The 60,948-nt window shown below is 43.0% G+C and overlaps 1 protein-coding gene across 1 annotated transcript; it reads right to left on the reverse strand.

The window, feature by feature from the left end:
• Window positions 1-21,507: 21,507 nt before the first annotated feature.
• SERPINB5 (serpin family B member 5) lies at window positions 21,508-53,004 on the reverse strand (the record flags this gene model as incomplete). The annotated part of the gene is made up of 13 exons (XM_083749565.1): window positions 21,508-22,097; window positions 24,965-25,120; window positions 27,411-27,553; window positions 29,173-29,290; window positions 31,109-31,228; window positions 32,299-32,409; window positions 33,626-33,816; window positions 40,444-40,825; window positions 42,821-42,988; window positions 46,357-46,499; window positions 49,622-49,739; window positions 51,499-51,636; window positions 52,807-53,004. 13 exons carry the CDS (start codon window positions 53,002-53,004, stop codon window positions 21,693-21,695), a joined length of 2,391 nt encoding a protein of 796 aa, XP_083605691.1. The 3' UTR covers window positions 21,508-21,692.
• Window positions 53,005-60,948: the final 7,944 nt, after the last annotated feature.

Raw genomic sequence — 60,948 nt, forward strand, 5'->3', positions numbered from 1 at the left:
TTTGGAGGTCTTTAAGCAGAGGCTTGACAACGATATGTCAGGAGTGCTCTGATGGTGTTTCCTGCTTGGCAGGGGGTTGGACTCGATGGCCCTTGTGGTCTCTTCCAACTCTATGATTCTATGATTCTATGATTCTATGATTCTATTAACTGAAATTGAAGCTTGCCCTTTGAATTTGGCTTCAAAAGACTGTGGTATTATACCATACCTACCTTTTGCAGTTCAGCAGCTGTGTGGCCCCTGGCCCCAGAAAGGAGTACTTTCAAGGCAACTGCCAAATTTACAGGGGAGAACATGATGCTTTCACAGTGTTCATCCTTGCTCAACTTCAGGAAAAAGTCAAGGGCAGCTTTTGCATTTGCTTCTGTGTGAGGAGAGGCCATTACAAAATCTAAAAGCAAGGACAGGACACTGCAATTTTCAAAAATTATCAGGCATCTGGTTGGCCACAGTAAGAACAGCATGCTGGACTAGATAGGCTACTAGACCATGGGTAGGCAAACTAAGGCCTGGGGGCTGGATCCAGCCTAATCGCCAGGCTCCGACCTGGTGGAATGCTCTGTCCCATGAGACTAGGGCCCTACAGGACTTGATCTCCTTCCACAGGGCCTGTAAGACAGAACTATTCCGCCTGGCCTTCAGTTTGAATTAGCCAGATCCAATATTCCCTTTTCCCTTTCCTCTTCTATGAAGAAACCCTTTCTGGGACCCCACATTTAAATTCTTCCCTGGTCTCCTTGCTGGCCCTTGTAGGACCAACTTGGCCAGTTAGCCCTGGTGATCATTTGGTGTCTACTGACTGGGATTTCCCCCCCCCCCAAAAAAAATGACCCCTGAATTTTTGAATGTTATTGATATTGATGCTGCATTTTATGTTGTATTCTATGCTGTTTTATGCTGTTTTTTAAGTCACATTTTAATCAATGTTTTATATTTGCTGTGAGCCCGGTTTTTAAACTGGGAAGGGCGGGGTAGAAATAAAAATTATTATTTATTATTTATTATTTATTATTTATTATTTATTATTTATTATTTATTATTTATTATTTATTATTTATTATTTATTATTTATTAAATCCGGCCCGCAGACGGTCCAGGAATCAGCGTTTTTTTACATGAGTAGAATGTGTCCTTTTATTTAAAATGCATCTCTGGGTTATTTGTGGGGCATAGGAGTTCGTTCATTCCCCCCCCAAAAAAAATATAGTCCAGGCCCCCACAATGTCTGAGGGACATTGCTGACCCCTGCACTAGCCTAATCTTGCTGACCCCTGCACTAGCCTAATCCAGGAGACTCTTCTCTTGTCTAAGGCGATTCGTGGCCGCTCTTTATAGAAAGAAACATGGAAAGTTATAAGCTTTTAAACATCTTTTAATGTAACATATAGCCAAGGTGTGGATTTGAATCTAGGTGTGAGCACAACTCTCTGCAGTGCATTAGCTTTCAAGGGACGATTTCATATGAGACTGTTTAGCATCATAGCATCACCTACAGGCAGCAAGTGGTTTCAGCCATACAGGGGAACTTGCTTATATTCTTCTGCTCAATCCCCACTTTTAGCAACGTCTGCCTCACCCCACCCCTGTTTCGTGCCACCTCTGTCTGCATACCAAAGCCCTGGGCCACCTTTGGAAGATAAGTGATTAGAGAGAAGGTCTTTGGAGCCCTGATTGTTAAATTCCCTTCTTAGACATATTGGGTTGCATCCAGACGAAAACTGCAATCCCAACCCCACTTACCTGGGAGTAAATCCCATTAAATCCAGTAGGACTGACTTTTGAGTATACATGGTTAGGGCTGCATTCTATGTCATCACTAACTTGTTCCACTGATTTCAGTGGGTTCTAAAGTGTGATCAACTTAGGCTAGCTCCAACATGTTATGCCTGGTACCATCATTGTTATTGATTAGATGTTTAGATGCTAGATTAATTTAGGTACTAGATATGATAGCCATCTTCAAATATCTCAAGAGCTGTCACATGGAAGAGGGAACAAGCTCTGGAGGGTAGGACTCGAACCAATGGCTTCAAGTTACAAGAAAGGAGACTCTGAATAAACATACGGAAAAACTTTCTGACAATAAGAGCTGTTCAATAGTAGAACAGTTTCCCTCGGGAGGTTGTGGACTCCCCTTCCTTGGAGGTTTTTAAGCAGAGGCTGGATGGCCATCTGTCATGGATGCTTTAGCTGAGATTCCTGCATTGGAGGGGGTTGGACTAAATTCTCCATATGGTCCCTTCCAACTATGTGATTCTATGATTAACTCAATTAGCTTCTCTCAAACTTTTAATGACAGCTAGGGACTTTTTGGCTGAGATCATCGCATCTGTATGTCTGTGCTCTGTGTGCTCGCGTTTAGTTTCTTGCTAATTCTTGATTTGTATAACTGTTAGTGTTAGTATCTGAGATGTTTTCAATTGAATAAGTTGTTTTGAGGGGGTTTTGTTATGGAAAGGTGGGGTGCAAATGTATAAACAAAACTGTCCAGTAAGTAAAATCACTCTAACTCCACAAAGGTTGCTTAGATTGGCTAAACTGGCAGATCTACTAACAAGCCTACAACGGAAACTAAATTATACAAATTTCCATCAACAAAAGCAAGGGTGAGTTCAGCTTTGAAAAATAAGACATTTCTTTACCTGGTCTTCCAGGGTGCATTTAAGAGCTGCTTGACAGAGAGTTGGTTGTTGCTCACTGGAGAATATATCTATATATAGGCTTTTTCCACACCTACTTTATTTTGATTTGCATTTGTTAGGAACTGATGACTAAATATAATTTGCCTAATGAAGCCAAAAGTGGTGGCCTCAAACTGAGCATTTTTCTGGAAAACCTTCACTTGGAATATCCTACGAACAACAGAATGGTACACTCTAATCCTAAACAGCCTGAACCTAAACACATTTACAAAGAAGTACCCTATTCCATTTTGCATTTTGCATATAAAACTATACCATTATAAGATCAGCCAGGGCAGAGGGAGGGAATCTAGTATGAACCGGGAAGAGGCGGCATGGGCTTTGGGTCTCATAGAATGACATTATGGTGCTCCAATCCCTGTTTCCACTTCAAGGGGATTATCAGGAAACATAAGTTTTGTTTTGTTTTGCTTAACTCCCTATTATATAAAAATTTTATTTTCTGTTTTACAATTTAAAATACTCATTTTATATCCATAAGATATCAATTACTTCCCTTCTTCTCTTTCCATGGTTCATTTTACATATCATAAATCCCTGCATATAAAACTATACCATTCAGTATTCCATTATTACTGCACATTCATCAAAAGGTGTTTACACTGTTGAATTTATCTTAAGGCTGGCAGTGTTTTCAGCTGTATACAGTTTTTTCCCATACTGTATACATATTTGTCAGAGACAGTATTCAATAAACATTTTCCAATCTTTAAATGTATGTTCTTCTGGTTCTCATATTCTATATGTTAAGTCTGCGAGTTCTGCATATTCTGTCAACTTAAGTTGCCATTCCTCTTTAGTTGGGACCTTGCTTGTTTTCCATTTTGGGGCTAACAAAACACAAACCGCAGTGGTAGCATACGTAAATAACCTTTTTTTGACGCCTGGGAATTTCAGTCTGAATTATCCCCAACAGAAAGGACTCGGGGGGGGGGGCGGAGTACTTTTAAACATTTTTTTTCAAATTATTATGGATCATTTCCCAATACTTTTTTACCCTTTTGCAAGTCCACCACTTATGAAAGAGGAAATTTAAGTTTTAATATTGTGTCCTTAAAGGCATAGGTTTAAAACCAAAAATGTGACGATAAATTGAGCAACCCTCCTACACCAACCGCATCCCCAAATTTGCTTCTTCCTTGCAAAAAAGATGAGATTAAACGTAAATTCTAAAAACCCCTTTCAGGGTCAGCTAGTTCCACCAGAGATCGAAATTACACATCATTTCCCCCTGCTTGCCCACTTGCTAAAAGAATACAAAGACTAGGTGACTGACTCATTTGTAAGAGTCATGGTTCAAAGTGAAGCATCACAGCAATCAGCCTTAGAAGCCCTGAGGCATGGGTGTTCTACCTGTGTAATTAATAGGCTATTATTAAGGTTAACCATTATATCACAAGGAAATGTTACAAGGAAAACATGGGATACGCAAACCCATCTTTTCCTTGTGGCATTAATTTGGGAGTTATCCAGGGCACTTGCAGTCTGGTGTCAGGTCAGTTTTCTCCTGCAATTTTTCACCAGATGATATTTAAGAAGATCCCCTCCTTTAGCAATGTCCCCAAAACAGAAAGGAGCCTAGCAGAAGAGAACTGGTAGGTACAAGCAGAGATGGGCACATCTGTCCATTTTTTGTTTCTCTTTTTTCGTAATAATTTTAAATTTAATTTTCAAAAGTTTAACATATATACTTCAATGCATAATAAATTTATATTTTCTCAACTTCCTGCCCCATTTTCCATGGCGTTTTAATTTTCCCCCATCTGCTGTGCAATTCCTTCTATTTCTTATGGCAACACAGCAATTGTATTCTCTAATTCCTGGTGTTGCTCATACTTCAAATCCTGCTCACGACTTCATCAAACAAGAATTATTTAGATAGTCTGAAAGGGGTTCACGTTCTTCCACAAAGCAGTCATCATTAGATTCTCTTGTTTTGGCTGTTGCCTGCCATTTTTGGATAGTCCATCACCTTACCTCTCCATTTGTCTTTTGTGGGAACATCTACTTCCTTCCATTTTTGTGCATAGAGAATCCTGGCATTTTTTGTTTCTCTCTGTGTCTCCTTTTTCCAGTTTCCCACATTTCCATCCACATCACTTTGAAAAAACATTTAGTCCTCATGGAAATTTATTGGCATTTTAGTGCAAATTTCTCCTACTGCTGTATACACATATGCATTTTGCCCAATATATACATTTTTGCAAACATAATGCATTTTTATGCACACTTGGCGCTATAAAATTGGGAGAAGTGCAGTTTCAGAAGGATGACTCTGTTTTGGTGCACCTATTGTTTCAGAAAATGTTATTTAGGTTGCTCCACCTTTAAATGTGAACTGAATTTCACATTTGAACTGGATTTATCCCCCATCTCTAGGTACAAGGGAGATTAAGCACCTCCTCCTCCTAGATGTCTTCCCCACATGAATTCTTTGTCATCACAGCAAATGTGAGGTGGAGCTACTTGTCTGCCAAGATAAAATCTCCCTATACATAGTTTGAACTTTAATCCTCTACTGTTTTTGTGTGTATTCAATGTATACCTGAAGGAGTGTCTCCACTCCCATCGTTCAGCCCAGACACTGAGATCCAGCTCCAAGGGCCTTCTGGCGGTTCCCTCACTACAAGAAGTGAGGTTACAGGGAACCAGGCAGATGGTCTTTTCGGTAGTGGCACCCGCCCTGTGGAAAGCCCTCCAATCAGATGTCAAAGAGATAGTAGGATTCCTTAAAGCTGGGAAGTCTTCGCTGTTGTGTGAAATTTCCAATGCAAAACCAGCAGAGGCTTCCTACCCATTCACAACTTTAAAGTCACATGTAGGCAATGTCCACTTTGAAAGCTATAAGCTTACAAGTTGCAAGCATGGTTTTCTAAGACTTCAGTTCCAGTTCTAAATATTTTTATTGAGCTTCATGATATTTCCTCCCGAAAGAGCAACAGCAAAATTGTATAGCATGGAAACTTGGTCTGTATTTTTGTGTTTTTATATTGTAAGCCACCCTGAGATCTTCAGATGAAAGGTGGTCGGGAAATTTAATAAACCACAATAATAATACAGTTTAAAATAAGTAAAGTGGTACCTCTAGTTGCGGACATGATCCGTTCTGGGGTGCCGTTCGCACCCTGAAAAGTCCACAACTAGAGTGGTGCTTCTGCGCAAGCGCGGAGCACGATAGGGCACTTCTGCGCATGTGTGAAGCACGCAGAACACTTCCGGGTTTGTCGCGTTCGCAAGCCAAAAAGACACAACATAAACCTAACGCAACACAAGGTATGACTGTAGGTAGATGGCTATTTAGGATGGGCATCAGCAACTTGAGCCATAGCAGATATGAAATAGGAATAATCATAGGTTAGATAAAGCTACAGCATGGCACAACATTGGATGGAGAGGGGCAGGATGTTACAAAGAGAAGGTCTGGGTTATTATATTTAAGGCATCTCAAAGACAACTATATATGTACACAACTTAAGAAGAGCAGGCTAGATCAGGCCAAAGGCCCATCTAAGTCCAGCAACCTGTCGTTGCAGTGGCCAACCAGATGCCTATGGGACATCCACAAACAGGGCATGACCAGTGGCATCGCAACAGGGGGCCTGGGGGGCGGTACGCCCCGGGTTCCATGCCTGCGGGGGTGACAAGCCTGCGGGGGCTCGCGACAGCACAAGCAGCCATCGCACCACCTTATCCGCCTTTGGAGGTTCCCCCTTTTCGGCTGCAGCCATAAGCAGAGGATCCCTGCGCCGTCAGCAAACCGCTAAGTACAGTGCATGTGTGGCATCACACGCATGCGCTGTACGTAGCGACGCCGCACATGCGCTGTATGGACAGTGCCAGGATGCCTCCGTCGCTGCTACAGCGGTGTTCGCGCTACATGCACCCTATGTTGTGATGCCCACCCCGGGTGTCACAACACCCTCCTTCACCCCTGCGCATGAGTGCAACAGTGCTCTCCCCACCTCCAGTTTCCAGCAGCTGGCACCCAGAGGCATACTGCCACCAACAGAGGAGCTGGAACATAGCAATTGTGGCAAGCAGCAGCATTTTATAACAGAATAACAGCTCACCAGTAGCCTAACCAGATGAACCTGTCCCACCGTGTTCTGTCAGAATTGGCACAAGTTGCCTGAGGCAGAAAATCCAAATGGCAACACCAGCTCATAAAAACATAATAATAAACTAAATCGTTGCCAATTTGCTGTTCCTTGACGGTACCCTGAAACCATAAATCACCTGAGGCATGCTGCCTCATTCTAACAAACAGCTGGCCTGGTGTCAAGTTTAAGAAACAAGCCTCTGTAGTTGCATTGGCTCAAACCACAGCAGCTCTGCATAGTCATAGGATCAAAGTCTAAGGAGCGCTCATCAGTTGCTCCTCATGTCTTCCATTTGCATTTCACCTCAACCCAAAGAGCCTAATCCTTTTTGTGGCACAATCACCAGATGTCGGCTACTTAGCAATTTTAGCATGGAGATGGAGATTCTGAAGTCCCCACTTCAGAATCAGTGTTCTGGAATGCAAAGAAGAAATGGGATAACCAAAGTGTAGTGCCGTGTTCTCTCAGTTCCTTACCTCCTTCAAACTCAAAATGATCATAAGAAGAAGATGGAGAAGGAAGAATTGGGAGAAGATCCACATCTGAGAGCTGTCCCTGGCAAACTGTCTTCTAGTGTGTTGCTCTCTAGGGGGTTACCAGCAGGAGAAAACAGCAGCAGTGCTCTGATTTGTCATGTGTAGCTATGACCACAACACCACCATTTTAATTGCCCACAATGTCCCAACATAACTTTGCTCCAAGGCAGTGGAGGGGTGGGGAGAGGGATCGAAAAGAGGTTGAAAAAAAGTACACCAATCTGCATAATGTTTGCATGTAGTAATTTATATGTATAGGTATAAAATTAGGAGACCATTGCTATAATTTATATTGTAATACACTGCATCGCACCATGGTGGGGAAGACATCAGGTGACTTCCGTGCTTGACCAATCTGCTGACCAGGTTCTGCTAAATGTTGTTGGGCAATTTCAAGGCTCCTGGTCTCCCTTTTTATTAGGACAGCACACAAACGACCAGAATGAGTCTGTGGAGATGGGTCTACTGTTCGATTTTGTTTTTTAAATCCTAATTATAGATGCAGTCAGCAGGGGGCAGAGGAAGGAGACACTGGGTCTTCTTCACACACATCCCAACTGAGAGCAGGAAGATTCAGTCTTGCTGGGGTCTGCTTCACCTTGCCTTTAGGGATCTTGTTGACAAAACGGATCCTTGCACCCTTTGCACGTAACACTCTGACCCCTGAATTCCCTGGATCTGGGCAGATCTGTGTGGTCGGACTCAGGGAAATACAGGGGTTGTTGTTGTTTAGTCGTTTAGTCGTGTCTGAGCCTTCGTGACCCCATGGACCAGAGCACGCCAGGCATTCCTGTCTTCCGCGGCCTCCCGCAGTTTGGTCAAACTCATGCTGGAAGCTTCGAGAACAATATCCAACCATCTCGTCCTCTGTCGTCCCCTTCTCCTTCTGTCCTCCATCTTTCCCAGCATCTTCTCTTCTCATGAGGTGGCCAGAGTATTGGAGCCTCAGGCAGAGGGCCTTCTCGGTAGTGGCGCCCACCCTGTGGAACGCCCTTCCAGCAGATGTCAAAGCGATAAACAACTACCTGACATTCAGAAGACATCTTAAGGCAGCCCTGTTCAGGGAAGTTTTTAACGTGTGATATTTTACTGTATTTTTGGTTTTTATGGAAGCCGCCCAGAGTGGCTGGGGAGGCCCAGCCAGATGGGCGGGGTATAAATAAATTATTATTATTATTATTATTATTATTATTATTATTATTATTATTATTAAAGATCTGTCCTTCCAGTGAGCACTCAGGGCTGATTTCCTTAAAAATGGTTTGATCTTCTTGCAGTCCATGGGACTCTCCAGCACAATAATTCAAAAGCATCAATTCTTCGGCGATCAGCCTTCTTTATGATCCAGCTCTCACTTCCATACATCACTACTGGGAAAACCATGGCTTTAACTATACGGACCTTTGTTGGCAAAGTGATGTCTCTGCTTTTTAAGATGCTGTCTTACAGGGGTACCTTCCCTGAAATCATCCCAAACTTAAATCTCCCACAAACTGACTCAAACCATTTCTGGAGTTGGCCAAATCTGTTGCACAGTCCCACTTTTTATCCTTCCTTATCTTTCAGCTAGATTTAGACCCTCAAAGAGAGGGCTGCCCACTGGCAACCAACCCTTTGACAACCTACATGGCTAGCCTAATTTAAAACAATCACCTGTGGCACTAGGTAATCCCAAACTCAAGAATGGTGGTGACAAGGCAGGCTGGATCCAAGCATGGTGCAGATGTCAATGCTGGTAGGGTGATGCCAGCATCCCTGCAGCTGCCTGTGGGTTCCAGACACTTGACACTATGTCCAGAGAAAATGAATGACTTGTTCATTTCAAAACCCATCAGTTAGATATGGGAGCAGAAAGTCTGAGAGAGGGTGGAGCTGAAACCATTTTTCCTGCTTCATTTTTATGTATGTGCATACATACATGGAAACAATGCGTGCTATGTATTCATAGACCTCAGCGTATGCATTTTGCATATTCATGTAACGACTCTATGTGCAATAGGCATAAAATTCTTAAACTGTATTTCTTATGTGTGCCATTGACTCCTCTCACTTCCTGTGTCTCACTCACTGGGCAGTCTAGAATATGCAAGGTGAGAATCTGATTTCCTCATCTGATGTGGCGCTGCAGAGCAGCAGTGGGTCAAAGGTTGTGTTGAACAAAGCTTTTAGACCCAAGCTGAACAGTTTATTGTAATAGCAATGATTCCCCCCCCCATCCCATGTGTAAATGCCTGGAGCTGGATTATTGCCATGGGGACTGACTCTCACTGCTACTCCATTGGGCAGGTTGGAACAGGATGGGGGACAGTGTAGCAATGTCACCCGGAAGAGTGCTGGCTTCTAGATAAATAGAGCCAATAAATGGCACCCAAAGAAATAGAACATGCCATCAGTGGGTACCTTTTGTATAAGTGCAGGTGTCAGGCCTGAGGAATCTCTCCGTGGTGTAGTGGTTAAGAGCGCAGGATTCGTAACCTGGTGAACCAAGTTCGCTTCCCCGCTCCTCCACATGCAGCTGCTAGGTGACCTTGGGCCAGTCACACTTCTCTGAAGTCTCTCAGCCTCGCTCACCTCACAGAGTGTTTGTTGTGGGGGAGGAAGGGAAAGGAGATTGTTAGCCGCTTTGAGACTCCTTAAGGGGAGTGAAAGGCAGGATATCAAGTCCAAACTCTTCTTAGCCAGGTAACAGAGGGCATATAACCGCTTGGTCTGCTGCTTATCCAAGCACAACTGGGCCACAATTTCATCACACATCTGCATCTCCTGTGAGCAGCGCTGGCCCACTCAATAGCCAAGGTTAATCCCTTGCCTCAGACGGCAATTCAAGAGGAGCAGCAGATCCGTATCTCCTCTGCCTGTGATGGCTACTCTCTGCCTTCACAGTTGCAGGCAATCCTGCTTCTGCACGCCACCTGCTGGAATCCACAGGAGGAGAGAGTGCTCTTGGGCTCATATCGTGCTTTTGGGTTTCCCGCATGTATCTGGTTGCCCACTGTGAGAACAGTGGCCTGAACCAGAAAGGTCATCATATGTTCCTATATTCATTTCTTAGCAACTACACTCAAGTTTCACCTTCCAAGCTTGTTTTAAAAAGTTATCCAATGCCCTTGACTGTACAAAAGGCAAAAAAAAAACTTTGTAATACTAGCAGGAGAATACAAATAAATGCACTCAATGCACAGCTGGACTTTGAGCCCTGCCTTATAACTATTTGAATCTCAAATTTTAAAATGCAGTCGCATCCAGAAAATTACATGTGTGCAACTGGATGGCATTATTGCAGATTCACAGGGAGCACAAGTCTGTCTGCTTTGATCTTCCTGCAACATACCGTATTTTTTGCACCACAACACTCACTTTTTTCCTCCTAGAAAGTAAGGGGAAATGTCTGTGGGTGTTATGGAGGGAATGCCTACGGGTGGCATGCCTACGGATTTTCCTCCTCTAAAAACTACGTGCGTGTTATGGTCGGGTGCGTGTTATAGAGTGAAAAATACGGGTATTTCTTTTTTGCAGTGTAAGAGGTTGCAACCCCACACTTTGCACAACATCAACATTCTGTCCCTCTTGGTTGCTTCCCCCTGAACCTCTGATGACCAGGAGGGGAATTAAAGGATCAAAGAAAATCTGGCAGCACCCTGACCGTGGGACAGGGATCCATTCTGTCTCCAAGGAATGTAAACAACAGCAACCTTCTTCCCAGCTTTGTAGGTGGCTTACCCAGACAGAATCACCATCTAATTCACAATGTAGACAAGACGAAAGATAACAAAATGAATTAGAAGGCTTGACCTAATGGTTACATAAAACGACTGCCCGTGTATGGGCTGATTCGCTTCATTTCATTAGGGGTGTTGGATCAGCCGCCAAACCATCTTGTCATAGCTTCTCCACCACACTCTTTTTCCAAGAGCATGTGTTTCTTTGCTTGACTACTGCAGATGAAAAGGTGGCAGTTGTCTCCCAAGCATCACACTTTTTTTTATTAGTCCCTTGAAGGGGAGGGAGAGGGAGAGGATAAGGGCAAATTGTCTGTTTGTCCACACTGGTGCATCATGCCCCAAAGTTCCCATTAATATTACACAGGCACTGTCACAGTACTGTTTTCAGCTCCAGCTAAGCTAAAACTCAAAGCAAAAACCGCATTACCCAGGCATGTGATTTTAGCATACAATTTTAACATGTGATTTTAGTTAATATACTTGTTTCAAAATTTGCTAGCTTCGCATTAAGTTTTTATGTACACATTTGTGTAATTTGCTTTTAAAGCTTACTTTTATTAGTATTTTAAGGAAAGTTTTAGAGTGCCTTTTGTAAAGGACTTGGAGGTCTTAAGTTTGAAAAAGCAGCAGTGTGGTGTAGTGGTCAAGAGCGGTAGTCTCGTAATCTGGTGAACCGGGTTCGTGTCTCCGCTCCTCCACATGTAGCTGCTGGGTGACCTTGGGCTAGTCACACTTCTCTGAAGTCTCTCAGCCCCACTCACCTCACAGAGTGTTTGTTGTGGGGGAGGAAGGGAAAGGAGAATGTTAGCCGCTGTGAGACTCCTTAGGGTAGTGATATAGAGGGATATCAAATCCAAACTGTTCTTCATGTAATTGTGTGAAAATAACAGCAGCAGCAGCAAGTAAAAATAAGCCAGAAGTGCACTCTGGAAAAGTGCAACATCCCAGGCTGTGCAGAAAGCCCAATCAATTCCACTTGTAGCTTAGATGGGACAGAGCAATGATTCTTTCTTCTTCTTTTTTATTATGGGACAGAGCAATGATTCTGTAGCACTGGGTGTTCTACATCTGGAAAGGTTATCCATTGCCAGTATATTCTTCATATGAGATTGACACTGCGGGTGACTCCGAGTAACCCTGAAAGTAAATGAAAGCTAATTGCTTCATGATCCCTAAGCTATCATTAATGGAGATTAGCAGAGCATCCGTCTCTTCAGTGCCTGCCTTGTTGGCACGTATCACTAGAAATGGCAGCAAGAAGTGTGTTTATAGAAATGTCTTCCCTGTGGGGATTAAACCAGTCTGTGCTTTCGTGAGGTTTAAATCCAGTCACTACCCTCATCTGATTCTTCACAACTCCTGAGTCATGTCTGCACGTTAACTTGAAACGTCGGTCTTGCTTTATTTCCCTCCCAAAAAAAAATCAACAAGAAAATTTCCAGATGACTAATTAAAAATAATGATAAAAACTTCATAAGGGGTCCTTTGGTTGAAGCTCCTCAAAGACTGAGAATGTAAAACATCTGAAGGCTTATGTCTAATTCCCTGAGAAGACTCCACATAACTCCACAGAAACATCTGGCGGAATTGATTTGTGACACTATGAAACTCTTTAGTGGGGAGGAATCGTGGGAGGGAGGGGAATATATCTCTCCAAACAACCCCTGAAGGTCCCATCCCCATAAGCCAATGGGTCTGCTCATTAGCTCCTCAAAAACAGGCCTGCTCATTGGCTCCCCAGAGGCAGTACTGCAAACCATCTAACCACACCATACACAGGCAAGGGAGCCCGTTCCCCCCCCCCTGCACTCATGATGGGGGCACCATTCTGGGTCCCCTGCTGAGATGGGGACCCTGTACTTGTGCACCCATGTGCAGCTTGGGAGATAGTGCAGAAGTGAAGCTGAGGCTCCAATACTTTGGTCACCTCATGAGAAGAGAAGACTCCCTGGAAAAGACCCTGATGTTGGGAAAGATGGAGGGCACAAGGAGAAGGGGACGACAGATGGTTGTTCTTGAAGCTACCAGCATGAGTTTTACCAAACTGCAGGAGGCAGTGGAAGACAGGAGTGCCTGGCGTGCTCTGGTCCATGGGGTCACGAAGAGTTGGACAGGACTAAACGACTAAACAACAACTAAACGATGCAGAGACTTATGGAGGCTCAACAAGGCCACAACCCTCTTAGTTATAGTGCACCAAGCTTGGTGTGGCATAGTGTGAGAATGCAGCCATCAAAAATCTCGACTGCTGGATGGTATCCTGGTCCCAGCCCACTTGCAAGAAGTTGGCTTGGTAGCATAAGCCACCCTAGTGCATGGGTTGGCAAACTAAGGCCCAGGGGCCGGATCCAGCCCAATCGGCTTCTAAATCTGGCTTGCAGACAGTCCGGGAATCAGCGTGTTTTCACATGAGTAGAATGTGTCCTTATGCATCTCTGGGTTATTTGTAGTGTATAGGAATTCTTTCATTTCCCCCCCCCAAAAAAATATAGTCCAGCCCCCCACAAGGTCTGAGTGGACCAGCCCCCTACTGAAAAGGTTTGCTGAGCCCTGCTCTAGTGGGTTCCTGTAACTGAATGAGAGTTCACGTTAGCTAATTTCTCTGCTGTTCCACTGATATTTGCAGCCCGTTGCCATGCATCTGGACTTAGAACCAAGCTCCACTGAGTTAAATGCAGCTGGGTGGATTTTGGCAGGATCACAGTATCTGTCTCCTTGGAATGAATACTAGGCAGATGGAATAAAGGGTTAAAACACACATTGATTTAAAAGAGTATTTTTACAAAATGATGTGTCGTTGGTACCTAACTCCCAAGAAGTTATTTAGAATGTGTAAAAATGTTCCAAATGTTTGTTGGAAGCATCAAGAACACGAAGGTACATTTTATAATGCTAGGTGGGCATGCAGAAAAGCTAAAGCATGTTGGATACAAATACAGTGGTACCTCGGGTTACATACGCTTCAGGCTACAGACTCCGCTAACCCAGAAATAATACCTTGGGTTAAGAACTTTGCTTCACTACTTCACTACTTTTTATATCTGTCTTGGAGGTTTTGTTAAATATGATCAGGGGGGACCAGCTGGTTAAAGGAATTCAGGTCGGAGCTAAACAATACAAATTGAGGGCCTTTGCAGATGACTTAGTTTTAACTTTACAACAGCCAGACACCAGTACGAAAAGAGTTTTAGAACTAATTCAAGCTTTTGGTCATGTAGCAGGATTTAAGTTGAATAAGCAAAAGACTAAAGTTTTGGAGAAAAGCTTAACAAATGCTGAAAAAGAGAGATTTCAAAGTGAAACTGGATTAATGGTGGCAAAGAAAGTGAAATATTTGGGGATTAACATGACATCTAAGAATGTGAACTTATTTAAAGATAACTATGATAAATGTTGGACAGAGATAAAGAAAGATCTAGAAATATGGTCAAGTTTGAGACTTTCCTTGTTAGGCCGAATTGCTGTAATTAAGATGAATGTATTGCCTAGAATGTTATTCTTGTTCCAAACATTACAGATTGTTGATAGAATGGACTGTTTCAAGAAGTGGCAGAAAGATATATCTAAATTTGTCTGGCAGGGCAAAAAGCCCAGAATAAAATTTAAGATATTAACTGATGCAAAAGATAGAGGGGGGTTTGCCCTGCCGGACTTAAAACTGTACTATGAATCGGCAGCTTTCTGCTGGTTGAAAGACTGGCTACTTCTTGAGAATACAGACATTTTGGATTTGGAAGGGTTTGATAACAGATTCGGTTGGCATGCATATATATGGTATGACAAGGTAAAAACTCATAAAGGATTTAAAAACCATATTGTCAGGAAAGCACTATATAATGTTTCTATTAGATATAAAGATTTGCTGGAAAATAAAACCCCTAGGTGGTTGTCACCAATGGAAGCTAAGGAGGTGAAAAAACTTAATATGGAATCGAAATGGCCAAAATATTGTGAAATATTGGAGCAAGAGAGTGGAAAAATCAAATTACAGAATTTTGAGAAAATGAAGTCTAAGGTACGAGATTGGCTTCATTACTATCAAATAATGGAAGTGTTCAAACAAGACAGGAAAATTGGCTTCCAGGTGGAGAGATCAAAATTAGAAACAGAACTGTTAGAACCCAATACTAAGAATTTGTCAATAATGTATAACCTGCTGTTGAAATGGAATACACTAGATGAGACAGTTAAACCAGCTATGATTAAGTGGGCACAAGACATTGGTCATGATATTATGTTTGCTGACTGGGAACAGTTATGGACCACCAGCATAAAATTTACGGCATGTAATGTCTTAAGAGAAAATATTATGAAAATGATTTACAGGTGGTACATGACCCCAGTCAAGCTTGCAAAAATTTATCATCTGCCCAATAATAAATGTTGGAAATGTAATGAGACTGAAGGTACCTTCTACCACCTTTGGTGGACTTGTCCGAGGATTAAGGCCTTCTGGGAAATGATTTATAACGAAATTAAGAAGGTGCTTAAATGTACTTTTCATAAGAAACCAGAGGCATTTCTCCTGGGCATAGTCGGCCAACTGGTGTCTAAGAAGGACAGGACTTTTTTATGTATGCCACCACAGCAGCAAGGATTCTTTTAGCAAAGTATTGGAAGACACAAGAACTACCCACATTGGAAGAATGGCAGACGAAGGTGATTGACTATATGGGACTTGCGGAGATGACTGGCAGAATCCGTGACCAAGAAAAAGAGACGGTGGAAGAAGATTGGAAGAAATTTAAAGTATATCTTAAGAACTGTTGTAAAATTGAAGAGTGCTAAAATGTCAAGGGAAAAGAAAATATTGAATTATAGCTGTAATTGATTAAGTATGAGAAGAAGCTAAAAAAGAAAATAAGTAATTAGACAATTGGTATGAGGAGTTGTTGAAAAAATCTCAAAATAGGGATGCAGAAAAGGGGAGGTAACGGGAAGTCTGGGAAGTAAGGTTTATGAAAATGAGGTTTGAAATTATACATGTTTATATGTTTTGTTTGTTTATGTTTTGTGTCTTGTTTTGTTTTTAAATCTGTGTTGAAAAAACCAATAAAAAATTATATATATATATAAAAAAAGAACTTTGCTTCAGGATGAGAACAGAAATCGTTCTCTGGCAGCACGGCGGCAGTGGAAGGTCCCATTAGCTAAAGTGGTGCTTCAGGTTAAGAACAGTTTCAGGTTAAGAACGGACCTCCGGAATGAATTAAGTACTTAACCTGAGGTACCACTGTACATACATTGATGCAGAAGATTTTGGTTTTGGTTTTTTAAATTCATTTTTATTGATTTAAAATATCATCTTATATATATATTACAAATAGTTACATCAAAATTAAACACAAAAATATAATAGAAAAAGATAAAGAAAATAAAAAGCAAAAAAGAGTTAACAATAAGAAATAAATATTGCTTATAACATCCTGTCTTTTCTAATAAAGTCTTCTGAAAGAAACTTCCCATCATTCTCATCCTTTTTCTATTGTCTTAATTTTATCGCACAGTTTGTTTTATAACTTTTCCTGTATATATATCTAGTAAATTTATTCCATTTGTTTATTATATACAAGATGCAGAAGATTTTGAAGGTGTTTGCTCAGCTGAAACCAAAGCTCTTCCTGGTGGAACAGATGGATATATAACTGGAAAAAGAATTTAGAAGATTAGTGCAATATGCGATCATAGAGGCGAGACTTATATGCATAAAGATGGGGGGACTTACTGTATTATTACCTACTATGGAAGAATGGTTATTTAAATTAATGGATTTGGCTGAGATGGCAAAATTGACGTGCTTAATTAGGGAAAGATCATTGTTGACATTTATTAATGATTGGAAACCCCTTATGGACTTCTTCGCACAAAAAGGAAAATGAGCTTCTGATATCTGGCTTTGAAGACTGAACAAAAGTTTGGTTTAAGGAAAGTAGAAGACTTGGATGTTATTATAAAGTAAGGGTTTTGTATAAGTTTTTTAAGCTGATAGTTCAAGAATTGGGAGTCTTTCATTTACTTTTCATGTAAAAATATGCTTGATATTTGATGTTGATTTCTGTATATATATTTTTCAAGCTTTAATAAAAATAGCTTAATAAAGCAGGGAAAATGAATGCTAGGGAAATGTCATTGCCCTACAAGCCTTTTTAAAAAATAAATGCATACTTCAGACATTTTCAGCTGGTAAAATAACCAGATAAGTCACCTCTCCTTGAAAACAAGATCATTATAATAGGTAATAAAGATTGCATCTAGGAGTCAGTTTAGACATACTTAATGTTCAAGCAGTTGCAGACAGTATCAGGATCAAATTAGTCCATGATAATGATGCTTATGAATGTATTTTAAGTGACCCATGGCCACACGCAACTGATGGTGATGCTGCAATTCTTCCTTTGATTACACAGATTTCAAAGGAGCTCAGGTAGCGCAGCACATTTTCCACCTGTACCTAATGCAGTAGGATGCAATAACTTCTCTTTTTAAAAATAGGTGAAGGGCAAATCTCCCTCTCACACATACCCCTGGATTGATTCGGAATTCAAAACAAAGCAGAAAATAGCTTAGTAATTCTGTATCCAGTACCCCTTCAACTATTATACCTAAAAGAAAAGCTTATGTGCTTTTAACAAAAGATTTTTAGAACATTTTTTTCCAATTCATTATATATCATCTCCCAGTAAGTCTTAACCTTTTTGTCCACCATATGTGATAGAATGTACCTTCTTTTTCTTTGCATTTCCAGCAGATATCTGATTCAGATTTATACATTTTAGCTAATTTACTCGGTGTCAATTATTTTCATGCAATCAATCTGCTCTCTCTCCTATAGAAAAGCAAGGACCCTTGAACCATACCTCCTTATGGGCCTGTCTCTCACCGTGCTTGATGATCAGGTCTAATGTTCTCATGCGATGCAAAAGAGCTATTCTGCTTTTCCTCCTTGTAGGATATGGAGTGGAAGACTTTTAGCACCAGTGATAAAGGGAATGGAATAATGGCAAATGAGGTGTGTCAGCTTGTACTTGAATCAATGCACACATTCCCATTTCATCTCAGGCAGCAAATCAAGACCCCTGCGTCTCCTGATACTAAAAATTGTCCTTAATTGTAAAGGGAACAATTTTTCTCCAATACATGCTGTAAAAAAAGAAGAAAGAATCACAGATCATCTTATGACCTTATCACTTCAGCGTGCTTTTATTTCCACCTTCAGCTAAAACAAGATGCTAATCCAGCCAGTTTCAAAATGCCTTAAAAATATGCATCTTATTCCAATTACCATTTGTGCTAACTTCAGTTTCCAGCCCTTATCTCACTGCAATGATGCTCTGTTTTCCATGGGAGCGAGGCCTGAGCAAGCAAAAAGCTGCTCGGGTAGAAAATTAGTTGGGGCCCTTGGTTGACTCAGTCAAACATCAGAACCTCTCGAAGTGGCAAGGGGGCAGATTCCAGATTCAGTCAGTCTACTCATGGGGACTCAGTTGTCCTCCTTTCTCCAATGTGTGTGTGGGGGGGGGAGCTTATTCAGGGAGGCAGGGTAAGGCAGCATAAAATGTTCATTTGCAAGCACCCCTACTCAGTTACTTGTGATACAACAAATGCTAGTTTAAATATCAGTAGAAGACTGACCTTAAGTAGTGCTGTTTTTCTAGCAAAAGAGGTTCAGGAACTCACCATGCATGCCTCCCTTGTTCACTTAGAATGGCAATGGCACCCACCTGAGAGGTGCTATTGGAAGTGAGTCCTCGTAAGTTCCTGATGGAAAAAAAGTCCTGCCACTAGCCATAAATGATAGCTCAACAGGAAGCCCGACATGCCTCGGACTAGCGAGCCAAGATACATGCCTGCCAAGCCTCATTTGAGGGGCTGAAAGACAAACTGTGCATTAAAATTTCTAACCGCCTGTTTGCTGAGGCCAAAGGTACGGCTCGGTTCTTTATGTTCTATGTGTAAAGTGCTCCCCCTGGTGATCATTGCTAACTTGCACTCTTTCGTGTTTGTTTGGGAGCGCTCCTAGGTAAAATGACCCCTGACCGTTAGAAGAAGAAGAAGAGTTTGGATTTGATATCCCGCTTTATCACTACCCGAAGGAGTCTTCAAGCGGCTAACAATCTCCTTTCCCTTCCTCTGCCACAACAAACACTCTGTGAGGTGAGTGGGGCTGAGAGACTTCAGAGAAGTGTGACTAGCCCAAGGTCACCCAGCAGCTGCATGTGGAGGAGCGGAAACGCAAACCCGGTTCCCCAGATTACGAGACTACCACTCTTAACTACTACACCACACTGGCTCCCAGTTGTAGACGTGGGGTTGTGGCGCTCATCTCGCTTTACTGGCCAAGGGAGCCGGCGTTTGTCCGCAGACAGCCTCCATGTCATGTGGCCAGCATGACAAAGCCGCTTCTGATGAACCAGAGCAGCACACAGAAATGCTGTTTACCTTCCCGCTGGAGCGGTACCTATTTATCTACTTGCACTTTGACATGTTTTCGAACTGTTAGGTTGGCAGGAGCAGGGACCGAGCAACGGGAGCTTACCCCGTCACAGGGATTCGAACCGCTGACCTTCTGAGTGCTCCTACTTTCCCTTTATTTTCCAGTATTAAGAGCATAAGAAGCTGCCTTCTTATTGGTGTGTCTACCTCAGTATTGTCTACTTTGAGTGGAAGCACCTCCCCAGGGTTTCAGACAGAAGACCTTCCCAGCCCTACTTGGACTGAACCAATCTAGGACCTGCTAGATGCGAGACAGATGAGCAAGACCCTCTCCTAGCCGCTTTTACTACAGAATGTGGTCTTTCAGTTTTAATGTAGCATCTTGTGCCTCTCCCCACCCTGCAGCAAGTCTGCTTCCTAACTTGCTCTGCTGCTGCTTTCCATTATGGCAGAGAAATCTCTTGGCATTGGTTAGTGCTGGTAAAATAGTAACTCAGTGTTTCCCAAAAGTGTTTGATACCACCCCTTCGGGGGCGTTGGAACGGTCCAGGGGGGCTGTAGCCTCGGGTGCAATGGGAGGGGGCATTGAATAAAAATAAGGGGTGTGGAAGCATAAAGAAAGAAGAGAAGAGAAGAAAAATGGCAAAACCATTTGTACATGTTTCATCTGCTGGGAGCCTGTGCGCTAGCTGAAAACATGGTGGCCAACATCAACTTTGGTAGAAGGCAGGTGTGGGGAGCATATTTCAGGGCTGTGTCCCTTGCTAGGAAACTTTCAGGGGCCCACTTGATGGTGGTGGTTGGAGCCAGGTGCAAAGGCGGGTGGAGCAACAAATTTATTAAGAGAGGCATCCATCTGCCCAAGGCATGATGGACAACAACAACAACCAGGGGAAAGAAAGACGTATCTTACAAGGACAGGAAGAAACACCACGGACAGAATAATTGCCACACACAGGAAGAACAAGGATATACAGTGGTACCTCAGGTTAAGTACTTAATTCGTTCTGGAGGTCTGTTCTTAACCTGAAACTGTTCTTAACCTGAAGCACCACTTTAGCTAATGGGGCCTCCTGCTGCTGCCGCGCCGCGGGAGCCTGATTTCTGTTCTCATCCTGAAGCAAAGTTCTTAACCTAAAGCACTATTTCTGGGTTAGCAGAGTCTGTAACCTGAAGCGTATGTAACCTGAGGTACCACTGTAGTTTGAGTTCCTCACTTGTAGTTTTGTAAATCATTTAATGTGTCAACACGAATAGAAGCTATTAATATTGCAGTTGTTGTATAAGGGATTATTATTAAGACCAGAATGTAATGGAAATTAGTAAGATTTATTTTTTCGAAATTATTTTATTTGGTTTTTCAGATTTAAAATTTACAGCCACATATCCAACATACAACATACAAACAAGAGTCCAATGAATCTCTTGAACTTCCCTTTTCCCCATTGTGGGTCCTACTGTTAAGTCATTTCCTCCTGCATCTTTTATCATAATCCAAATCTTTTATCTCTCCATTGTATCTAAACTACAAGTGATATTCTGAAATTACTGGTAATAAGATTTTGGAATGCAGAAATAAAGCAAAGAATCAAACCATCAAATCTAGCACACAGGGAGCCATTTTTTTTCTAAATTATGCAATTTGGTATTTGAACAATTGGTATTAATAATTGTATTATAAATTGGTATTGTTATAATGAGGCTATTATTGCATTTGTTATGTACTGAAGTTCTCACCCTGGGCCAGCAGGGGGATACTGTAGATAGTTCAGGTCCACATATGCAAATAAGGGATCGAAAGTGATGTTCAGTGATTGGATAGTTACAGAAAATGTTTACTCTTGAGTTCTAGTGGGCTGGCTGAACCCTTCAGTTCAGTTCTGTTCTGGCCTGTGAATAAACAAGAGCTGTTTGAAGAATCATTGTGTCATCTGATATGTTCACCCACAACTTAACAGCATTGTAATTCAAAACTGATATTTCTTTTATATAAAATAAAATAAAATAAAATAAAATAAAATAAAATAGAGAGGCATCAAGGGTCACATGCAACTCCCAGGCCGAAAGTTTCCCATCGCTGGTGTAAGTGGTCCCCTATTGCAAAATAAAAATAAAAAACAGGCCTTAATATTACATTGGACAAGGCACTTTGTTTTCAGCCCTTTTCAATAAGCTGAAAGAAGGAATCTGACTTGTGTTTTAAGGGGAGCAGAGTTTGCCAAGGAAAAGGATGGCATTGCTAGGATTGTGCCGGATGCAGAAGAGGAATGGGTGATTAGCCTCAAATAGTTTATAGGACGGCAAGGATCTGTTGGAGACCACAGCGCCTGTGGCAGCGGCTGCTTTTGTCCCCACTTCGTCCACGTCCACAAAGGCTTTGTGAAGCACTTTGGATAAGTATAGTTGATCCGAGGCAGCCATCCCAGAAAGGTCGGCTCTGGATCTGTCAAACACATCAATCATCCCCAGGGCTTGCAAAGGCGAGTTGAGGTCGAAGGACTCTTCAAGCTTGAACTGGGGGAGATACACCTCAACATTCTCCTCTGTCAAGTTTTCTGAGGCAGTCCAGCATGCTAAATTCTCACTGGTCATGGTGTTTTCAACCTGTATGGCAAAAAAAAAGAATTAAGAAACAACATGGCTAAAATAAACATCACCAGGGCCGGATTTAGTTTTAATGAGGCCCTAAGCTACTGAAGGGATGCGGGTGGCGCTGTGGGTTAAACCACAGAGCCTAGGACTTGCCAATCAAGTCGGCAGTTCGAATCCCTGCGACGGGGTGAGCTCCCATTGCTCGGTCCCTGCTCCTGCCAACCTAGCAGTTCGAAAACACATCAAAGTGCAAGTAGATACATAGGTACCGCTCCGGCGGGAATGTAAACAGTGTTTCCGTGCGCTGCTCTGGTTCGCCAAAAGCGGCTTAGTCATGCTGGCCACATGACCCAGAAGCTGTCTGCGGACAGACGCTGGCTCCCTCGGCCTATAGAGCGAGATGAGCGCGCAACCCCAGAGTCCGCCACGACTGGACCTAATGGTCAGGGGTCCCTTTACCTTTACTTTAAGCTACTGAAGGCAATGAGGTCCTTTATATGTCCAGCTGTCCTCTGTAAACAACAAATTGCTGCCGTTTTTTGTGTTGAATATATATGGTAATATATGGACCCAATAGGTAACTAAAGCCATTTGCACATGTTGTCATGCAACCAGTCCATGCAGAATGTAGGCACCCTATATAGTGGTGCACCGCAAGACGAACGCCTCGCAAAACGGAAAACTCGCAAGACGAAAGAGTTTTCCGTTTTTGATTCGTTCCGCAAGACGAATTTCCCTATGGGCTTGCTTCGCAAGAAGAAAGCCCATAGGGAAATCTCCGGGGACCTCTTTTAAATGCTGGCGGTGGGGAGCAAAGCCTTTCGCCCCCATTCCGGCCTTCAGAAGAGGTCCAGGAAGGCCGGCAGTGGGCGAAAGTCTTTGCACCCGACGGCCAGCATTCTAAAAGCGGTCCGGGATAGCAGAGAATTGCGCTGCGCTTTCCCGCTATCCCGGACTGCTTTTAAAATGCTGGCCGTCGGGAGCAAAGACTTTCGCCCACCGCCGGCCTTCAGAAGAGGTCCTGGCAAAAGTCATTGCTCCCCCCGCCTGCCTTCCCAGGATAGCGGAGAAGCGCAACGTGTTTCTCTGCTATCCCGACGGCTTTTGAATTTCAAAATTTTATGACTTTTGTATTTGGCCATTGTGACCTATAATTAATATAATAAAGGGAGAAATTCGTGGAAGGGAAGTTAGGTCGACCTTAGAAAAAGGATTTAATGTTTATAAGAGAATTGGATAAGTTAAATGTGGACAAGTAAAAAGAGCTAAGTTTTAAAAATAATAACAATATGTTTAAGAGGATAGACAAGAACTTGCTGAACTAATTATCGGAATTGGGATGTATGAAGAGGGGGTGGGGGGAAGTCAGGGAAAGAGGGTAAAGAAAGTAAGGGTATGAAATTGTATATGTGTTGTCTTTGTCTTTTTGTTTGTGTGTGTCTTTATAAAATGTAAAAACCCAATAAAAATTTTATATAAAAAAAGAAAGTCTTTGCTCCCCCCTGCCTGCCTTCCCGGGACAGCGGAGACTTCTCCGCTGTCCCGGGCGATCTTAAAATGCTGGCGGGCGGCAGCGAACCCTTCGCTGCCGCCCGCCAGCATTTTTAAATCGCCCTGGGACAGCGGAGGCTTCGCTGCCGCCCGCCAGCATTTTAAAATCGCCCCGGGACAGCGGAGAAGTCTCCGCTGTCCCGGGGGCTTTTAAAATGCTGGCGGTCGGCAGCAAAGCCCTCCTGTCCCCGGAGCTTGCGGGGCGGGAGGTGGGGAGAAGGGCTTTTCTTCCCACCGCCAGCCTTCAGAACAGCCTTCTGAAGGCTGGCGGTGGGAAGAAAAGCCCTTGTCCCCCCCCCCCAGCCTTCAGAAGAGGTTGGGGGACAGACTGTCCTGGACCTGGTCTGAAGGCGGTTTCCATAGGAACGCATTGATTGATTTTCAATGCATTCCTATGGGAAACCGTGCTTCGCAAGACGAAAAACTCGCAAGAAGAAAAAACTTGCGGAACGAATTAATTTCGTCTTGCAAGGCACCACTGTTTATAGAAATGAGCAAAACAGTGATATTTTAGGGAGCAGGCTATCAGGCGGGGCCCATTACTTACATCATAGGAGCCTACACAACACAAAACACTGTTGTTGTGCGTAGGTTTTATTTTATTTGTTTTTTATCTTATATTTTGGAAATGTACATCCAGGGTTTTTTCCCTTTAATTTTTTTTGGGGCCCCCAAGAGAGTGGGGCCCTAAGCTATAGCTTGTTTAGCTTATACATAAATCTGGCACTGGACATCACACACAGGAAATATATGGGATACAGAACTCCGCTTGCAGAAAAATGAAATTTATTAAATGTACCAATATGATTGGAAGTAAAAAAAGCAACTCTGTAGCTGCTGATAAGGGATCAATATAATGTGGTTTATATTGGATTTTAGTAAAATTAGTAAAATTATTTACAAAACCAAACATGATTCACTGTAAGTTATGAGGGCAAATCATACGAAGGAAACTCAAAACAGTTGAGTTTGTTAAAAAAAAGTAGAGATTCTTTGAAAGAGCGGGGCTTGAAAATGAGAGGTGCCCTACACTTGCGGAACACATTGAGACTCATTTTAAGGTGATCCAGATTCTTGCTTGGGTAGATCCTCACAGTGATCCTTCTTTGCTACAGTCCTGGTAAACATAATCTCCTGGGTTTGGCCTTAATGGAAAGCAATGGTTAATTAAACCAGGAAGTCTCCAATCATGGTGTACAAGGACAGAAAGGGGAAAAGGGTGGCATGAACAAGGTTCAGATAAACTGAGATACGTATGTCAAAACCAGACCATTATTCTGCATCTCTGTGATTTATGTTTCAAACATGGTGACTTGTTTGTGACTTACCTGTTTCAAATTGCTGATGTCGTCTGGCAATATAATGATCATGGACAACACTTTGTCATGGTATGGGAGGCAAAGGATCTGTGCATCCCTCTCCATCGTGTATCCCAGCTTAAATCGACCTTTCTGGTGCATCATCTGTACATGTTTACTTTCATTCTGTTTCGAAAGGCAATAGAGAAAGATGTAGGTTTAGCAGAAACACACACTCTCTGGTTGTCAATAAATATGGCAAGAAGACAGCATGCTGTTCACTTCTTGGGTCAGCCGAATGCACAAATGCTGAACAACTGTTTGATAGGGTTGTACAAGCCAATTCTTCAGATGGTCATAGCTGGCAGGGGACAGGACTAGCTAAGAATGGGAGCTGTGAGGAAATAGATGATTAAAATCTCAGTTCAACCACAAATTTGCTAGGTGAGGCTACTATGCTTGTCTGCTTCACAGAGGGTGGATCAACACACAGGAAAAAATGCTATAAATAAGTCAGAAATTAAATTGTTATAACAAAAAAAAACCCATGATGTAAAAATCACATAGAAAATTTCTTTGCTCTCTGGCGTCATCTGGTGTTGCATGTTTATACTGCATTCAAAGCGGGGATTTTTTTTACAAATATAGCTGAGTCCAGAGTTGCTGTTAGGTTACTTTGAATATCTGAAGTGAATTGAATGTATGCTCCATTTTTCTGTCCACTAGAGATGCCCTTTACTTTCTGCTACCTTTCCTTGGTGAAAACACTGCCTCTCCCCCCGCCCCTTGGTGACATTTTTAGGAATGCCTTTTGTCCATTTTTGTAGCATTTGTAGTAAATATTGCTGAATGTTCTGCAATAAGTTGCAGGTGTTCCATGTATTTCTTTAAAAACGTAGCACTTAATATAATAAAAGGCTAAAACTTTTTTTAAAATGGGAAAATTTCATAATTTATTTAAGAGACCACTGCAAGCAGATGAAAACATTAGCAGGATTTTTACCTCACTTGTAATGTAGCAAACACTATGGAAAGATGGATAGGTATAAAATATAGAATATGGAATAATATGGCAGTTGTAAATGTTGACAATAGGACCCATAGATGGAATGGGGGGAAGTCTCAGGTCATCTCTATATACGGATATGTATTTGGATTGTTATATTTTTTTTTATTTGTAAAATCAAATAAAAATTATTTCAATTTTTTTTAAAAAAAAAATCTCCGCATGTAATCGTCCTCTCTGTCGCTGTAGAGATAGCTTAGTAATAGAGGAGCGCCCTCTTGTGAACCCTTGGAGTAAAATCATTTGCATTATACAGACTTTAGCTTAAGCTACACATATAGTGGGTGGCACTGTGGGTTAAACCACAGAGCCTAGGACTTGCCGATCAGAAGGTCGGTGGTTCGAATCCCCGTGACGGGGTGAGCTCCTGTTGCTCGGTCCCTGCTCCTGCCAACCTAGCAGTTCAAAAGCACGTCAAAGTGCAAGTAGATAAATAGTACCGCTCCAGCGGGAAGGTAAATGGCGTTTCCTAGCACTGCTCTGGTTCGCCAGAAGTGGCTTAGTCATGCTGGCCACATGACCCGGAAGCTGTACGCCGGCTCCCTCGGCCAATAAAGCGAGATGAGCGCCACAACCCCAAAGTTGCCCACAACTGGACCTAATGGTCAGGGGTCCCTTTACCTTTACCTTTGCACATATAGAAGAATAAAGCTGTGAGCTGACAGAAGAGGATGTGCCACTTCACACTGCCCATGTGGGCTGCTATTTATTTAGTACCCCCCAGTGCTGGATTTATGTATAAGCTAAATAAGCTATAGCTTAGGGCCTCACTTGAATTTACAATATCTTATAATAAGTCTAAACCTTAACACTAAGAATACTATGTACAGAACACCGCATCAGAACGAAAAGTGATGGAAAGAAAAAGTGAAACTCAGGCTCCTTCTGGCCTCTTACTATAGTCAGCATGACCTTGAAGAAGAGATAACAGAACCATTTTAAACCAGCTGTACTCAGCTTCTCTGAAGGAATAACCCAAACTTCATGAACCTTCTGCTTGTTTCTTTCACACAGATAAGCTTCCAGAAGCCTCTTGAATTAATTAAAATAGGAAAGATCTCTACACATCAGATCAATACTTTTCTGCACTAAGAAATGCAAACTGACATATATATCTAGCTCAGCTGCATTTACACAGACTAGCAGGCATTCTCCACAGCTTCTTTCCTAGACACATGTGGAGATGTTGAGGACTGAAGCTTGGACCTTTTGCATGAGTTATGGCCTCTTGCCAAAGGAAATGCAAGATCCATGACTTGAGCCAGCCAGCCAGCCAAGTGCTTGACCTGTTCTACCATTCAGCTGAGAAGGCTGGTAGAGTGCCATTGGGCCGCCATTTTGTAACATACTAGAATCAGCATTGAACATTCACACAATTCTAAAACAATAGATTCAGTTGTGCCACGATACCTCATTCAGCTTAAATTCTCTTTCTGTCGTAAGCTTTGGGTCAAACTGGTGTTCCCAAGTTGCTTTAAAGTAGACGGCATTTGCCATCACCAGCACAGTGTCTGCCTGAATAATTCCCGGAGGGAAAAGGTCCTTGATGTTTCCTTAGAGAAAATAAATTTGAATTAATATGGGTTTTCTTTTAAGTATAACCTCACCGCCTTTCATATATAGTAAAAGCAACTGAATTGTTTTTGATTCACAGAACCGAGGAATTGTGCTTATCACACTTCCCCCAACCCCTCAATTACTGTTTTATTTTTATTTATTTATAGACCACTCTCCATCACATTGAGGTTATCCCGGGGCAGTGTCCAGCATATAAAAATAAATACAACTGTCAATAAGAACCAAATGATTAGCACAGCAGCATAAAGCTCCAATAACAGTGGCAACTCTCATTATGAGCTCCTGTAGGTTGGACGCGGGTGGTGCTGTGGGTTAAACCACAGAGCCTAGGACTTGCCAATCAGAAGGTCGGCGGTTCGAATCCCCATGACAGGGTGAGCTCCCGTTACTTGGTCCCTGCTGCTGCCAACCTAGCAGTTCGAAAGCACGTCAAAGTGCAAGTAGATAAATAGGTACCGCTCCAGCGGGAAGGTAAACGGCATTTCTGTGCACTGCTCTGGTTCTCCAGAAGCGGCTTAGTCATGCTGGCCACATGACCACATGCTGGCCAGCTCCCTCAGCCAATAAAGCGAGATGAGTGCCACAACCCCAGAGTCGGCCACGACTGGACCTAATGGTCAGGGGACCCTTTACCTTTAACTAGCTTGGGGCAGAGGGACATTGCAAGTGAATTCTGCAATATGCCATTGATGCAGTAATAATACATTAGTGGTGGAGTGCACATCATTTCACCTTTTTAGTAGCCCTGCAATGCTCTAGCACCTGAAAGAACTTGATGGAGAAAGTCCAGTAGGGTTTTCTCCCATTTGCACCTCCAGAGGAAGAGGATCCCAGAGCTGGGAACCCACAAGGATCCCAGAGCTGGGAACCCACAACTTCACTGGATAAAATTTAGCTTGCTGTGCAAAATGCTGTTAAAGGCCCGGGGAAAGATTTGCTCACAAATGTATTTACAGCTGCACGAATTATGATAGATAGGAAGTGGAAGGGGGAAGCAGAATATAAGATGGAAGAGTGGTATAAAGAAATGTGGGATATAGCTATTAATGATAAATTAACAGGGAATATGCAGGAGAAATTATTTCAAGGAGATATGGAAGGTGTTTGTAGAATTTGTACTGTTAAAATGAAAAAGGGTCAAACCATCACAAGAGGTGTTGAAATTTTGGGAGGTTGGATAGTTACAATGGAATGGTTTCAGTGGTGGGGTGTATATTTTTATTCTTATTTATTTATGGTTATTACTTTGTCAAAATAGAAGGAGAAGGAGAAGAAGGAGAAGGAGAAGGAGAAGGAGAAGGAGAAGGAAAAGGAGAAGGAAAAGGAAAAGGAGAAGAAGAAATAAAGGCCTGGGGTACTGCAAGAAAAATAAGGTGGTGATCTTGGTTTTGTGCTACAAATCAATGATTCCTGCGACACTGAGTGCTCCCAGGCTGTTGCTATTCCCGAGTGGGGTGCTGGGTAAATTCACTGGGAAGTGTGGAATAATACTTGATGATGCAACAAGGTCTAACATCCCCACAAGCAAATGAGAATGGATGCCCAGGAGGAATGCTCAATAAACATGTCGGGAAGTGACCTTCAACTTCCTTACCCTTTGTCTGCCTGGCAACTTCAAGGTTAATCTCCTGCCTTGCTTTTTCGGTAGCATTTTGAAAGTCGACCGTTTGCAGCGTAGCTCCAAAGATTTCCTTCGTGCGTGTGAGATATTGCTGTAGAATTTTTAAAAAGGAAAGAGAAATATTGTGAATTCCCCAGGCGAGCCATTTGTAGATGACGGTATACAGGTACTGATCACCTCTTACCTAGTGCCTTGCTGGGTAATCCATGAGACCTTCCCACAGAAAGTGAACCATTCACCCCGCCAGAGCAACACTTGATATGCAGTGTGAACTGCAGCTTCCTCTTCTGGGGCATTTGGCCACAAAAGTGAGAGGCAGATAAACACTCAGCACTCATGCAAAGTGCACAGAAAATTTAGCCAACCATTAAAATATAGTCAAGGTATTTCTAGCTATACACCTGTCAGGACGCTGTCAGCGGCTCCCGGCTGGTTGCCCAGGAAAGTATAAAGACAAGGAAAAGTTTCTCACAGTCCTTTTTTATTTCAAACTTTACAGAGAGAGGCTATAGAACCCAGCCTCTTGGATAATAGCGTTGTCCAGAGTGAATCTCCACCCCTCATCTCTCCCACTTCCTCATTTGTCATCATCATCATCACCTCCTTTACGGTACCACTAAGTACCCTCTGTCTTTGAGCTCTTTGCACTCCTACTTTTAAGGCTCGCCGGGTTCTGGGAGATGGTGGGTCTGGAATGCTTTCTAATGACAATGTGTCAGTCCCATGATTTCCCAACATTCCCCCGCATTTGCCTCTGAGTTGTGACCTCCCTCAAACTCCTGTTGTTAATCTATACTGTCTTCCTCTTCCTCCTCCCTGGAAGGGTCAGGATGAAGAGGCCTCCACTATTCCTCCTCTGTCCAGTCCATGACAACACCCCTCCTTTGTGGTCACAACAGCTTTTTTGGATCTAAGGGGCACCTTTGGCCTTCCATATGATGCTTGACTCTCAACTCCCATCACTGTCAACTGATATGGACAGTTGTTAGGGATGAAAGAAGTTGGAGTCCAACAACATTTGGAAAGCTACAGGTTTCCCATCCTTGATTTAATGATGAATGTAGCCTGGGTTCAGAAGACTATCATTTAAACCTTTTAAAATTATTGGCAACTAGTCTTGGTGGGCTTCCACCTCCCCTCTCCTCCTCCTCCTCCTTCATGCACAAGAGGACTGTGAAAACATCCACTTTCATTTTCTTTTTTTACCAAGCCACAATTTCCCATTTATGTACACTCTGGGATCCAATCAGAAACGAGGATGACCTTAGCCCAGTGGGGGTATATATCTCCACCCCCACTATTCAGCCCAGACATTGAGGTCCAGCTCCGAGGGCCTTCTGGTGGTTCTCTCACTGCGAGAAGAGAAACTACAGGGAACCAGGCAGAGGGCCTTCTCAGTAGTGGCGTCTGCCATGTGGAATGCCCTCCCATCAGATGTCAAGGAAATAAACAACTACCTGACATTTAGAAGACATCTGAAGGCAGCCCTGTTTAGGGAAGTTTTGAATGTTTGATATTTTACCATGTTTTTTAATATTCTGTTGGGAGCCACCCAGAGTGGCTAGGGAAACCCAGACAGATGGGCAGAGTATAAATAATATTTTATTATTACAGTGGTACCTCAGGTTAAGTACTTAATTCGTTCCAGAGGTCAGTTCTTAACCTGAAACTGTTCTTAAACTGAAACACCACTTTAGCTAATGGGGCCTCCTGCTGCCCCTCCTGTAACCTGAAGCGTATGTAACCTGATGCGTATGTAACCCGAGGTACTACTGTATTCTCATTATTATAATTCTGGGATGTCCTGCTCAAATCGGGACTATTGACGGGTACAAGAGACCTTTTGCATGCATGTGGGCAGCTCTGCAACTGAGCTACGCCTTTCCTTCCACAGTGAGAGATCACTTACCTTGAAAAATTCATATCCCTTCTGCATGAACAGATTGTTGGCCACATTCAGCTCATAGTCGTTACTGAGATTATTCAGCAGAAACAGAAGTTTCTTGATCTCTGGATAGATTCCTTCTTCCTAGCCACAGTATTAAGAAGAAGATTTCAAATGGGGGGAGAAACAAGTAGATTATTGGATGCAGAAATGTTTGGCAGCAAGAGCTCATTGCTATCTATTATTTTTAAGGGCTTGCAATGGAAAATGACAGAGGCCAATCATCAGCAACAATTTACCAATCAGGTATCCCGAAGCTTCTAAAATGGGGATTGCCCATCTTCAGTGAGCCTCTGGAGGTTGCTGCAGTCAGTGTATGGCTAGCCTTGTTGCATGTGCCAGCCCCTCCATTTGGATGCTTGGCCAAAGGGCCTCTCCCTCCCCCAGTGGGTCTTCAACACTTGTCACAGGATTTCTGTATATGTTTACACTCTAAAGACTTCCTGCCTAGCGAGTGATGTCGGTGCGTTGCTGTATATGCTTCCCCCCCCCCATTCTGTTGTGTCTGTTCAGAAGGATGCTCGAGGGCTTCCAGTTCAGGGGACTGGCAGTGCCACTGGGGCTGATGGACTGGGGAAGCCATAGCAACATCGCATGTGTGGTTCAAGGGATTTGTGTTGGGGAGGGTGTCATTGTCATTGTGAATTACAGTCATACCTCGAATCCCGAATGCCTTGGCTCCCAAACAAATCAACTCCTGAACGATCGAAACCCGGAAGTGAGTGTTCCAGTTTTCAAACGATTTTCAGAAGCTGAACGTGCAGGAGCTTCCTGCAGCCAATCAGAAGCCGTGCACTGGTTACCAAACATTTTGGAAGTCCAAGGTACAACTGTAATTGACTCCCTCCAAAAGTGGGCGACATGCGGCTTATGGGTGCGATTGCTGGCACTGTTCCTGATTGGCCCATTCCCCAGGGATGCTATAGGTTTGCCTGCCATTTTTATGTCATCTCCTGTTTTCCTGTGTTGCTTGCTTTCCAGGCTGTGTGGATGTGGCCATTCTACCAGTGTGTTGATGGTATATCTACCCACCGCCAACTCAGTGCAATTGGTGTAGAGGGTCGCTTGACACATTTCTGGCTACAGGTCTTGATGGTACCAAAAAAATAACCCGCCACTTAATCCTATGGCTTTAAGAATAGTTCTGGACATACCACTGAAAACTGAGCTGCAGTATCTCTCTCGGGTTCTGACGCAAGAAGACACATTTTCCCCTCAGAAGCAGCTGGTCTTGCGCTTCCCAGAGTCCTATTGAAGTGTAGCACCTATAGCAGAAACAAGTTGTCAGCAATGCAAAGCATCCAGGATAGGAAGGGGGCAAAAAAACCCCACTTACCTTGATCAAATAAACAAGAGACTACAACTGCTAAAAATATTGTTACTGCTGAAACAGCTACATTGGTTTGTGGCGGTAGTTGTTTTAAAAGGAAAGCAGGAAATGAATATGAAAAATGAAATATGTAGCTTACAGGTTTGTACCAATGGCTTCTTTTAATCACTCTACTTAATTACAGCTACTTTGAATATATAGTGTTTTGACACTCGTTTTCTTACAAATTTTCTGTTTTGCTAACACTAGTCAAACAAGTTCCTTTGTTAAGGCAATGTCCACAGCCTATCAGCTAAGTACCCATCACCTGCATTTTAAAGAGTGAGCTCTGCTACCATAGAGACACGTGGAAGGGCTTTTCCCCATCTCACACCATGGGAATGCCATGCCATCCTAGGATGAAGAACAATAGGCCAAGGGAGAGCTGTGTATGTATGAGTCTTGGCTGACAATGGAAGCTGAAGACATAGAGAGTTGTCTTACACTGTGCTGGGGCAAAAGCTGTGGCTCAGGGTTTGCCTGGAAACCTAGTGAGGAGGCAAGAACTGTGGGAATGTTAATGCTGTCAGCTCCTCCATCCTATGCTCAGGTTGTATAGGTGTGTAAAGAAAAGCCAGCCATATATCCTAATGACACCTCAGTCCCATTGACCTTCATTCCAGAGAAACCAAGTCTTAGGTAAGTGGAGGGATGTTATTGGGTTGTTGTTAATAATAATAATAATAATAATAATAATAATAATAATAATAATAATAATTTATTTCTACCCTGCCCATCTGGCTGGGTTTCCCCAGCCACTCTGGGCGGCTTTCAACAGAACATTAAAAACAGAATAAAACTTCAAACACTAAAAAGTTCCCTAAGCAGGGCTGCCTTCAGATGTCTTCTAAAATTTGGATAGTTGTTTATTTCCTTGACATCTGATGGGAGTATTGTTTTTATTCTGATTATATATGTATAATCAGATTATTCTGATTATATATGTAGTAGTCTTTCTGTGAACCACCCTGAGACCTCCTCCGGGTATAGGGCGGTATATAAATTCAATGAATAGATAGAATAGAAGAAGGAGAAGAAGAAGGAGAAGAGCAGGAGCGCCTGCAGCCTCTTGCCGCTTAGAGATGCAATTGTATGTATTTGTTGATGCTCACCTCTTCCATCTGAGTTTTGCTGCTTCCCCTGGCACCAAGTTGTACCATGGCGAGGGCGGATGTGATACTTATTGGAGAGAAGAAGATGTTTTTGCAAGTGTCACTTCTATTCAGCTTCTTGTAAAGATCAAGACCAAAAGCAATAATTGCTGTAGGAAGGGGGTCCTTGGTGAAATTCAGATCCATGATGACTAGCAGGTGAAGGGAGGGAGAGAGAGAGACAGAGAGAAAATCAATAAATAGTTAGGTAAATGATTGATTGCTCAAGTTAGGAAAACTTGACTTCATGAAACTGGTTTAGTTCTGCTGCAGATATATGACTGGAAAGCCACACACCCAAGTGGAAAGTTTTTTCCCCCACAGACCATTTTTCCTCCCAGAGCATTTCGATATTGAAAAGATCTCTTGAGGAACCCCTTTCCAAGCCTATTCCTCCATTGTTCACTTTATATTCAAAGGATACGTGCAACTGGAAGTTATTAGTCAGCAACACAAAAGCAGAATGCAAAAAGCTATAAGATTCATAAGAAACTTTTGATGACGTTGTAGAGGAAAGTAGGATTGGTATCAGGCAGGACATAATGTAGTTGGGACCACATTTGCATAGCAATTAAAACAAATAAGACAGGCTGAAAGGCCATGCTACAGCTTTTCAAAAGTAGTCCTCAAGCATAACAACCACCACCACCACAATAATAATAATAATTTGTATACTGCCCTATACCCATAGATCTCAAGACAGTTTACAACTTGAAAAGTGCGTGTTGCTTTTAATCTTTTTATCATATCTATGCACTATAATGTCAAAATGTACAAGACTGAAATATCATGTGAAGTCTTGTAATCCATGCTTGTTTTCAATGTTTCAAAAGTTAGTACCTGAGAGTAGGGATTGCTGCCAGCTTCATTAACGTATGAACCCAGAATTCTAGAGTCCCCCAAACTGATGCCAAAGTTTGGTGCTAGTTTTGTGCTAGATGGGGTATCAGTTGCAGCACCAAGTTTCCTTCCCAATTTACATATCATGTTTAGGAGGTGGGGGTGGGGCTTTTCATCTGGACCACATCAGGGGAGAAATAGTTAAACTTTCCCTCCCCACCCCCTGGAGTTCTACTGCTGCCCATCCCTATGGCTGCTGTGTTTTTTAAATATATATATATATGATAATTAATTGTATTCACACAATTAACATCATGCCTAGCTTGGCCCTGTGGCTGTAGGCATGTGAACACCTTGATTTTAACAAATTAGCCTGAATTTGTATTGTATAATGAACTGAAGGCATAAGCTGACATTTCATTTGCAAACCCACAAATTTTGGCTTCGTTTACAACCCTTAATCTGTTGTACACGAGATGCCTTGTGAAATCAACCTTTAGGCTTATTGTTATTTAAACAATAATTTTAAACATATATTTACCTCCTTGTCTTCGGGAGTCAAGAGATCAGTATATACTCAGTATTCTCTTCCTCTGTCTCCGGCTTTCTGGAGGAACTGGAATATTCAAGGTGTGGCCACGCCCACTAATAAATATTCCACATGACCTCATGATCATTCCCGACTTCTGGTCTTCCCGCACTGATTATATTTTCTCAGATTTAGATTTGATTAAACAGAAAGCTGCATATTTTAGGAGAATTCTCTTTCTTTTCAGACTATCCAAATCTGCTGCAACAAATGTCTCAGCTTCCTTTTATCACATGGAATTAGCAAACTCATCCGAATGTACTCAAAGCAGAGAAGCAGGAGTCTGCCAATACAAATTATATCAAGTTATATGAATGAAAGGAATGAGCAGGATTCGTTTTATGTTCCATTGCCTAGAGTAATTCTCCCACTGGCTCATGTGTGTATGTACATGTGTGCGTATGCATGTACACACACAGAGAGAGACAGATGTCAAGATGATAAAGAACTACACAACTTTTAGAAGACAGCCCTATATTGGGATGTTTCAATGTTTGACTTTTATTGTTTTTATATGTTTTGGAAGCTGCCCAGAGTGGGATATAAATTTTATGTTTGTGTGTGATTTAATAATAGTAAGCAAAATGAATACTAAACACAAGATAAAAAAATAAATAGAAAGTTGATAAAGAAAAGAGGGGATACAGCAGATTTGAAAAACACACTTTGATAGAGAATTAAAGTCAATACATTTCAAGGCGACACATCATGTGCTCTTTCATTCCCATACTGAATAAAAAGAAATACATTTATTTTGATAATTATTATTTGATTCCAACCAAGCAGCTCTTGGTGCAATCTCATACCCTCATAGCAGCTAAGAGTCTTATCTGAATGTCTGCTGTCTCCTCCCACATTCTGCCTTTAGACTCTCACCAGATGCAGATTTATGGAGTTATCTCCAGCCAAATTTTGTACCTTGTCACCATCCCCGTGACATAATTTTTATTATTGTTGTTATCTAGTCTGATGAAGAGTTCTGTAGAAATCCATTGATAGGATTGGCCTAATAAAAGTATTGTCGTAATATGGATATTGGGGCTGTTTTCACTTGAAATGGAACTGTTTAATTCAATAAGCTTAGGAAAGTGAATAGCCTGCAGAAAAATTGCCAGACTGCTGGTAATTCTGTCCCTCCTTTGGCAGCCTGTTTGGTGACTATGCTGAGCTTCAAGAAGGGGTGTGGTACCCAATATCCTCCTCCACAAGTTTCCTCACTTGCTTCCCTCACTCATCTGCATGCAATTTGTTGTTGCCTGTGACTACCATCTTAGTTTTTAAATACAAGGCTGCTTTAATTGGTAATCCCTCTTTGTATGATGGGACGCGGGTGGCGCTGTGGGTTAAACCACAGAGCCTAGGACTTGCTGATCAGAAGGTTGGGGGTTCGAATCTCCGCGATGGGGTGAGCTACCATTGCTCGGTCCCTGCTCCTGCCAACCTAGCAGTTCGAAAGCACGTCAAAGTACAAGTAGATAAATAGGTACCACTCTGGTGGGAAGGTAAACAGTGTTTCCGTGCGCTGCTCTGGTTCGCAAGAAGGGGCTTAGTCATGCTGGCCACATGACCCAGAAGCTGTACTCCCGCTCCCTCGGCCAATAAAGCCAGATGAGCACCGCAACCCCAGAGTCGGTCACGACTGGACCTAATGGTCAGGGGTCCCTTTACCTTTACCTCTTTGTATAATACCCAAAATCAAAGTCAGAATGAACAGTTTAGATATAAGATTTTTTAAAGAAAAGGAAACAGCTTAATGACAATAGACAAGGTAGCTAAACAGGCATTTATTCTCACCACTACAGTGGCCCCATAGTAAAATAGCAGAACTTCACTGTTATAGTTATAGTTGCTGCCTTCTGTTTTGGTTTGCTGTTCAGATTTAGTGCTTGCTTCACTGCACGGGTGCACAATAATTCTCTGGGCAGAATTATTTCCTCCTCCTTCTTCTTGTCATGTGGGCGTTGCTGTGCAATTTCTCCATAGAGATACTATTCAGGCTCAGACCTGCTGCAACTTGTGAACTTTTCCTGAGATGAGGTGAGTGCTGAGAACCTCAAAAGCCTAGCTATTGAAACTGGAAGGGTGTGGAAAAGTATCTGCTTGGAGTGCAACTTAGTAGTTCGCATGTACACGTAACGTTCCTTACAATTTAATGATTCACTGCTGACTCATCAGAAAGCGTTGAGTCTGCAATAGTTTGGAGCCATAGGGAGGCTTATTCATGTATGTACCAGCCCCATGAATGGAAAGACCAGAAAACATGTGTAGACTTTGGTTTCTAAAAGCAACCTTCTTCTCTCTCTAGGGTGTGGTTCACACATGTATGCACAGCACTTGATTTCTCATCACTTGAAGACTTGAATACATAAACCGACTCCATTGCAAACTGAGTTTGAGTTGAAATTATATTCATTTATTTGTTGCCTGCTTTTCACCCCAAGGTCCCCAAGGTCCCAGGGTGGGTTACAACACTAAAACATATTAAAAACAGATAGATGATAGATGATAGATAGATAGATGATAGATTAGATAGATAGATAGATAGATGATAGATGATAGATAGATGATAGATAGATAGATAGATTAGATAGATATAGATAGATGATAGATAGATAGATAGATAGATAGATAGATAGATAGATAGATGATAGATAGATAGATAGATAGATGATAGATAGATAGATAGATAGATAGATAGATAGATAGATAGATAGATGATAGATAGATAGATGATAGATAGATAGATGATAGATAGATAGATGATAGATATTCTAAAAATATACACCTCAAGTGTCAAAATCCAGAGTAAAGAGGTGTATCTTCCACATTCTCTGGAAGCTGTATGATGAAGGTGCCAGACACACTTTGTGGAGAGGCAGTTCCATAGCTTAGGGCAGGGGTAGGCAACCTAAGGCCCAGGGGCTGGATCCGGCCCAATCGCCTTCTAAATCTTGCCCATGGAAGGTCTGGGAATCAATGTGTTTCTAACATGAATAGAATGTGTCCTTTTATTTAAAATGCATCTCTGGGTTATTTGTGGGGTATAGGAATTCGTTCACCCCAGATAGATAGATAGATAGATAGATAGATAGATAGATGATTGATAGATAGATGATAGATAGATAGATAGATAGATAGATAGATAGATAGATAGATGATAGATAGATAGATAGATAGATAGATAGATAGATAGATAGAGATAGAGATAGATAGTCTGGCCCTGGGCTGCTGCCACCCCAAGCCTCTGAGGGCAGAGGAACTACTAAAAGCGCCCCTCTCTGTCAATCTCAACACCTAAGAGGGTCTGTGGAGAGGGAGGTGGTCTTTCAGATATTTAGGGCTCTAAACACTAACGTGGGTGTCAGGGGCTCAGGAGCAGAGGCACAGGAGAGCGAAGGGGAAGAATCGGAGGGCAGCATAGGGGAGTATGACAGTGGCCCGAGAGATTCCATGAGCTTCTCCAGCGAATCAGAAGATTCCCAGAAGGGGGCGCCGATGGCCAGGGCAAGGGGGGTCCCAGGGGGGACGCACCAGAAGCAAGGGGCCAGCGGGGACTCCCAAAGCAGCAGCGAGAGATCAGGGCCAGCTCCCACCAGAGCGTAGTGGGGGGGAAGAGTCCCATGCATCAGGGCCAGCGTCTCCTCCAGCAGGGAGAGAAGATGAGTCAGGGCTGACCACGCCTCTGTTGGAGAGTGAGGGAACGGAGGGGAGGTCAGGCCCAGCTAGCCCCCCCCCGAAGGGGGAAGCAGTGACAGGAGCAGTGTAACGGTCAGGAGGAAGGTTGCCGGCTGGGCGTGGGCGCCAAGTTCAAATGTACAGGCGCGCGGCACAGCAGAAAACCCGGATTGGGAACCAGGTCCTAAAGCCCGCCGGGAGGGGGAAGACTCAGGGGACTCAGCGTCAGAAGAGTCCAGAAAGGGCAAGACCCCAGCGGGCAGGCGGACCCAGAGGAGGAAAGAGCAGAGGAAGAGGTGGAGCAGGGCTAGAGTCTTAAACTGGTGTCTGGGGGGAGGAGATTCAGACAGAGCTTCAGCGGTCTAGAGTCCAAGACGTAGAGCTGCGCGCCGCGGCTTTGAAATCGAAACCGAACTTCAATAAAGACTTTTGTATATAACAAGAACTGGCGTTGGTCCTTTGTGAGCTGGGACCTAGGGCAGCTCTGACAGTGGGTATCTGGATTAAGCCCAGAAATCAACTGGCAATCAGTGCAGCTGTCTTAAAACAGCGGTTGTATGAGATCTAATTGAATCCCTAGCCGGTACCTTGGTGTAAACCACATGGAACACAGTGGAAATAACATACATTTAATTGCTCCATTAAAAAAAATATTTTGGACCTTACTTTTCATTTCCTATATAACAAATGGTGTTGCTGATTAAATTCCCTTCTCTCCTGGTTTCTGAGGCCAGATTTTATGAGGTAAAGGCAGGGCCAGCCAAAGAAATTTTGCTGCCTGAGGCAAAATACAAGATGGCCACTCCTCCCCATGCCATGTACAAAAGCTGACCAAGCTGGCAGCTGAATTGTATTTCAACACCCTCCACTGTTCCTGAGGGCAAAAGGTAAGAATAGGGTGCAGCATAGACTGAATGTCACACACAACTCTGTCTACCCATCACTGCTGAGACACCTCCCTCCCTCTGTCTAATGGTAGGGCTGGGCCCTAGGTGAAGGTCAACACTTATTCCTACATAAACCATTTATCTTTGGCAATAAGAGAAGACACTCAGTTTCTTCAATGCTTTATTTGGAATGATTTAAGGTAATCTTGAAGACCAAACAGAGGCAGCAGGAAGGGAGTTAACAAAAGATAAAAACTTACATTTTTACTGTATTCAAATTGAATTTGGTTCAATCCCACAATAATAACTGGATTTCAATTTTAGAACAACTCTCTTTCCCCACAGGCAGAAAACAGCATCAAATCAAAGGCCATATAAACTTAAGATGTCAATGATTCCAGTAACATACTGGTATTTTACTTCCAGAGGGTTGTTGTTGTATTTTTACATCTGAGGAGATGCTACAAGTATTTCCCAAGGCCCAAAATTCCAGAAAAGTAATTAATTACTGTAGATGAATAAGAAATGAACCACATTATTTTGGAGACATAATACAAAGTTACATGCTATGTTAATTGCTGCCTCTGAAAAGTGCATATTGTCAATTCTGCTTTGAGTAATAACTTCATGTAGAAAGTAAGTTGTACAGCCTACTCAAAATATGAAACAACTTAGATTACCTTTCCAATACTTCATACTCAGCTTTCAAATGATTGCAGAAAAATTGTTGTGATAGAAATATATAAATCAGGTTTCTGGTTAATTGCTTTTTTCTGTTTAAGGAGAACAGAATCTGCCAGCAAAAACAATATTGCGAGTTTTGGTGTGCCGGAAGAAGAAGAAAAATGGATGATCGGCCTTAAATTCATCTTTGTGTTGCAGGATCCGGTACCCTGGTACGTCTAGGGACTCTGCCCCTTCTTCAATGACTTCCAGAGAGACTTTGTGGATGACCTGAGACAAAACTACCCCTTTGGTCTCTGACATTTCAGAGAAATCTGACGCACTCTCATCAAACATGTTGGTCATGCCAAGACTTTCTAAAATTGGCTTGAAATCGTATTCCCCATCCACTTTGAATTTGGGAAGAAACACGTTGACTTTCGTGTTTGCCATCACACTTGGATTTGTCCATTGTATTAGCTTCTCGGGGGTGAGTTCCTTCTCAAGCTAAAGACATAAGACAAGACAGCAAATGAATTAGAGTATCAGTGGTCACAGTGCTCTGTTAGCCAGCCCATTAGTTGCCACAATAAACTGCAACAGGGCTGCCTAATGTCTCACAGATACATAGCTGAAACCATGTGCAACAATGCTGCAGCAGTTTCTTATGCAAGAGTACAAACATAAATCCATCTTGCAATGCTATCTACCCGGCACAACCCCCTTATGACACCATACAAGCAAGCAATTAGGATATGGTTAGAATAATAGAATCATAAGAGTTGGAAGAGACCTAAGGGTCATCTGGTCCAACCCTCTGCAATGAAGGAATCTCAGCTAAAGCATCCATGATATATACCACTGGCTCCCGGTGGAGTACAGGATCAGGTTTAAGGTACTGATTTTAACCTTTAAAGCCCTATACGGCCTAGGACCCTAGTACCTATGGGACCGCCTCTCCTGGTATGTCCCATGGAGGACCTTACGGTCTTCAAACAAAAACATCTTGGAGGTCCCGGGCCACAGGGAGGTTAGTCTGGCCTCAACCAGAGCCAGGGCTTTTTCAGCCGTCGCCCCGATCTGGTGGAACGCTCTGTCACAAGAGACTAGGGCCCTGCGGGACTTGACATCTTTCCACAGAGCCTGCAAGACAGAGCTGTTCCACCAGGCCTTTGGCCAAGACACAGTGTGACCCCCTCCTTTGGTAATCCTCACAGAACTCTAGCCCAATGGTTGCCATTAATTTGATTTTGAATTGATTTTAAAATGAGTTGATTTTAGAATGCTGTGTTACTTTTATTGTTGTTAGCTGCTCTGAGCCTGGCTTCGGCTGGGGAGGGCGGGATATAAATAAAAATTTATTACTATTATTATTTATTCATGACAGATGGTCATTGAAGTCTATGGCAGACTTGTACAACTTGTGGCTTCCAAAGTTGGATGCAGCCCATCAGCCATTTATGGGAGGTTCAGGAAACCTGGTATGGCTGGCTGGTTGGGGCTGCAAAAATAGTGGGGTTGTCAAACACCTGGAAAGCCACAATATACAGAAGAAGGGGTTCATTTGGCTTGGTAAGCCACAATTTAAACAGGTCTGAGCAATGCTGGCCACACACCCTTCTGTCCCTGTGAACAATCTCTATGTCACACTTTGAGATGGCGATTGTCACCCGTTGCGTTGGTGCAACATTTTAGCATCACTAAAGGAATAATACTAGTTACCAGAGATGTGCATGGCCCCACTTCCTGTGTGCTGGGCCAACCTAGGGATCACCCACCACAGAGAGCCAGTGTGGTGTAGTGGTTAAGAGCGGTAGACTCGTAATCTGGGGAACGGGATTCGCTTCCCCGCTCCTCCACATGCAGCTGCTGGGTGACCTTGGGCTAGTCACACTTCTCTGAAGTCTCTCAGCCCCACTCACCTCACAGACTGTTTGTTGTGGGGGAGGAAGGGAAAGGAGAATGTTAGCCGCTTTGAGACTCCTTCGGGTAGTGATAAAGCGGGATATCAAATCCAAACTCTTCTTCTTCTTCACCCCCTCCAATAAAATATTTGAGGGGGCTGCCCCCCAAAGTTGATGGGCAATGCCATTCGAATGGTATGTGTGCACTGCATCATGTGATCAATTATGCAGGATGGGGCTTATCTGCACTCCCCAAAATATTTTATTCAAGTTGTCACCCCTGCTACCCCTGGATCAATGCGGGGGCAGGGCTAGTGTTTAACTGGAGCTTTTGAAACCCTAATGAAGCATACGGTCAGGAACGAGTGGTTTCCCTGCAGGGAACACACTGGTGAAGCAGACCCCTGTAGCTTTCCTGCCCAATACTCCAAACCCTGACAGTTCTGGATGACTCTGGGCATCCTGACCCAGGGCAATTTGGAGACATATGTATTTGCTCCCTTCTCAATGGACCATTATGATGCATTTAAGGATGAGGGTGACCAACATGTAGATCTTACTTGAGCTATCAAAGAGGGCTTTCAAATGGGTTTTCTACCTGTTCGAGTCCAGTGGTATCATCCTCAATGTCTTTGGGCAGCAAGATGAGCATGCTCATGTGCTTGTTATGACAGGGCAGCTCCAGAATCTTGACTTTTAAATCGTTTACGTAACCGAGGCAAAACGTAGCTTCCAGGTTCATCATCTGCACCGGCTTGGTTTCCGTCTGTTAAGAATGAACAGAAAATTAAAACAAATTTGCTTGAACGCTCATTGTGGATGATCCCACAACGGGGATCCCCGTTGAGCATGTTCACATTCGCCTTCCTGCATTAGAAATGTGCCTGGAGAATGAGTTCTCAGACAGTTTCCAGGCAAGGTTCCCCACTAGATAAAATGTATTACTGCTCAACTATGTGAATGCATATGAGACAACCCTTTAATGGTGCAATCCTATGGTTGCCTAGGGGGCAGTCCTAAGGTGGTGGGAATTATGAAGGTGTCAAACTCTCTCACCCAGTAATAATAATAATAATAATAATAATAATAATAATAATAATAATAATAATAATAATAATAATAAAAAAATAAATAAATTTGTACCCCGCCCTTCTGGCTGGGTTTCCCCAGCCACTCTGGGCGGCTTCCAACAAAGATGAAAAATACATTAAAATGTCACACATTAAAAACTTCCCTGAACAGGGCTGCCTTCAGATGTTTTCTAAATGTTAGGTAGTTGTTTATCTCTTTGACATCTGATGGGAGGCCGTTCCACAGGGCGGGCGTCACTACCGAGAAGGCCCTCTGCCTGGTTCCCTGTAGCTTTGCTTCTCGCAGTGAGAGAACCGCCAGAAGGCTCTCGGCCTTGGACCTCAACGTCCGGGCAGAACGATGGAGGTGGAGATGCTCCTTCAGGTATACTGGGCCGAGGCCATTTAGGGCTTTAAAGTCCAGCACCAACACTTTGAATTGTGCTCGGAAATGTACTGGGAGCCAATGTAGGTCTTTCAAGACTGGTGTTATGTGGTCTCGGCAGCCACCCCCAGTCACCAGTCTAGTTGCCGTATTCTGGATTAGTTGTAGTTTCCGGGTCACCTTCAAATGCCCTGCCAGTTTCTCACCAGCATGGCACAACTGAGGATGGAGGGACAGTCTGCATTCTTTCATCCATTTCCAGCTGGGGGGAGGGGCATTATTATTTTTTAACCCTTTCTCTCTCTCACTGGAAACAAGGGGAGAGGGAGAAATGCTCAATTCAATATATGTATTCTGGGTTGGGGGCAGGTCAGGAGAGCATCTTGGGGACCATAGGATATTTCAGGTGATCCTTTCTGATGCTGAAGAAGGAAGTCCAATGTCAGTAAGGTCAAAAGGGAAGTGTGCTAGGATGCAGCTGGGATCCAAAGGATATCCTGATCCGCCCCCAACTGGGATAAAATTTAGATATGCTTTTCATATGTCTAAAACCCTTGTTCTCATTTCCCTCCCACTTCTTCCAACTGGGAGGGGGAAAGGGGGGGAGTCATCGTCCCTTAAGATAAAAAAAATGAGGCAGTTAGAACCACCTCAGTAATTTATACCACCAACACTTTAGGATTGCAGTGATACCTTGGTTTACAACCACAATCTGTTCTGGAGGTCTGGTTGTAAACCAAAACAGGTTGTAACCTAAGGTGTGCTTTTGCCAATGGGGCCTCAAAAAAAAATTGGATGTAATCCAAAAAAAGGAACACACACTTCAGGGTTTGACGTGGATGTAATCCAAAACGGTTGTAAACCAAGGTACCACTGTACAGCTTAAGTCAAGGTTTGTGGTTTGCTTTAAAAGCAAGGTTTGCTTTTAAAGAACACAGACCTCTCACTGGCTTTCTGGGATTTCTGACAGAGCTTTAAGCAATGTGATGCTTTGTGAACAAAAAACTTGTCTTTCAAATCATAGAGTTGGAAGGGACAATGTAGCCTGTCCACTAGTACAGCATCTCTAATGGGGGGCCATCTGCCCTATGTTTTAAAACCTCTAATGAAGAAGAGTCCACCCCCTTCTGAGACAGCCTGTTCCACTGCTGAATGGCTCATTTTGCCAGCCTGCACTTCCCAATGTCTGGTCAGTTATTGTCATGCAAACAAGTATGTTAATTCCTATGTTTCCAGGAATCCAGGATCAGAATGGAAGGGAGGAGAGGTAGTGGAGAATCATTAACCAACTGGATGATGGAAAAGTGGTTACTTAGTCATTGTATCTATGTAAATAAATTACGGCTCAGTTGGCATGACCCCAAAATATCTCTCTGCTACACCATCAACTGCAACATGTTAAGTAGTCATCTTATGGTCAGTCAGCTTTAACTGCATTATAAATATCTCTATGTCTTCTAATCATGTTGCCCATATGCTTAATACTGGTCTGTCTGTGAAACAGTGCCTAAGGCACTAGAAGAGTGACTAGTGGGGTGCCACAGGGTTCTGTCTTGGGCCCGGTCTTATTCAACATCTATATCAACGACTTGGATGATGGACTCAAGGGCATCCTGATCAAATTTGCAGATGACACCAAACTGGGAGGGGTGGCTAACACCCCAGAGGACAGGATCACACTTCAAAACGACCTTGACAGATTAGAGAACTGGGCCAAAACAAACAAGATGAATTTTAACAGGGAGAAATGTAAAGTATTGCACTTGGGCAAAAAAAATGAGAGGCACAAATACAAGATGGGTGACACCTGGCTTGAGAGCAGTACATGTGAAAAGGGTCTTGGTTGACCACAAACTTGACATGAGCCAACAGTGTGACGCAGCAGCTAAAAAAGCCAATGCAATTCTGGGCTGCATCAATAGGAGTATAGCATCTAGATCAAGGGAACTAATAGTGCCACTGTATTCTGCTCTGGTCAGACCTCACCTGGAGTACTGTGTCCAGTTCTGGGCACCACAGTTCAAGAAGGACACTGACAAACTGGAACGTGTCCAGAGGAGGGCAACCAAAATGGTCAAAGGGCTGGAAACGATGCCTTATGAGGAACGGCTAAGGGAGCTGGGCATGTTTAGCCTGGAGAAGAGGAGGTTAAGGGGTGATATGATAGCCATGTTCAAATATATAAAAGGATGTCACATAGAGGAGGGAGAAAGGTTGTTTTCTGCTGCTCCAGAGAAGCGGACACAGAGCAATGGATCCAAACTACAAGAAAGAAGATTCCACCTAAACATTAGGAAGAACTTCCTGACAGTAAGAGCTGTTCGACAGTGGAATTTGCTGCCAAGGAGTGTGGTGGAGTCTCCTTCTTTGGAGGTCTTTAAGCAGAGGCTTGACAACCATATGTCAGGAGTGCTCTGATGGTGTTTCCTGTTTGGCAGGGGATTGGACTTGATGGCCCTTGTGGTCTCTTCCAACTCTATGATTCTATGATTCTATAAGAGAACATTTTGCCATAGAGCACTGCTTGAATTAGGTGGTGTGGATAGAATCAAAGACTGCTTTAAAAGCTCAGAAGGAAGTCAGGGACTTTCGTGTAATATTTAATTTCTGTTTTGAATACAGGTTCTATCTGATAAATGATATATCATTATTTTAAGGGGGGAATGCTTTCTTCCATACCTTGTTTATCCTAAAAGGACATTCCTTAGTTTGCGCCTCAGGAAATCTCTTCATCCAGTTGGTTACAAAATAGGCAGCATTTATCAAGAGGATCTTTGTCTGGTCATTGACAGTCCCCTCAATCAAAATGTTCTCCATTTTACCTGCAGATGCATTAGAAATAATACTTCATTAGAACAGTATTCACACACACCCCAAATGTCACAGGTACAGGGTCACAGGTACATCCTGCCAAAGTTAACACTTTAGGATAATTGCAGTTCAACAATTTCCAGAATAATTGATGAGGAACAACCAACGTGGTGACTTCCAGATGTTGCTGGACTTCAGCTCCCATCATCCTTGACCATTGGCCATTCCAGCTGGGGCTGATGGGAGTTGTAGTCCAACAACATCTGGAGGACACTATCTTGACTTTCCCTGGCCTAGATTCTTAAAGTGTCAACTTCATGTCATAAAACAGGCAAGTTGACTGCTTGCAGAAAATGTTGCCTATGGAAGGTAGATCCAAAATCAGATCTTCCATCTCTTTTTTTTAAAAAGTGTGTGTGTGTGTGAGAGAGAGAGAGAGAGAGAGAGAGAGAGAGAGAGAGAGCGCGCAAACTTGATCAGGATTGGAGAGCTAGGGGAAGGAGAATAAGCCTGTTTCCTGTTAATTGCCTGTTAATTGCCTTTTTAGGAAAAAATATGCATGCACTCATACTTTTGCCCTAACAGGACACCTGCTATTGACACTTATAATTAAGAGCCCATTCATGCAATCACTAATTGGATGAATGAAATCACATTTAGTTTAGTCTGCAGTGTTTGCTTGCAAACAAGCACACACATGGCCTCAGGGGTGAGGTACCTCATTTACCTCCACAAAAAGGGTGTTTGAGTGTTATTGCTATGTTCTTGCCACATGGGGGCACTCAATACAAAAATATCATGCAGTGGTTAAGGCTTCAAGTGAACAGCCTTAGGGTTGCCTGTCAACAGCATAATTACTCTCTGCCAGTACAAGGTATGGCGAAAGCACACCTAATATCAAACATCTGTTTTCTTTTGGAGTAAAAAGGAAGGTGTGCTTGCTTCCTTTTGTCTGTCCGGAACCTTCCAGTGATCGGCTTCATTGGATGACCTGAGTTTTAGTATTGTGTAAAAGGGAGAACAACTTCTTTCTATCCACATTCTCCACAAAATGCATATTTTTATTCAGGTGTTTCATGCCTCCCAATACTCACATTTTCTCCAAATTAAGAAGCCCCAAGTGTTCATTCGATTTCTTTTTTAAAAAATCCTGAGGTATAGCTAAGTTAGGGTGTCAACTATATTACAAGAGAGATCCAAGTGTATATTGTAAATTTAGGTTTGCGCAATTAGTAGATTAGAGTATTTTGTTGCCAGAGTGCAACAAATTCACTTTTTAAAATAATCAGAATTTTTTTATGGTTTGGAAGGTGATGGGGGAAATGCATCGAAAAGTGCAGGATGAAGAAGTGATAGAAGGGAAGACAAGCTGAATGCAGAATTTAGGCTCATTGTCATATAACTGTCCTGCAAACAAATCAGAATAAAGAACGGATATCTAACCTCCATGTAAGCTTTGTGCAAGTAAATCAGGACAAGTGCTTAATAAATAGTCATCTGGAGGAGCCCTGTGTCTTGTCGCAGCAAGAACAACAGAGCCTTGAGGCACCTTAAGGATTTAACAAATATATTACGGCTTAAGAAACAATCATGAAGCAGAGATCACTTCATCAGCTGCATGAGGTGTTATAGATCAGTTGGGAGTTAAATGAACTGATGGCCACATGTACTAACAGCTCACACAACTTCACTGAAACTACTGGGGGATTTTACTTCAACTCTAATGGAGTCAGGATTGGATTTGCTGGCTTTTTTAAAAAAAGAAGTTGAAAACATTTCAATGCAATATGGTATCCCTAGCCTCTGCATTCACAGAATTTCCTTTACATGCATGTGGTTCATGCCTTCCATCAACCAGACCTATTACTGTATTAGGTAAAGGTAAAGGGACCCCTGACCATTAGGTCCAGTCGTGGCCAACTCTGGAGTTGTGGCGCTCATCTCACTTTATTGGCCGAGGGAGCCGGCGTACAGCTTCCAGGTCATGTGGCCAGCATGGCTAAGCCGCTTCTGGCGAACCAGAGCAGCGCACGGAAACACCATTTACCTTCCCACTGGACTTTGACGTGCTTTTGAACTGCTAGGTTGGCAGGAGCAGGGACCGAGCAACGGGAGCTCACCCCGTCACAGGGATTCAAACCACCAACCTTCTGATTGGCAAGTCCTAGGCTCTGTGGTTTAACCCACAGCACCACCCGCGTCCCTGATTACTGTATTAGGGGACTTTAAACTGCAGTTTTATCACAGCGACCCAGGGGGAGAACTTTTTCTCTTTGTGGTCCTGCCAGGTTTTGGGTGCTTTTGCTGCTTAAAATGATCAAAGAGGGAGAAAGGGCAAACCTGGCCCTCATATATTATGGAGAGGAAAGGAAGGATCAAGCTAGCAACAGGCAGAGGGGTCGGAACAGGAAGAAGATCCTCGTGAGAGGGTCAGGTGTGAGGTGCAATTGTGTGAGGAGCTCCAATCTGCCAAGGGTTTCTGAATGCTGTGGAGAAAAGGAGTTCAGTGTGTTGATGGAGGAATGAAAGAGCCATTGCTGGGGTTTAATAAAACATGGAGCAAAGCAGGCTGGGAAAGAAGTCAGACCCTCCAAGTGTCCCTATTTCCAAAGTACAATCCTGGATTTACAGAAGCCACCCCAAATTCTGATTTGACCCTGGAATGTCCCACTTTTCCTTAGAACATCCCTATTTTCATTGGAGAAATGTTGAAGGGTATGGTATGTGACCCCCCCCAAGCCGAGCAGATAAGTAACTTTACAACCTTTATAAGATATCTGAAGGCAGCCCTGTATAGTGAAGTGTTTTAATGTTTAATGTTTTATTAAGTTTTTATATATGTTGGAAGCCACCCAGAGTGGCTGGGGCAACGTTGTCAGATGGGTGGGGTTTAAATAAAAAAATATTATTATTATCATTATGGGACAGGACATTCCTATTTTTGTTGGAGAAAGGTTGGAGGGTATGAGAAGTTTCTCTGAAGGTCCCTGGCAAAGTGGAAAGTGCCATTTTAATATTTTACATATGGTGAGCTCCACTCTGAGGGGCACTCCTGATTCAAGGAGTTTGTTCACTGGAGTTCACTTCTGTGTTTAAGGATTTTGAACAGAGCACTCTGTTAAGATACGCTTACCATCAGTAAGATCAGAAACAGATTTGTTGATTTGCAGTCTGGTGTCTTCTGTTTTCTCTTTGAAGTCCACTAGTTCCAATTCCGATGGGAAAGGTCTTTTCACAGAACTTACAAACTCCTGAAAGGCACGAGGAGCCAAGTTAAGTTCTAATGCATAATGCTGAACCAAACTTCCTAACAGATGTGCTCAGTGGCACTGACACCATTTCAAGAGAGTGGGTTTTGTATAACCATTTTTCTTCTGCTGGAAGTGAAGCTTTTTTCAATCACTGATGAGAGTGGGGGCTTGCTCCATGTGGCAAGCTGTAATGCCTGTGCTGAGGGAAAGACCATAATAGCACAAAGTTGAATTCCACCCATTATGCATTTTAATCCAGTGTACAATATAAGCACACACAACTTAAGGTGATCCCCCTTAACAAAAAATGGTATGGGGGCGGGCTGTATTCAAGAACCACTTTCTCTCCTTCTCAGCAGGCTGGAGCAAATAGCATGTTTTCGGATGCAACAGTAACTCTGTCACACCATTCTGCCCTGCTGAGCCCCAGTCAGGAGATAAGATATATTTATTTATTTATTTATTATTAAATTTATATGCAAGCTGCAACCATTTCATGCAGGAGTTCTGTTTCTGGTCCCTACACGCATTAGTGGAGTGTGTATAAGCATACTGCACTACACCCCCTTATGCCCTGCCACCATTCTAACCCCACTCCACCCCCATTACGCCCAGTTACACACACACACACCCTGATCCACCCTCGTTTTGCCTTCTTCCAGGTCCAAAAGGATCCATGTGTCAGCAACTGTGCATCAAAAAATGGTTGCCTTTCATCCAAGGATCATATGCTGATTTACAGTAAAAAGTGGGAAATTAGGCTCCAATCGAAGTTCAAAAATATTCTTGGATTAGCACAAGCTGTCATATTTGTGCTTAAATCACGGACTGGGTAGGTTGCCTAACGGCCATTTATTAATTGCACTCCGATAAGGGTAGGAATTTGAATTAAAAATCTGTAAGCAAAGGCTTCCTGTTTCCGCCAGGAATGGAGGTCTCGTTCATCTGAGAGAAACAGAGGGAGATAATCAAAGAATGATGGGAGATACACGCATTCTTTAAATTCCTCTCTGGGTGGAAGAGGAACAGGCTTTCACCCACAGATTGCCCTGTGGTCTGGGCACTCGCTTCCCTACAGAATGTGAAGGCAGGCAAAGGCAGTGGGTGCTATGACCCCCATGATCCTGTTCCTGGAAGCAGAGGATATCCTGCTAATTGGGCTTGTGCTAGAAGTGAAGAGAAAACAAACTGCAGAACATCTCGGATACAAGGATTTAAAGGTTGGGATTCAGCCACCCTCCTCAGAATGCAAGGTTAAAATATAATATAAAAAGTGAGGTTGGAAGAAACTGGATTAATAACATGAAATTTAACATCAAACTGGAAGTGTGTGAGAGAGGATTGGAATGGGGAGAGAGAGAGAGAGAGAGAGAGAGAGAGAGAGAGAGAAGGGGGGGGAGTTTCACCCCTTGAAAGGACTATGTTGGAATATAGAATGAAACCAACCCTGCTCTCCCTTATTTTCAAAGGAATGTGAAGGACACTGAGACAATTTGGAATGTAAATTAACTGGAAGGGTAATTGACTATAAATTTTCAGCTGGAAGGAGGAAAGGAGTCTGCCATCTGCAAGGTCAGAGGTTTTCCTATTAATCATTGGCAAAGAAAAAAGTACAGAATGTGTTTGAATAAAGTGCAGGTATTATTATTATTATTGCATTAATGCTGCCATGTAGAAACACTATTTACAGTGAGATTTAAGCCACCATAGTCAACCAGTTGACCCAGACAGAAACAGCTAGAATTTCTTAGCAGCTTACCATAGTGGGGTTAAGGGATTTTTCTATAAAGAGTCGCTTGACCATTTTCAGAGGATAAAAAGAACTAAGTTTGGCAGCATCCGTTGTTATTGTTTGGAATCCAAAAGGAACATCTTTGACATCTTCTAAATGTAGGCCCTGTTAAGAAATTAGTTTAGATTTTAACATTGCTTCCATTATGCATCTCTGAAAGTACTGACCTGTCAACACAATTGTGCCAAATATCCTGTAACACATAATGCAGTGTGTGTAGAAACTTCTTACTCGCAGGCGGGGGCATGAAGTTGGTTGGTGGAGGGAAGGGGAGACTGGCTCTCAGTTGTCCATGGCAGAGGAAGGTGTGCAGAAGTGTAGAGGGGGGAGAGGGGCCAGCAATCGGGGAGGCCCCCCAAAAAATATTTTGTTCAAGTTGGCACCTATGCTCCTAGGGCTGGCCCTATCATTAGGCAGAGTGAGGCAGCTGCCTTGGGTAAGAGATACTGAGGAACTTGTGTGTGTATCACACAGCCTTCCCCGCGCTGTCTAAGCTAGCCCACATTCAGGTATGTGGGATGATGCTGTCCCATTGGCAGCACTGTCCGTCTCACTGACTTCTGCAGGTGGAATGGGGGAGGTGTCATGTTGCCCTTTGCCTCAGGCGGCAAAACATCTTAGACTGATGAAAATCACACCACCCCCAGCTGCTATTTACCACTTAGGAGGAAACTTACAAGTACCAGCTGTATTTTGCAAACAACTGCAGGAGAATTGAGAATAGATATGAACTCATTTGCAGCAAGGCTCCCTCCCCAACACTCATTTAGAGCAAAGTTAATGCTTTGCTCCTGGCTACAGGGCATTATGGTCTCATCGTATATGATTCCTGATTGGTTGGGTTCGCTCTGCCTGGGACAGCAGGAAGAAATGGCGCCGCCACAACAGCGACAGAGGAGGAGGAAAACAAATACTATAAACAGCAGCAACAACATAGGTAATATTTAAGATAACTTTTTAGGTTCTCCAAACTCCCTCCTTAACCCCAAATATGTTTACAAGCAAATATCTAGTGCAACCTTAGGCCATTTGTGTGTGTGTGTGTGTGTGTGTGTGTGTGTGTGTAGTCTCATGTTATTAAGGGGGAAATGTACATTTTTAAATAAAACATTTTACACAGAGAGAGAGAATTCTGGAATTCTAGTTTAGTCCTCACAGAGCTACCCTTTGAAAAACTACAGTTCCCATGATTCTCGGGGGAGGGAATGTCCTTTGAATGTTCTTTAAATGTATGTGCTGTGTTATCCTACATCCAAGTTGGAAGCGAAAACCTACCTGTTTCATTTGGGTTGCTGTGTCGCCCTTGGCAGCTTTGTATGCAAGAGCCAGTGAGGTTGAAGTGCAAAGGGGAGCGAAAATAATATTAGCAGTTTTGTCCTTTTCGGCCAGTTTCTTCAAAACGTCAACCGCAAATGCAGTGTTTGCAACTTGTAGGGCATCCATTGCTGTGGTTCTGAAACAGAAAAGACACATTGACCATACCAACCAATCCTGCCTATAAAGAACTACTGCTTTGCCTTCCTAGTTAAGGGTGCTTAACTTCATTGATTTCAACAGGCCAAAACACACTTCATTCAGCATTGGATTGTGGCCTTAGCGTCTATTTTCTTTTTTTCTTTTTTGTAATGCTTTTTTATTAAATTTTCAACAAACAACAAATAAAACAATCTTTTACAATCAACATTTTGTGTCATCTTATTTACATTGAGTATCTTCACGCCACGATTTCCTTCCTTCCCTGCGTCGGTTTTCTTAAAACATATCTTCTCTTGTAGATTCTTATTGACCTTCTATACACACCGCAGGATTTATGTTAACCGTGCCGTAGTTTTTAAACTTCTACAGTTATTTGTTATATATACCACAAATTTACCCCACTCTTCTTCAAACTTTGTACCTTTTTGGTCTCGAATTCTATATGTCATTTTAGCTAATTCTGTGTACTCAAAAAATTTGGCCTGCCATTCTATTATCGTTGGGGTCTCCTGTAATTTCCATTTTTGGGCCACAACTATTCTGGCTGCTGCAGTAGCATATTGAAATAATTTATGGTCTTCCTTTTTTTTACTTCCTTCCCTATTATCCCTAATAAAGAGATTTCCGTTTTTTTCGGAAATGTGTACTTGAAAAGTTTTTTCAATTCATTATATATTAGGTCCCAAAACCTTTTCATCTTTTCGCAATCCCACCACATGTGGTAGAGATCCCCATCTTTTAATTTACATTTCTAACAGGCTTTATTGTTCAATTTATACATTTTGGGCAATTTGACTGGGGTAATATATCACCGGTACATCATTTCCCCCCAAATTCTCTCTTAAGGTTGAGCATGCTGTAAATTTAATCCCTTCATTCCATAGTTTAGTCCATTTATTGTATTCAATATTATAGCCAAAATCAACAGCCCACTTTATCATAACTTCTTTAACCATCTCATCCTTGGTATCCTTAGCGTCTATTTTCATAGGTGGTGCATTACTCATGTGGTGACTCTACCATATCACCATCTAGGACAAGGTGATTTGAAAGCATTCCCTTGTGGAAATTATGACTCATGTGGAAACTTACCATGATAGAAAGAGGGCTGGGTTAGGAATGGAGAAGGAATTTTGTACAGTTCCAGGAGTGCCAACTCCTTGGTGCCCAAACCTTTTGCCCTCCCCAGCTCCTCCCAATGCTATGATATCATGTCACACATGACATCACACACATGACGTTTCCCCCAATCTCGCTCACAAGTTGGGGCCTCTGTTCAATGCTCATTTGAAGCTGGACCAAAATTGGAGTTTCCAAAACAAGAACCGAAATGCATCTATTCTTCAGAATCTGCACTTCTCAAAATTTTGCAGTGTCGCTCTGCAGCCAAATAATGTGTACAGAAATGAATATCATGAGGTAAAGTGTCCATCAAAATGCAAATATTAGTGGAAAATCACATACAAAAAGGCATTGTATTATGGAAAATTGCTTATGTTATTAGGCTAATTGCATATAAACATTTATATTAGGAAAAAATTACACCCAAATGCAGATGAATCTTCATAATAACATGGGTGGTTGCTGTTGTTTTTACAAACTGATGTAGAAATATGGAGGGCTCAACAGATGATTGGAAAAATGAGAAGCTGAGAGAAACCAAAGTTGACAGATTCACCCATCTCTATGTTGGTCTGGAAGCATTTGCTCTGATGTGGTAAATTTTGACATAGTGCCTGCTTTTTGCAGGGGAATATTCTTAAGTGACTTCTCCTGTGAACGCCACTGAGTTACAGGCCTCACCGGTGGAACAACTTGTACTTCTGAATCAGCCATACAGTTTTCCAACCAGACAAAGAAGTGTGTCAGAAGCCAACAGAGTGATCAACAGCAGAAGGAAAGGAGCTGGAGAAAACTACATTCAGAAAAGCCCAGTTTGTTCCAATGGTACACCAAATTTGCCCAGCCTTAACCTTCCCATGGGAAGCAAACAGCCGTGTGAGGAGAGCTAGGACTTGTGCCGTGGGAACAGTGACGCTCTGCAGTAGACCTAGAAGCGCAATTTTAATATTGATTCACAATGAAGCAACATCTGACAATCACTACCTGCTCTTAGGCGCTGGGAAATCTCAGGCAGGGTGGAGTCAAGGAAAAACTGAAACATGAGTTAAGGAAACTGCTGCTGTACAAGCTCATACCACATTCTTTCTTCCCTACAGAGGAGAAATGTTAAGTCAGCATCTAACCAATTGCCCATGGCATAGCGGTATCCTTGAAGTACAGTTAGCTTGCAACCCGCCCACATATGATTGAAATGTCTAGGTGAGACATTACCCTTATTAAACTTTCTGTTTGGAGCTTTCTTAAGAAATCTGGGTTGTTCATGTTTAAGCACCGCTGATAACTCCCAAGACGTCGTGGGTTGTTAACGTGCATTGTTAAAAAGATTGATGAAATAAGGAAATGTGCATATTTATACAAATACCTGGGTGAACAAAACATGGGTAGTAGGATAGGGAGCTCTCTGTCCTCAACTTTTTAAAGTCAGCTTAAGAGTTTTCCACATGCTAGGAAGCAACAAGTCATCCTCCACTTGTGTGTAATATGTGGTCAGTTTGACTGTAATACGTGGCAAGATAAATGTGGCATATATCTGTTGCATCACATCTCAATATGCCATTAGGTCATATTGCAGCAATGGCGGGAAACCTGTGGCATTCCTGATGTTATTGAGCTCCGATTCCCATCATCCCCAATCAGCATGGCCAATGGTAGGGATATTGGGAGTTGTAGTCCATGACAATATGAACCTTAACTGTCAAAGGGTTGCACCCTGAGAAAACCTCTCAACTGTTGTCCATGTGGTTTGATTTCAAACTACATAGGCCAGGCATGTACAAAGTCTGTTTTGGGGGCCTAATTCAGCCCCTGTGGCAGTTTATTTATTGGGGTCAAATCCTTAAAAAAGCTCATCAACTTCAATCCTAAGAAAAGCTCAACAACTTTGGGGTAAAATTGTAAAAAAAGGTCGGCCCTCACACATGTTCACTTCATCAAATCTGGCCCTCTTTGAAAAACGTTTGGGCACCCGTAACATAGGCAAAGGAAAATCCTTCACTTGACAACATGGTGTCATCAGGTTATTGATAGATGGGCAACTGTGCCCACTGGTCAGAAAGGCCCAAGGCAGCTGGGTGAGATAAATAACTCACCCAGTAGCCAGATCCAGTTTCTTTGGGCTGAGTGGGTTGATGGCTGAGTGGGGAGCATCTAGTCTGACACTCCGACCACTAAACCACAGTGAGGGTGACAGAAAGATTCCAGTCCATTTTCTGGGAAATGTTTGGATTTAAAATTATTTGACAATCAAAACAAATGGGGGGGCAGGGATTTATAGCTGGAAAATGCTATAACCTTAATGTCACAGCAGCCACAAAGGGACAGAGACAGAATTTCCTTAACACTCCAAAGTAAACACCGTCTACTTAATACCATTTCCTGTAACAGTTGCAGAGACAGAGATAGAGAACCAATGACTTGGAGCTTTCATATCAAACACAGATGTGAGGCAGGCCTCCGCCATTTGCAAGTCAGAAAGCTGAGCACAGCCTACAAAGTACACACTGTGGATTGCCTGGTGCTATGGCAACCTGTCTCTTTTTGCAACCCCAGGAAGGCAGTGACCAAAGCAAGAGGTTTATTAAGTCCTTCATACGGCTGGTGGGCTGGACTTGCCTTGATGGGTTCCAAATTGTACAACACCCTCCACCCAACGCTCCCAGGACTCTTGGCTGTAGATTTGCCTCAGCACCCTTCCTTTGTTCTTACCAAGGCAATGTTAAAAGCCCTGGACCGTATGCAGGAACCCTGTGGCTTTCCTCGCCCCCCTTCCCATGCCAGCATCAACCAAATTTTTTAAAAGGTTTACACCAGCCTGGAAAGGAGTCACACCACAGCCTTCTCCTGTGCGGTCCAGGGCTTCTCATGTGATTTTGCCAGCACAGGCCATGAGGAAATACGAACACCTTGCATTTAAATGCATTCATTATACTCATATAGTGACACTATTAGGCCCTTACTACTGGACACAAGTCTTGGACCTCAAAAGACTCTGGAGAAGGCAGCAGTCTTTGAAAGCAAGGAGTAAGGTTACCATAACTTCCGTCATAGAGGTTCAGTATGCTGATGACAATGTAGTGTGTGCACACTCGGAGGATGACCTCCAAACCATCCTAAATATCTTTGCAGAAGCTTACAAGCTTACAGAAAGCTTGGTCTATCACTCAACATCCAAAAAAACCATAGTGCTGTACGGAAAAATACAAAACAACCCCTCTGCCGCGCCACAATCCAGCTCAGTGGTGTAACGTTGGAAAGTGTCAATCAGTTCTCCTACCTGGGCAGTTATGTTTCCACAAGGGCTGACTTTGATGCCAAAATCCAGCATCAACTGAGCTCTGTGAAAGCAGGTTTCTCCCAACTGAAGTGCAGAGTGTTTGAGGACTGGCACATTCACAGGGAAACCAAAATGCTTGTTTACAAAGCTATTGTACTATCAACCTTACTGTATGCTTGTGAAACATAGAACACTTACAAATGCCATCTCCAACTTCTCAAAAGATTCCATCAACGCTGTCTTGGGGGGGGGGTGGATTACATATCACTTGGGAAGAGAGGCAAACTAATGTCAGTGTACTAGAAGAAGCAATGATCACCAGTGTCGAAGAATTGATTCTTCAACATCAACTTTGTTGGACTGGTCGTGTTGTTCAGATGCCTGATTATCGCCTTCCAAAGCAACTACTCTATTCTGAACATAAAAATGGAAAGCATAATGCTGGCGGTCAACAAAAGACGTTTAAAGACTCTCTCAAGGCAAATCTTTAAAAAGTAGTATAAACACCGACAACTGGGAAACACTGCAAGTGCTCCAACTGGAGAACAGCCTTTACCACAGATATAATGGACCTTGAAGACACTCGAAATCAGGACGAAAGGGAGAAACATGCTAAGAGTACGGCACATTTGGCAAACCCTCACCACGATCAACTCTGATCTGGAAACCTATGTCCTCACTGTGGAAGGACATGTTGATCCAGAATTGTCCTCCACAGTCACTTACAGACCTACTGTTAAGACTGTGCTCATGGAAGACTATCTTACTCAGCTATGAGTGATGCCAAAGAAGAGAAGAAAAAGTTCTCCCCTTGCTTTTGGTGGCCTTTAAATACTAGTTACTGGGAATTGCAGTTGTGGGGAGTTCTGTTTTACTCATGTCAGGAAGCTGTCAGTGGCTCCCAGCTGGTTGCCCAGGAACGTATAAAGACAAGGAAAAGTTTCTTACAGTCCATTTTTATTTCAAACTACAGAGAGAGGCTATAGAACCCAACCACTTGAATAATGGCATTGTCTCGAGTGACTCTCAACCCCCCCATCTCTCCCACTTCCTCATTCTTCATCCTCATCACCTCCTCTACAGGTGCTGCTAAGTGCCCTCTGCCTTCAAGCTCTTTGCTCTCCTACTTTTAAGGCTTGCCGGGTTCTGGGAGATGGTGGGTCTGGAGTGCTTTCTAATGACAAGGTGTCAGTCAGCTGCTGCTCCAGCTTTGCCTACTCCTCTCCCATAATTTCCCAACTTTCCCCCTCATTTGCCTCTGAGCTGTGACCTCCTGCAAACTCCTGTTGTAAATCTATACTGTCTTCCTCCTCCCTGGAAGAGTCAGGATGGGGAGGCGGTCTCCACCATGCCTCTTCTGCCCAGTCCCTGACATCTTGGTCCTATTTTTGGGCTTCTCATAGGCATCTGGTGGCCACTGTGATGACAATGGTGCTAGACTAGGTGGTTCTTTGCTCTGATCCAACATGGCTGTTCTTATGTCCATGAACAAAGCTCAGAGCAGCTGATGGTGGTCTCCCATCCAGAAAAAGGCTAGATCCAGATAAGTTTTAGCAAAGCTGCTACATCATGTTCTTCAAGTTCATGCCTTGGCATCAGAGTCCTAAATGTTCATACTTCTATTAACTGTAACGGAACTGAACAGTTTCTGGAGCTCCTTGAAAACAAGGAGAATAGGATAATTTTGCCCTCAGAAAACCCACAAATTGCTGGTGAAGCACATAGGGACACAGGCACAGTTTTGGCTGCCACTTGCTGGGTGCTGGCTGTGACAGGGTGGGGTAGAACATGTGTAAGCACTCTTGGTGACTCACTCCATCTCTTAACCCAACTATATCAAGGTGGAAGATCTAGCAGACCTTTTGTGAAGGTTTTCAGACAGACTCTTGGGTTGAGAAATAAGTTCGTGATGTAAAGAGGACCCAAATCCGGGGGTGGGTTGGTGTCTACCTCTGCATCACAACTTTTGCCAACCCGGTGGCTTTTAGATGCTGTTAGACGATGACTCCCATCAAGCTTATGGGAGATGCATTCCAAAGCACATCACTGGCAAAGGCTACTCTGCTGCCAGCTTTTAGCTATACAAAGCAACAGCCCAGCTATGCAGTTCCTATGGAAGGTTAGTTTTGAGTTCTTTATGGGCTGGGGATACATTTTTAAAAGTAAAGGAGAAGAAAAGTTGAAGGGGAAAACAGTTATTCTTCCCCCTCTTTTGTGACTGACGTTCAAATTCAGAGACACAGAATTATAGAATCTTAGAGTTGGAAGGGACTCTGAGAATGGTCGAGTCCAGTTCCCCTACAATGCAGGCTCAGCTAAGGCATCCATGACAGATAGCCATCCAACCTCTGCTTAAAAACCTCCAAGGAAGGAGAGTCCACAAACTCCTGAGAGAGACCTTTCCACTGTCAAACAGCTCTTACTGTCAGAAAGGTTCTTCCTGTTTATTCAGAATCTCCTTTCTTGTAACTTGAAGCCATTGCTTCGAATCCTACCCTCCAGAGCAGGAGAAAAGAAGCTTGTTCCCTCTTCCATGCGGCAGCCCTTGAGAAATCTGAAGATGACTATCGCATCTCCTCTTTTCCAGGCTAAAGATACCCAGCTCCTTCAACCACCCAGCCTACAATCACACAACCAGAAATCCATGGGTCCCACCCAGCCTCAGGCCCCCGCCAGCTACCTCTCCCCATGATAGCAGCTCTTTGGGAAAGAGGAAAGATAAGAGGGAAGGGAACTCTAGGCATATGGGAGATGCCCTGTTGGTGCACGCCCAGGAATCCTCCTCTCCTCTGCCCTCTACCTCAAGGGGGGGGGGGCGAGGACCACAGCTCAGCAACATAGTGGCTGCTTCGCATTCAAAACATCTCCAGGTCGGGCTGGAAGAAAACCCTCTCCGAAGTCCTGGAGTTTCTCTACCAGTCAGTGTAGACCATACCGACCTAGCTGGACCAATTGTCAGCTTCCTATGCTCACCCTCTCAAGCTTTATATTACATCTATTTGGTTGAACAATGTGAGATCATCACATGGGCTATTTATTTGCAGCGTCCTATTTATAGAGTCACATCGGAAGGCAGTAAACCCAGCCAGGCTGAAAGCGAAGGTTGGTTCCAGCATTCTCTTAGCTGGAGCAAGCATTAGTCATTTGATTAACTGCATAAAGAAAGCTGAGTGGGTGATACACACCCAGGTGGAAAATTCTGCCTGGAACAGAGTCTCTTCTAGCAATCTCCGATCATGAAACACACACCGTGCACAAAAGGTGCATTCAACCTACAATACAGTTGTCTGGGTAAGGAAGCTTATCGTTCTTGTGGCCTGACTTTTTTTTAAAAATAATTTGTTTAGAAATCTCTCTGCCATCAGGAAACAAATGAACGATACAGTTCTGGGTCTTTATCTTGTCGCAGCAGGAACAGTCACAAATGTTCTTGCAACTAGGCAAGGAAACTGCAGTAACCTAATAAAACTTTTTTATCTGCCTGGGACTGAAAGATCTAAGCTCAGACTGAAAATGAGACTCACATCTTACACGTGCTCAAGTTT

The sequence above is a fragment of the Podarcis gaigeae genome (assembly GCF_964106915.1).
Source record: "Podarcis gaigeae genome assembly, chromosome: 7".
Lineage (NCBI taxonomy): Eukaryota > Metazoa > Chordata > Lepidosauria > Squamata > Lacertidae > Podarcis > Podarcis gaigeae.